This window comes from Cricetulus griseus, chromosome 4 (genome assembly GCF_003668045.3).
Source record: "Cricetulus griseus strain 17A/GY chromosome 4, alternate assembly CriGri-PICRH-1.0, whole genome shotgun sequence".
Lineage (NCBI taxonomy): Eukaryota > Metazoa > Chordata > Mammalia > Rodentia > Cricetidae > Cricetulus > Cricetulus griseus.
Window position 1 is genome coordinate 113,743,605 of NC_048597.1, and position 70,795 is coordinate 113,814,399.

General features: G+C 49.1%; 1 protein-coding gene and 2 non-coding genes across 5 annotated transcripts; all 3 read right to left on the reverse strand.

Moving 5' to 3' along the window:
* Positions 1–767: 767 nt before the first annotated feature.
* Limk1 (LIM domain kinase 1) lies at positions 768–33,509 on the reverse strand. Of its 3 annotated transcripts, none has more exons than XM_027416152.2 (16): positions 33,238–33,509; positions 31,597–31,693; positions 17,843–17,981; positions 17,512–17,621; positions 15,576–15,782; positions 14,381–14,486; positions 14,100–14,266; positions 11,153–11,327; positions 10,531–10,617; positions 9,529–9,660; positions 7,710–7,769; positions 7,383–7,448; positions 4,808–4,964; positions 2,642–2,697; positions 2,228–2,385; positions 768–2,119 (listed from the first exon to the last, which is right to left on the reverse strand). In XM_027416152.2, the coding sequence occupies exons 1-16, from the start codon at positions 33,290–33,292 to the stop codon at positions 1,957–1,959; spliced, it is 1,935 nt and encodes a 644-aa protein (XP_027271953.1). In that variant the 5' UTR covers positions 33,293–33,509; the 3' UTR covers positions 768–1,956. The 3 variants fall into 3 exon arrangements, with proteins under 3 accessions (XP_027271953.1, XP_027271952.1, XP_027271954.1); XM_027416151.2 differs by having other exon boundaries at positions 31,597–31,696; XM_027416153.2 differs by lacking the exons at positions 31,597–31,693; positions 33,238–33,509 and adding an exon at positions 22,787–22,922.
* An 11,206-nt stretch (positions 33,510–44,715) lies between these two features.
* Positions 44,716–47,110, reverse strand: LOC107980191. The gene is made up of 3 exons (XR_004769837.1): positions 46,945–47,110; positions 46,750–46,800; positions 44,716–45,917 (listed from the first exon to the last, which is right to left on the reverse strand). It is a non-coding gene; the product is annotated as an uncharacterized LOC107980191 (transcript).
* Positions 47,111–65,189: 18,079 nt separating this feature from the next.
* LOC113839293 lies at positions 65,190–67,736 on the reverse strand. Its single transcript, XR_004769999.1, has 3 exons — positions 67,665–67,736; positions 65,636–65,677; positions 65,190–65,235 (listed from the first exon to the last, which is right to left on the reverse strand). It is a non-coding gene; the product is annotated as an uncharacterized LOC113839293 (transcript).
* Between the last annotated feature and the right edge of the window lie 3,059 nt (positions 67,737–70,795).

Consider the following 70,795-nt stretch of genomic DNA (forward strand, 5'->3'; position numbering starts at 1 on the left):
TCTTGCCAGCAGGTTGTTTTTTTAATTAATTAATTTATTTTTTGAGACAAGGTTTCTCTGTGGTTTTGGAGGCTGTCCTGGAACTAACTCTTGTTAGTGCTGGGATCAAAGGCGTGCACTATCACTGCCCAGCTGCCAGCAAGCTTTTTTTTTTTTTTTTTCGAGACAGGGTTTCTCTGTGGGTTTGGAGGCTGTCCTGGGCCAGCAAGCTTTTTTAAAAAAGGATTTTTGCTGGGCAATGGTGGTGCATGCCTTTAATCCCAGAACTCCAGAGGCAGATGGATCTGAGTTCAAGGCCAGCCTGGTTCACAGAATGAGTCCTAGGGCAGTCAGGGTTACACAGAGAAACCCTGTCTAGAAAAGGAAAAAAATTAAATGTTTTGCCTGAATGTATTCATGTACATATAGAAGGCATTGAATAACCCAGAACTGAAGTTACAGATGGCTATAAGCCACCACATGGGTGCTGGGAATTAAAGAGCTCCTAATTGCCAAGCCATCCCCCGAGCCCCCAAAGATTTATTTTTGTTTTGTGCACATATGCTCACAAGTGCATTGCCTGCAAGGCCAGAAGGTGGCAGACCCCATGAAGCCTGTAAGCCAACTGAAGAGTGTCCTAGGAACTGAACTCCAGTCTTTTTGAGAGTAGTATGTTCTTTTAACTTCTGAGCCATCTCTCTACCTCACCCCACATTAGGCTTCTTAATCCCTATCTCTTCTTGATTGTTCTCTTGGGGCCCCAGACATACATGAGGATGCAAACACTGCACGGGGAGCACAGAATCGTTTTATTGTTCTGAATCTGGGTTCATTCCTATCATGGTCACTGGGCAGAGGCAAGTATGTCTTGCTTCCTTCTGTCTTGGTTCCACTGGGATCTGCTCAGATTCTCTTCCATGTTCAAAGTGCACTGAGAAAGCTTCACAGTTTCAATACATTTTTAGATGTTCAACTGAAGCAGAGTGAGGAAATGGCCCTCCCGCCCCACCCACCTAAAACAAAACAAAACACAGAACAATCCCCCTAAAATCCCAGCAGCGGCTGCTACAGCTGTTATGAAAAAATAATACCAACTCTTCTTAAAAAATAGATCACACAGAAAGAACTCAGGGCAGAGGCACCCAAGGAGGACACGGGGCTGCTCCAGCCAGTGGGGAGAGACCCGAGAGGATGCTGAGATGAACCTGGGGTGCTGGGGTGCTGGTGGATGGCTGCCTCATCCCCTCTGTCCGACCTCTGCTGTGTGGGCTGAGCCCTCCCTGTCAGCCAGATCCCAGGCATCACCTGCCCTTTTCCCTTGAGGGATCCCTGCTCATCCTGAGGACTGGTACCTGCTTCTCACTAAAGTGGCTTTGATCAAGAAATGAGATGGACCTCCAAGCAAAAGCGAGGGCCACTGCCTGGCCAGGGGGCATGTGGGATCAGACCTCTATCTGCTTTGGGGTTTATATCATTGTCAATACCTGCTGCTACCTAGATCCCCCCAGGGGAATCCTGGACTCCCTGTTGGGTTGGAATATAGCCTCTCCCTTGGCAAACACTCTCTGTGCCCAGCCATCACAGGGGCTCACTTCTAAAGCTGCCTCCCAGCCCTGCCTCGCTGGGGAAGAATGCCAGCAGGTGCAGTGCGGATGCTGCAGGTGATGCATGGAATGCGTCCAGCTTCCCTGACCAGTTCATGCAGAGACAAGTGAGGGACAGCCCCCACAGAAAGGGAGGTAAGGCAGGGCAATGCGACTGACCATGTGTGTGCAGCCTGGTCATTTGGGAGGCAGAGACAGGCCGGGGGGCACCCTGCATGGGGGGGGAGAAGGCAAATCAGGGCCTGGGTCAGGGTATGGGTCTGGGCACCACTGCCCTGGCTGAGGGCTCCATGCCTGGGCTTCCCCCAGCTGAGGAATCTGGTGAGGGTGTATTCTCCAGAGGCGGGGAGGAGGACGGCAGGGCCAGGTGGGCTCAATCAGGAACCTCAGGGTGAGCAGGCAGTGAGCTCTCGCCCCGCCGGTAGGTCTCCCAGAAGCCCCGCTCCAGTTGTTCCAGCTGTGGGCCCAGTGGCAGGTGACCAGCCAAGTGCATGCGAAGCGTTTCCAGCCATTGTTCCAGCTTTACAAAAGAGGGCCTGGAATGACAGGTGAGAACCAGTGGACGGTGAGTCTGGTTCTCCTGAAGACCCACCCCTCCTCAAGGCTGCTTCACACTGAGTATCCTACACCCTATCCCCACTTACCTTTTCTCTGGATCCAGGTCACAGCAGCGCACAGTGATGGGGAAGAAACTTGGGGGACAATTTGGTGGACAGTAGCGGTCCAAGAAACCCCGCACATTGAGGCCAAAGTCCATAGTTCGGGGCAGATAATCGGGGTCTGCATTCACTCGCCCAATAATCTGTCCAGCACAAAGCCCCTGGTTAGTGGGAGGCCCATGAGCCTGGGGTTCTGGGAGCCCACCAAATGCTCTAAGGATAGTTCAGTAGGAATGGTCAGGGACTAAGCACTGTACCCCACTGATGCCATGCTCTGGCTTTGGGGACCCATGTTCCCTGGGCAGAGGTTCCTGTGGACATCCAGGCTGGAGCATGGGAGGATTGGAGAGTGGAGAGGAACCACTGGGTCTAGACACCGTGGCTGCTCATGTGACCTACCTCACATAGGACAATTCCAAAGGAAAAGACGTCCACCTTCTCGTCATAGCTACGGCCTGAACAGAGACCAAGTGTCAGAAGTGTCAGCAGGGGATGGAGGGCCAGGAATGGTAATAGACAGGCAAGAAAACCACACTCTACTGAATTCTCAGAGCACCAAAGCACCAGGGACATGACTCAGTTGGCAGACTGCTTGAGGAGCACGCATGAAGCCCTGGGTTCCATCCCTAGCAAGGTATAAACAGGGCATGGTGGTGCACAGGTGTAAGCTTGAGGCCAACCTGAGCTATGAGACCCTGTCTCAAAACAAAAGCATCAAACCCAAACCAAAAGAAAATCAAGATGTGTGTAATCCACCTCCCCCCCCCCCCCCGCACCCCCACCCTCCACTGGGACCTCAGAGGGGTGAAGCAATTTTAATCTTGCCTGGCTACCACCTGCTGTGTGACTCTGGTCACATCATAAAGGTGTGTTAAGTCTCTGGTACACATGGACGTTATTTCATTGGGAAAAGGATCTTGGAGTAGAGCAAGGTGCAGTGGCAGAGTGTGGGAAAGAAGTGTTTGAGGATGTGTGGAAGTTAGTGTCTTGGGACAAGACATTTCCTGTTTCTGCCTGGGGCCTAAATGCTATCTCAAGTATCTGTTTTTTTATTTTAACTTTTAACTTTATTTTTGTGTGCATGAATGTTTTGTCTACATGTGTGTATGTGTACCACATGCATGCCTGGTGTTTGTGGAGGTCAGAGTCATGGGATTCCCCTGGAACTGGAGTCACAGATGGTTAGGATCCACCATGTGGGTGCTAGGAGAGAACCTGGGTGGGCCCTCAAATAGCAACCAGTGCTCCTAACCACTGAGACACCAGAGCCTGTGTGTTTTTATTTATTTTTTTAATTTTATTTCGTTTTTCAAGACAGGGTTTCTTTATGCAGCCTTCCTTAGTTGTCCTGGAACTTCATCTGTAGACCAGGTTGGCCTCAAACTTACAGAGATCCACCTGCCTCTGCCTCCCAAGTGCTGGGATTTAAGGCGTGTGCCACCACTGTCTGACACTTGTTTTGTTTTTAGACAGGGTCTCACTATGTAGCCCTGGCTGGCCTGGAACTCCCCATAATCAGGAAGGCTGGCCTTAAACTCATAGAGATCCACCTGCTTATGCCTCCCAAGTGCTAAGATAAAAGATGTTTGCCAACACATGCCAGTTTTCTTGGTATTTTTGACATAGGGTTTCACTCTAGCCCAGGCTAGCCTGAAACTCACCATGTAGCCCAAAATGGCCTTGAACTCACACACTCAAGTGTGATGCTTCCATCACTCAAGTGCTAGGATTACAGATATGCACCACCGCAAACTGGCTCATTGGTGCTAGGGATGGAACCCAGGACTTCATGCATGCTAGACAAGTGCTCCATCAACTGAGCCACACCCCCAGCCCCATAACATCTTAAAAAAAAAGAACCTGGGTGGTGGTGGTGGCAGCGGCGGCGGCGGCAGCGGCAGTGGCCCACGCCTTTAATCCTAGCACTTGGGAGGCAGAGGCAGAGGCAGGCAGATCTCTGTGACTAACCTGGTCTATAAGAGCTAGTTCCAGGACAGCCTCCAAAGTCACAGAGAAACCCTGTCTCAGAAAACAAAAAACAAAAAAACAAAACAAACAAACAAAAAAACTGGAGGGAAATGATGGTGTACACCTTTAATCCCAACACTCAGGAGGCAATGGTAGGCGAATCTCTGATTTTGAGGCCAGCCTGCTCTACATAGTGAGTTCTAGGTCAGCCAGGACTACATAATAGAGAGGGGCTGTCTCAAAAACAAATCCAAACCAAACCACCACCACCAAAACCCAAACAACAACAAACACAAAGAAACACCAGACAAACAGGCGGTGCTCACTTACAATCGCAGCCCTTTGGGCAGAGTGCTTCTCTAGCACATATGAAGCCCAGATACTACCCAACCCTGAAGGAAAAGGCGGGAGGATTAGGAGTGCTGGATGGAGGTGGCCACAATTCCAGGAAACCCCAAGGGACAAGTTGGTCCCAGTCCAGTAGGAGGGAAGCAACAGAAGGGAATCTAGGAGCCAGGAGAAAGCCAGGGGGTGGAGAGGCCAGGGTATGGGGGAGCTGCTGCCCCTCCTCCTGGGATCCCTAGAGCAAACACTCACCGTTGATCATCTCTGGTGCCATCCAGTAGGGGTTGCCCACCACTGTGTACCGCTTCTTGCGGTCGGGCTTCTTGAGGTTGCGCAAGTCTTCAGACTGACTCTTCTCATCTACCATGAGTCGAGCCAGCCCAAAGTCGGCCACCACCACGTTCTTGTTCTGGAAATTTCATAAGACCTGGTCCTCATCCTGTCTGCTTCTACCTGGGACCCTTCCTCCATCATCCCACAGATGACACAGAGAATATCCCCAGACACCCAGGGACCTGTGTGGAGAGGGGATCCCCTCTGTCCCAGTGCTCCTAGCTCTTTGCAAACAGAGTTGCCTAAAATTTCTAGAGTTTCCAGTGAGGAGTGGGAGGTGTGGTTCAGAGGCAGAGCACCTGCCTAGAGCCCCGAGTGGTTCAGAGGTAAAGAGCCTGCCTAGAATACTCCAGTAAAGGGTTAGAGTATAGCTCAGTAGTGAGTTCTTGCTTAGAATCCCCCAGTGAGTGGCTGGGGTGTGCCTCAGTGGTAGAGCAGCACGCCTCAGTGGTAGACTACTTGCCTAGCATGGTCAAAATCCTAGATTCCATCTGAAGAACTAAGAAAATCAAAACTCCTTTGTCAGGGCCCATAAAGATGGCTCCGCTTCATCTTGGCTCTAAGTCAGAGAGTTCAAAGCTGTCCTCAGTTAAGTCATAAGACCTAAAAGGCTACAGTAGGATGTTTGATCTTGGCCTTGGGTGTCTTATTCTAAATAACAACAGATTTGGTATGAGGTATGGTTATACTTGACCCCCAAGGTCAGATAACAAGAAACTGAATCTAAGGTATGGTTACTGGATCCTTGGAGAATTGAGGAAGAAAGTCTGTCTGTTCCATATACATGCTCCCCTTTTTGATTAAGGTATTTAAGGATGGCAAAGAATAAAAATAATGGTGAAGAGTAAACTTGGGGTGTTCAGTATTCACTGAATTGCCCTCCTGACTCTATCCAGATATGATGGAGCCCCAGCAGGCACTATTCAACAAAGGACACATCAAGGTGGGCGTGGTATATATGTTCAGTCCTGTCCCCACCTGCTGTCCTCGATGAAGCTTCTTCAGGTGACTGCCCTGTGTCACTAGATGGATAGCTGAGGGTCCTTCCCTGTGTGGTAGCCTGGTCCTCTGTGTCCTGCCTTCTCTCCCTTTCCAGGCTGTTTCCAAGTATTTACATGGAGAATAGCTGACCCTGAGGCTGTAAATGGGGTACAGGCCACCAGCGATCTAGACACCAAGACCAAGCAGGACCCATGGAGGACTTGTCCAGCTCCCTTTAATGGCACCAATGCCTAGGGTTTTGAGGCTAAGCCCCAGAGTGTCTCTAAACCTGGAGTCTTCTATTTTGTTGGGACAGCCCAAGCAGTTCTTACTGTCCCCTGTGCAGGGTCCTGGGCAGGCTGACAGGGCCTAGAGGGTCCTAGGCACCTAAAACAGAATCAAGGACTCTATAAAGTCCTGGTTTTGTTTGGATCCTAACTCTGTATTGACTGGTTGGAAGACCTTGGGTCACATTGTCTTTTTGTGTGTGTATGGTCTTTGTATATGCTAGGCAAGTGCTCCATTGCATTGCTGAGCTGTGCCAACTGCCCCTCACTGGGGGATTCTAGGCAGGGGCGCTCTACCACTGAGCCACACCCCAGCCCCTCACTGGGGGATTCTAGGCAGGGACTCTACCACTGAGCCACACCCCAGCCCCTCACTGGGGGATTCTAGGTGTATGGTTTACTTACCCATGCTTCCATGATTTTTTTTTTCACTTTTTTTGTTTGTTTGTTTGTTTGTTTTTCGAGACAGGGTTTCTCTGTGGCTTTGGAGGCTGTCCTGGAACTAGCTCTTGTAGACCAGGCTGGTCTCGAACTCAGAGATCCACCTGCCTCTGCCTCCCGAGTGCTGGGATTAAAGGCGTGCGCCACCAACGCCCGGATTCACTTTTAAATTTGAGACAGGGTCTTGCTAAGTTGTCCAGGATGTCCCTGAAGTGGCTCTGTAGCTCACACAGGACTTGATCCTCTTACCTTACTTAGCCTTCCTCAGTTCAGAGGTGAACTGTGGTACTTTATTATGGGAACAGGACCTTAGGCACCTGCTCCCCAATTTGGCTCAGTCCTCCACTTTATGTATAATACCTGGGGAACCCCTTAAATACAACCTATAATCTGGGGCTGACAGCCTCTTTCCTCTGCCTCTGCTGAAACGCCCCTGCCAAGTCTCCTCTTCTAGAAGCCTGCCTACACACTGACTTGCAGTTGATGGTGCCACCTGGGTAGCCTGTGCTACCTCTACTACAGGTGGCTTCTGTAAATGCTGCAGTAAAAGCTGGGGCTTTACATGTCCATCAGCTTTCCCTTCACTGATAAAACCTTGCACTGCTGAGGGCTGGTGCCATGTTATAAAGGCAGAGCCAGGACTGCAAGCCAGGTCTGCCTACCTCTTGCTTTTGTTCTGTTCACCTGACCTCTAGCTCCATGAAGCCCTGAGAGGAGCAGCTCACAGGTCCCTTCTTTCTCCAGCTCACCCAGCTACCCAGCACGGCTGGGCCCCCAGCGCTCACCTCACGAACCAGACAGTTGTGGGAGTTGAGGTCTCGGTGGATGATGTTCATCGAATGGAGGTAGGCCTGAGGGAATGGGAGAAGGCCGTCAGCAGATGTTTGTCAGCGCAGTGCAACCTCTCTTGAAGCTCCTGGCCTCCCACCACAGTCTTGTCTGCAGACGGGCTCTAGGCACTGGATCTGTTGCTGAGCTGTACCCTGTGCCTTCTCTAGGGGATTATGGGTAGTCACCTACATCACTGTAACCACTTCAAAGTTTCCCCATGGGTTCTGCTCCCACACTTCTCATGGCGGAGTGGGCCACTTGGTGGATGGCTGGTTACTTACCATCCCTGATGCAATGTCCTTGGCAAAGCTGACCCTCTGACTCCACGGGTACTGGCTGTCCTGGGGACAGGAAAGAATGGCTGGGATGGAGCCCAGAGGAGCAGCAGGAGTGGGACAGCTGAGTGAGTCACAGGCACAAGTGTGGTAGAGTCTGACGGTTCCCAAGGCTCTCCTGTACCCACAGCTGACAACTAATAATTTTCTAAGTGCTGTGTGTGCTCAGCTGTGAGGCACCATTTTCTTTGGTTGTCTGTCAGAAGACAACTTGGGCGAATCTTCTCTCCTTCCACCATTTGAGTCCCAGGGATCAAACTCACATTGTTAGGCTGGGGGTAAGCACCTTTACCTGCCGAGCTACCTCATAGGCCATTGTTCAATTTTTTTGAGGCAGGATGTCCTATGTTGGCCATCCTATTCATTTATTCATTTTTCTTTTCTTTCTTTTTTGTTTTTTTGTTTTTTTGAGACAGGGTTTCTCTGTGTAGCTTTGGAGCCTATCCTGGCACTCGCTCTGGAGACCAGGCTGGCCTTCAACTCACAGAGATCCACCTGCCTCTGCCTCCCAAGTGCTGGGACTAAAGGCGTGCACCACCAACACCCGGCCTTGTTTTCTTTGTGTGTGTGTGTGTGTGTGTGTGTGTGTGTGTGTGTGTGTGTGTGTGTGTGTGTGTGTATATATCTGTGTTTTATGTGTGTGTGTGTGTGTGTATGTGTGTGTGTATATATCTGTGTTTTATGTGTGTGTGTGTGTGTGTGGTCATTAGATGTTAGGTTTCTTCCTTAATTTCCTTCTACAATTAAACGTTTTTATTTACTATACTTATGTGTGTTCATATGTGTGGGGGTATGCATGAGCCATGGCACGTGTGTGACAGAGGGCAATGTGCAGGAGCTCTGTCCTTTCACCATGTGGGTTCTGGGGATTTAATTCAGCCCATCACGCTTGCTAGCAGGCACCTTCACTCTCTAAGTCATCTTGCTGGCCTTCTACCTTAGCTTTTTGTTTTGTCTTGTTTTTGTTTTTGGAGACAGGCTTTCTCTGTGTAGCCTTGGCTGTCTGGAACTCTCTTTGTAGACTTAGCTTTTTGGGAGAAATGTCCCCCTGAAGGCAGAGCTCATGGATCCTGGTAGGCTGGCTGGCCAGCCAGTGATCCCCGGAGGCTCTCCCTCTAGTGCTGGGACAATAGTGTATGCCATCATGCTGGACTTTTAAGAGGGCCTTTTGGTTGAACTCAGGTCCTCTTGTTTGGGAAGCAAACACCTTGCTCACTGAGCCATCTCATTTGCCCGAACTTCAAGTTTTAACACTAGGATGAACCAATATTCAGAGTCAAAGCTGAAGGTCCAACAAGCCACCTGTGCTCTCAGTGCCAGTATCTGGGGAGGATGGGGCTCTGGCTCTGCCATGGTTTGGCTCTGGAGTGTCCCCCAGAGGCCCATGTATTAAAGGCTCAGTCTTCAGCATGTAACTTTTCAGAGGTAGAGCTAAGTAGAGAGTTCTTAGGTTATTAGGGGTCATAGCCCTGTAAAGGGATAGTGGGATCCTGACCTCTTCCTCTTCAACCTCCCTTTTTGGTTTTGGTATGTGTGTATTTAGAAAGGGTCTCACTATGTAGTCTTGGCTGGCATGGAACTTGTTATGTAGACCAGGTTGGCCCGAACTCATTAAGACCGACTTGCCTGCTTCCTTAGTGCTGGGATTAAAGGGTTAAGCCATGACACCAGGTTTATACAGTGCTGGGGTTGAACCCAGGGCCTGGTGCATGCCAGGCCAGCACTCTACCCGCTGAGCCATACCCCAGCCCTCAGCCCTGCTCACCATGCTCTTGATGATGCCTCTAAGAGTGCCTCCCTTAATGTACTCGGTGATGAAGTTCAGCCGCTTGTCCTTGTACAGCACACCGATGAACTTGAGCACGTTCGGGTGCTCCAAGCACCGCATGACCTTCACCTGGAGGGGTGAACACAGGCTGGGCCTGGACCTCCTTTTCCTTGCTCTATCCACCTGAACAGCAGGTTACCCACTCTCCTCTCACTGGTAAGCCACTATGTCTTTTTTTTTTTTTTTTCCCCCCGAGAAAGGGTTTCTCTGTGTAGCCTTGGCTGTCCTGTATCTAGCTCTGTAGACCAGGCTGGCCTCAAACTCATGGAGATCCACCTGTCTCTGTCTTCTGAGTGCTGGGATTAAAGGTGTGCACCACCACAATCTGGCTATTTTATGGTTTTTTAAGAGTATCTCTTATAGCTCAAACTGGTCTTGAACTAGCTATGTAGTCACGGAGGTCCCTGAACTCCTGATCCTCACACCACCATCTCCTATGTGCTGAGACAACAGGCATGTACCACTAAGGCTAGTTTTTGCCTTAGAACACAGGGCTTCATGCATCTACCAACCTGCACTCCCAGCACACGGCTGTTCTGACTTTTGACAGTGTCTGTTTTGAGTCAATGTCTTACATAGCCCAGGCTGACTGGGAACTCTCTGTGTGGCTGAAGATGACCTTGAACTCTGTCCGATCTTCTTGCCTCCATCTCCCAAGTGTTGGGCTCACAGATGTGAACTACCATGCCTGGTAGATGTGGTGCTGGGGTTGAACCCAGGACCTTATGCTTTCTAGGCAAGCACTCTACCAACTGAGCTACACCCATAGCTCACGGAGCTGTCTTTGCTCAAACTGCCCTTTCCCTAGTGGGGCCTGAACCCTCTCACCTCTTTCAACAGGTAGTGTGTGTGACTCATCCTCCTGGAACCCTCTCCCACCCATTCTCATTGGGGAGGGGAGTGGACACATGAGGCATGTGACAGTCTCTCTCCACTGACCTCCTTGAGGAATGTCCTCTGGGTCTCCTCGTCAAACCGGATGAGTTCCTTCATCACCATCACCTCGCCTGTCTCTCGGTGTGTTACCTATATTGGGGAGATGGAGCACACAATTCAGCACCAAGTGGGACACTGTGACACATGGGGGCTGAGGCATGAGGATCTCGTGTCCAAGGCCAGCCTGGGTTCTCTAGTGAGTTCGAGGCCAGCCTGGGTTCTCTAGTGAGTTCGAGGCCAGCCTGGGCTGAGTTCGAGGCTAGCGGGGGAAACTTAGCGAGACCTTATCCTGATGTGAAAACAAAACCAGTCATGCTAGCACATGAGTGATCCCAGAACTTGGGAGGTGGAAGACAGATCAGGAGTTCAAGGCCATCCTCGGCTACTTAGTTAAGTTCATGGCCAGCTTGAGTTACATGAGACTTTGTTTCTAAAACCAAACCACAAAGTTCTAAGTCTGTCCTGTCCATGTAAAATCTCTTCCCTCTTATTGGCTCAGGAAAATCCAGGAATAGGAGGAGGTAATACTGGGCAGATGGGGACGGGGACGGGGACGGGGGGGGGGGGTAGTGTGAGAAGAGGTGGTCAGAGCTGTCACCCAGTCTGCCCCTCCCCATTTGCATACCTTGATGGCCTGGCCGAAACAGCCCTTGCCTAACACCTCCCCATGGATGAGGTCAGATGGCCGGAAGATTCGGTGTGGTCGGCAGACCACTCGGAGGGATTCAGAGCGACCCAGGTCCTTGCGCTGGTAGGCTGGTGAGGTGGCACCCGGGGACGTGTCAATACTGCAGCTCCTCCTGGAGAAGGCACATGGGGGCCCAGTGCCATGGGGAGGTGGTACCTGGCTGAGACTCTGCCCTGACTCCTTGCAAAAAAGCACCATATAAACCAGTGGGTGCTCACCCCCCATCACCCCCCATCCTGGGAGTGAGCAGCACAGCCCAGTGTAACCACTGGGTAACCACATAGCTATCTGCTCATTAGAAGGTGCCAATGGCCTCCTCTGCTTGGTGGCCTGGGCTCAGATACCCTGCCTGAGACCCCCATTACACTGCACGTACACAGGTATCCCCTCTTATGGCCTGAGCTCTGGACAGAGATTACAGAGTACATGCCTTCAACAGTACAATCTCTTAGAACGAGGGCTATCATTCCAGAAGGAAGTCCCAGCATAAGTCAGGCAAGTAACAGGCTGCCTCTGATTCCTTTTCTCTGTGTCCCTTCTCCTGCCTCTTCAGGTTCCAGTATAGAGGACTCATGGCACCTGCTGCCTGGATATTTCAGAAGACCATTAGTCAACTCTGACTCCTACATCAAATTCCATCCTTATCTTGGACCATAGTAATCTCTGTGAAACACACCACTGTGTGGCAACAATCCTTCAGAGACCTCTAGGCACAGAAAAAGGTCCAAAGCCCGTGTCATAGCTGATGCCATGTCACCCGCAACACTTCATTACCCCAAGCCAATCACTAGCTGCTCCGTGAAGTTAAGATGCTAGTTTGGGTCCAACTTTATCCAAAGCTTCAAATGAGCCTTCATTATTAAGGCACTAATAAAAAAATGAAGAAAACTAGAAATCAGCTGGCTATGGTCAAACATAATTGCAATTTCCAGTACTTACAAGTTCAAAGCCAGGCTCCTGGGCTATGTATGAAACAAAACACATAAACAAACTAAAAAAAAAATCATCGAAACAAGCAAGCAAAGGAGAGAGACAGATGGATAAGAGATAGAGACACACACACACACACACACACACACACACACACACACACACACACGCACAGAGAAGTGAGAGATAGCACAAAATCCAGAAACCATTTTAATACATTATAGTTTTTCATGGTATTTTTGTGTGTGTGCTGTATGTATGCATTCATGTGAGTGTGCATGCATATTTGTGTGTGAACATGTGGAAGCCATATGTTGATGTCATGTATTTTCCTTAATCACTCTCTATCTTACTACTTTTTAGATTTATTATTTTTAATTATCTGTATGTTTTTACTATAAACAAATGTATGTTTGTGCATGTGAGCACCACACTTGTGGAGACCAGAAAAGGACATGAGATCCCTTGGCACTGGTAGAGGTGAGCCACCCGAAGTGAGTGCTGGGCACTAAACTCTGCTCTTTTGCAAGAATGTACACCACATTCTTATCCCCTGAGACAGGGTCTCTCTATGTATCCAGGTTGGTCTGGAACTCACAGATCCACCAGTCTCTGCCTCCCAAGTGCTGGGATTAAAGGCGTGCGCCACTACACCCTGGCTCACTCTTAGCTCTTAACTGCTGCTCCATCTCGCCAGCCTTCCACCATCCTTTTGAGACAGGGTCTCTTGACTGAGCCTTGTGCCCCCAGCACTGCGGTTACAGGTTTTTGACATGGCTTTTGACATGTGGCTTTTGACATGGTTCTGCTAGGGATCTGAACTGAGGTCCTCACGCTTGCCTGCCTGACAAGTGCTTCTATCTATGGAGCCATCTACCCAGCTCCATGAATTGTATTCCCAGAAAGAACAGCAGAAACGTAGAAGTCGGTAAATAAGAACAATGGGCTAAGTATTTATACTGATGGCACAGTATATATATTGCTACCAAGCCAATGATATGAATGTAATTTGTGCTAATTCTATTTATATTAATGCAATTATTCTTTAAAAAAATTTAAGAGTTGGCATATTAAAGCAACAAAATTTTTTTTTTTGCTTATTTTTGGGTGCTTTTTTTTTTTTTTTTTTTTTTTCAAGACAGGGTTTCTCTGTGTAGCTTTGTAGACCTTGAACTCACAGAGATCTTCCTGCCTCTGCCTCCCGAGTGCTGGGGTTAAAGGCATTCACCACCACTGCTGACTTGCTCATTTATTTTTAATAAGTAGGGTCTCATGTAGTCTAGGCTGGCCTCCCACTCACTATGGAGCCAAGGGTGACTTTGAACTTCTGATCTTCCTGCTTTTACTTCCTGAGTGCTGGGATTACAGGGGTATGCTGCCATGCCTGGCTTATGTGGTGCTGTAGATGGAACTCACTGCTTTGTGCATGTTAGGCAAGCCCTCTGCCTACTGGCCTACAGCCCTACCTTAAAATGTTTTATCTACGTTTGCTCCTCACCAATTCCTCCCTGCTCTGTGCATCTGCCTACAAAGAAGGACGCCGAAAACTGTCTTGCCTTTTAAGCACTTTAAAATTAGAGAGAAGTCCTGCAAGATGGCTCAGTGGATAAAGGTACTTGCCACACACCAAGCTTGACAACCTGAGTTTGTTAGATTCCCTGGACACATGGCAGGAGCAGAGAACTGACTCCTGCAAGACTCCTCTGCCCTCTGCATGGGTGCTGTGGAATTCTCACCCCTCCCCACAAAGTAAATGAATAAATCAATGCAAACAAAATTAAAGTGCAAAAATAAAAGATGCGGTTCTTCCTGGGACAATCACTAACTTCCACCTGGGGTCCTCTTTCTCATCCTCACATCCTTTACAATCTCTATACCACAATGCTGGTAGAGCTGCAGGCATGAAACAGCACAAGAATAATGTTTGTACAAGATGAGGATCAGGTTGACTTACAAGACCGGTTTCTGCCGGGCAGAGCTGCCTGCCTGTCCGCTGGGAGCGTGCACTGGAGAGCCCAGGGGGCTGGGCTCAGACCCTGGCCCATGGCCCAATGAGTCATGGGGGTCATGCTCAAGGGTCAGCTGGAGCAGACGGCTGGTCTCCTGGATCAGCAAGTCGATCTGGGGACAGGTGAGTGTACAGGTGAGTCTTCTGAGGAGGCGGCAGAGCTGAGGTGTGAAGGCTCTACTTCCATCACTCCATCCTGCCCCGGCCTTGGATCCCTGTAGTCCTACCTCATCCAGTGGCACATTCCGGATGGGCGTGCCATTGATTTCCAAGATCCGGTCTCCAACATGGATGGAATTTTTCACATCTGGGCTCATGCAGCCGGGGTCCACTCTGGGGATAAACCAGTGGTTATACTGGTGCCCCTCCCACTGGTACCCTTTAGCCCCAATGGGAAACCAAAAGCAAAGATGACCAGTTATGGGGTGGGGAGGGAAATGATTTTATCTTAGGTGAATATCACAGTACACTAACTTTTTGGTTGTTATCTGTAACAAAATTTAAAAGATTTTACGTGTGTTTTGCCTGCATATATGTCTATGCACCACTTGGTAGCCAAAGGGTATCAGATCCACTGGAACTGGAGTTACAGGCAGCTGTGAGCCACCATGTGGGTGCTAGAAACCAAACCCTGGTTCTCTGCAGGAGGGGCCAATGCTCTTAACCACTGAGTCATCTCTCCAGCCCCAGTTTTACCTTTTTAGCATATACTGGGTTTAATGGCGGGCTTCACTGTGACACCTTCAAATAGAATGTATTTTGATCACACACCTCCATCACTGTTTCCCGCCCACTTCTACTGAGCCCCTGATTCTTTGCAATTAGTCCCCCTTCTTTCATGTCTTTTCTTTTTTGGGGGATGGGGAAGTGACCTAATGAGTTGCATTAGAGTTGCTCATAGATGCCAGAAGATAATTCCCTAACTTCAGGATTATAAGAACAGCCACTTGTTTCACTTAAAACTATTTTTTATATTCATTTCTTTAGAGAGAGAGAGAGAGAGAGAGAGAGAGAGAGAGAGAGAGAGAGAGTGTATGTATGTGTGTGTGTGTAAATCAGAGGACAGCTTACAGGAGTTGGTTCTTTTCTTCCACCATGTGGGAGCTGGGAATGGAACTCAAGTTGTTAGGTTTGATGGCAAGTGACTTTACCTGACGTGCCATCTTGGCAGCCTCTGGTTTTCGTAAAGTGGGTTCTGAGGGACTGATCTTAGTTTCTCATGTTTCAGGTACCTGGGCATTCTAGGCCAAAATAAACTCACTTAATGACTGTAGATTGAAACCTCTGGAACTGTGAGCTAAGATCAATCTTTCCCCACTTAGGTTGTTTATGTTGGATATTTTGTTAGAGCAACAAAAAAGCTAACTAAAACAACCAGGTTGTTACAACAGAGGCTGCCATTTAGTGTGGCAGCCTACTCACCCTTGGACTCGAACGGTGTGTGAATGCTCCGTGCCACAGCCTGGTGGGCCATGAGGGGGGTCGATGGAGACAGACAGGCCTCGTTTGCCGTGAGCAGAGGCTGGGATGGACACTAGGGTAACTGTATGGGGGAGGTGGGAGCCAGGTGAGTCAGGCAGGATGTGTTCAATCACTGGAGTTACCACAGTCTGGTAGTAGCAGTGCCCACTAGGAAGGCCATCGGCAGTGCAGATCCAAAACAGAGGGGAAGAAAAGCACATCAGGGAGAAGTCAGTCATGCCTCTCTACAGCAGCCTGTTCCCACCGGCTCCCAGCAGAGAGGTGGAGCTCAGGACAGCACTGGGCATGTCCAGTTGTCTTCAGCCCTCCCTACTCTTCGTCTCAAGTTATTATGGTTAATTTTTTTTTTTTTTTGGTTTTTCGAGACAGGGTTTCTCTGTGTAGCTCTGGAGACCAGGCTGGCCTCGAACGCACAGAGATCCGCCTGCCTCTGCCTCCTGAGTGCTGGGATTAAAGGCATGCGCCACCAACGCCTGGCAAAAATTTTATTTTTCAAAATTTCATTTATTTATATATGTGTTAGGTCACGTATATGTGTGCCAATTTGTGTGTGTGTGTGCACTCACACATAGGGTTTAAAGGACAATGTGCAGGAATCAGCTCTCTCCTTTTATCATGTGAGTTCTGGGGATGGAACTTAGGTCATTAGGCCTGGCAGCAAGCACCTTTACCCATTGAGCCATCTCGCTGGCCCCATTCTGGCTGTCTACTCTGTGATATTGTTAGATGGCCAAGATAAGGCCACAGGCCCTTGGGGATATATCTCATTTGGGAGGAAGTCATTAAAAACCCATTTGGGATCAGGTTCTGTTGTTCTCAAATCCAGCCTTGTTGGTGTTTCATAAGAAAGAATTTGTCTGGTTTTTGTCCCTGGCTCTGGGGACAAAGACACCAAGTCCTTGGAACAGGGGGATCTTTGTTATTATGAGCCCCTTGGAGGATGCTTGAGTCTATGCAAATGAGATGGGTCAGATCAGGGCTGGTCCCACAAAGACCAACCATGACTGAAGGCTTGGGGCTTCCAGCCAGCCTGGTTCCCCAGGAGCAGGCTAGAGACAGAGTTTAATCATGTGGCCAGATGACTTATAAGGAACCCTCAATGAAATGCTGGACTTCAGTACGGCACCCCAGTTAGTAAACATAAGATGGGCTGGAGGAGAGATGGGAGGCACCCTTACTTGGTGGTTTCTGGGCACTGAGTCCCATTTGTAATGCAACTGTGAGCCAGAACAGTACACTTTGAGTTCTGTGAGTCATTTAGTAAATTATCAAACTTGGGGTCAATGGATTGGAAGCCAGCTGCTTTAAGTGTGTGAGGGCCCTGAGGGCGCCTGAGTGTGCACTGGTGTCTGGAGCAGGAACAGACATGCTGGTGATGGTATCTGTAGCTGGTAAAGTCTGTGCCAGCTCTGTGGCTAGAGCCAGAACCACACAGCAGAGGCAGAAAGAAGGGAGCTAGTATTGGGGGCACTTTGGTTTCTGTCATTTTCTTTCTTTCTTTCTTTCTTTCTTTCTTTCTTTCTTTCTTTTTTTTTTTTTTTTTTGTATTGAGAATTGAACCTAGAGCCTTACATATGACATGGAAGCTCTCACTGGAATAATTCTAGGCAGGATCTCTACCACTGAGCTACACCTCCTGCTCTCTTTACTTCTTGAGACTGGGTCTTACTAAGTTGCCCAGACTGGCTAATCCTCTTGCATTAGCCTCCTGAAGAGCTGCTGGGGTGACAGGCATTGGAATTTTTGCCATTTCTACATGGTAGCAGGGAGCTACAGCACTTGCCCTCTTATTTTACCATGTGGAAATAAAAGCCTGAGAAGCCTTGGTGACAGGGGCAGGCCCTTAGGCTGGAAGAAGCCCACAGTACTCACTCACCAGTACAGCTTCGAGTGCTCCACCAGTGTGTAGGTGTCCCCATCACCGATGAAGGTTCCACAGGTGAGGCAGATGAAGCACTCGGGGTGGTACTTCAGCTCCCCAGCCACCTGTAAGTGGGAGGACACAACACAGTTTAGTGGTACCTGAAGTCCCCACACCTACTCTTCTCCTTTCAAAGGAGAAGCAGGGCAGCCTGGACAATCTGCTGGACAGAGGACCAAAGGAATTGAACAGATGTACAAATGGGCTCAGAACACACAGGGTACAATGGCAGGGAGAGAATACAAGCTCACCTCAAGAGGTGGACAGGTAGGGGAAGGTGGCTCACCATGACCAGCCCTTTGGTGATGTGTTCGGAGCACCCATGGCAAGACTCGCCATAGCGGGCCCAGTAGTCCTTCTTGCAGAAGAGCTGTCCATCCTTCTCATAGTACTGGTGTGAAAGGGAGGCGCTACACTCACAACACCTGGGTGGAGAGGGGAGGGGCTGAGGATGGCCACACTCACTCACGGTACAGCTTTACCCTTGGGTGTATGCCTGCTTGTCTGTATGTTCATCCTGTGTGTACTGTGCCTGCGGAGGCCAAAGGAGGACACCAGACACCTGCTAGGGTATATACCTGGGAACTCTGCAAAAGCAGCAAGTATTCTTGACACTGGAGCCATCTCTCTAGTCCCCATATATAGGTATTTATCTTTGGATGTTGCTTTTAAAAAACTGAAATAAAATAGAGGCTGGAGTTGTATTTCTGTTGGTGGAGAGCTTGCCTAGCATGCATAAGGCCCTGTCTCAAAAAAAAAAAAAAAAAAAAAAGCCAGACAGTGGTGGTGCATACCTATAATCCCAGCACTGGAGAGACATAGGCAGAGGCAGGCAGATCTCTGAGTTCGAGGCCAGCCTGGTGTACAGAGGTTCAGTACACAGGGAAACCCTGTCTTGAAAACCCAAAGAAAAAAGAAAAAAAGAAAACCTACATGAAAGGTAGCTGGGTGTGGAGTCATAGATAGACCTGTCATTTCTGCAGCTGGGAGGCTGGGGAGGTAAGATCTTGAGTTGCACTTAGCATGGGCTATACAGTGAGACCCTGTCTCAAACAAACACACAAGCACAAAGAAATATATTGGGTTAGTGGAACTTACCTGTCATCCCAGCACTCAAGACACAGTAGCAGGAAGATTAGGAGTTCAAGGTCATAGTTAGGTTACATACTCTATATTGAGTTCCAGGCCAGAATGGGACATGAAATACTATCTTGAAAGTAAAAGGAGGGACTGGAGAGATGGTTCAGAGTACTGGCTGCTCTTCCAGAGGACCTAAGTTTGATTGCTAGCACTAAGGTGGTGGCTCACAAGCATCTGTAACACCAGTTTCAGGGGATCTGACATCCTCTTCTGGCCTTTGTAGATACTAGGCATACACATATGTGTGAGTAAAACACTCATACACACAAAATAGACACTAAGACAATTAAAGGAAAGGAATGTGAGTTTGAGGCCAGCCTGGGCTACATGACAAGTTCCAGACCAGGCTGGAATTCATAGTAAGACCCTTTCTCTAATTTAATTAATAAATTAAAAAAAAAAACTTAAAAAGTAGAAGAAAAATAAGAACAACCAAAATTTTAAAAAGGTGTATTTGTGAATGTAAGTAACCTATTTTGAGGTCCAGAGCTTAGACTGTGAGACCAGGAATAGAACTGGATCCCTAATCTGTTTTTTAAAAAACTATTACTAGTGGCTGGGTACAGTTGTGCAAACCTTTGATCTCACTATTTGGAGGCAGAGGCAGATGGATCTCTGAGTTTGAGGTCAGCCTGGTCTATACAGCCTGTCCCCGGACAGTCAGGGTTACATGGTAAGACTCCACTTACCCAAAATGTAAGTGTGTGCAGGGTACGAGCCTCAGTATATGCAGAAGCCATAGGATGACTCTGAAGAATCAGTTCTCCCCTTGGACTCTTACATAAGTTCTGGGGCTTGAACTCAGTTAATCAGGCTTGTGGGATAAGCTTCTTTACCAGCTGAGCCATCTAGCTGCTTCACCTCTACAGCTTTTTACTCTTTTGGTTTCTGGAGTCAGGGCTTCTCCGTATAGCCCTGGCTGTCCTAAAACTTTCCATGTAGATCATGTGTGACTTGAACTCACAGAGATCTGCCTGCTTCTTCCTCCTTAGCACTGGGATTAAAGGTGTTGCCGAGCCCAGCTAGCTCCCTCCACAGCTTTCCAGTGCACAGCCTGTACAACTATCCACTGCTGTTCTGCCTAGATGGCCTGGAGGGTCTGGCTCACCTGCCTTAGAGGTGAGAACAGCTTCTAATCCAGGCCCCCCTGCTTTTATGCAAAGAAAATGGTTCAGCAGCCAGATGGATGGAGGAACAGAGGCTGGGAACATGGACAGCATGAAGCAGGCCACAGGCCTCACTAATGGGCCAGTTGGCTTCCTCTAGCAGTGCAGGGGTCTATAACTATTTAGAGTTGGGAGACCTGAACATCAGCACCTTCCTACTTCAGCATGTGGGAGGTAGAGGCTGGTGGGTCTATGTGCACTCAAGACCAGCTTGCAGGTCAGTCGAGGCACTGGGGAAATACCAGCTCAAAACAAAGGGGAAACAACAACAACAACAACAGCAAAAACCAAATTCCTCCAGGGCAACTTGCTCAAGTTCCCACCAATGAGCACAGGCTATTCTGTCTCATTAAGGTATGAAGTAGGTACTGGGCTCAGGATGTAGAGCCAGGTTGCTGCCAGTGAAGATGTAGGATGCTGTAGTTTCCCAAAGCTCAGCAGCCCTCAGGTCTTCGTGAGAACACCCAGGGATTAGCTCAGTTCTTGCCACCACCTACCATTAAATCCATGTCCCTGTCCTCCCGCAAGAAACCAGCCCAGGGTCATCAAAGCCAGTGGTCCATCTTAGCCTAAGAGACAACCAGGGGGCTGAAGGGCAGAGGGAGAGAGAGGGTGTCTGTCGGTAAACTAGGTGCCTGGCCTCTCCTGGCCCAAGCATCTTGGTGGGATTGGGACTCTTCTGTGAGCCTGTGGGGATCTGGAGAGCTGACCCTAGGGTTCTGTGTGCCTAGATATGCCTTGGCCAGAATGCACACCCAAGTAGAGAACAGGCTGCACATGCAGCTGGCTCTGCTTATGGGTCACATGGGGCCCAGAGGAGCTGGGCTGTTCTGGGGACCAGTGCAGGAGAGAATAGGTGGGTGAGACTGTTCACTCCCCTCCCCCAACACCAGTGGCCTGCTAGAACAGGAACTGAGAACAGGACAGGGAGGAGAACCATGTAATAGCTTGTGGGACACTGTTCCTTTAAGAAGATCCAGTTTGTTTCCCATTGTCTGGGTCTGCAGGGAGGGGCTCAGGCCAGGGAGCACGAAATGTCAGAATTCAGTTGTAAGTAGGCGGGGTGTACTCAGAAAAGGGGCCTGATGAGGTGTCCCTGGGGGAGTCAGACAGCAGAGGAAGAGAGGCTGGGTGCAGGGAAGGAGTCATGATGTTATGCCTACTGTCCCAACTCCTCTGGCAACAGTCCAGGCAGACTCCAATAGGGGAGGGACTTTGTACTGCTGGGAGACTGGGGCAGGGAGAGGAGGCTCTGAATATAGGCCCCAGTACACCCCTCCTAGGGTCTCTAAACCTAACAGAAGATGGCACAGGAAGGATCCCAAAGTGCACAGAGGCAGCAGGGATCCTGTCCTTTCAGAAAGGCCCCCAGTCCTACACTATCAGTGACTTGCTTCCTGTCCCACGCCTGGGTCACAGGAGTGTCACCGAGGTCTGCCCATCACTCCCCAGTGTCACGCTGCAGGAAGCAGGGGCTCTGCGTGCCTGCTCTCCCTATGGGTGTGGGCTCAGGAGCAGCTACATCCCACCCTGGGAGAGAAAGCTCTTAAGTTTCATCTAGAAGGAAACTCCCCGGCTGGCTCCTCCTCCACCCACTCATTCATCACAGACAGCGGCAGCCGCAGAGCAAGCTGACCATGACTTGCTCACAAGCTCTGCTCAGTACATCCCCTACCAGGTCACTGCTTCCTTCAAGTCTCTTGCACACAGCCACACAGCAGCAGCACTACAGACTCTGCAGATGTACCCTCAGGAGGGGTCTGATCCCACACAGCACTGCTTAGGCACCTCCCACCCCATCACCCCTGCCCCTGGCCTTCACTCTCTATGGAAAGAGGGTCTCACATAGCACAGGCTGGCCTTGAACTCACTATGTACAAGAGGATGACCTTGAACTACTGATCCCACTTCTACCACATGAGTGCTGGGGATGAAACTCCACGCTAGGCAGGCAAGCACTCTACTGACTGAGCTATATCTCCAACCTGACTCTGAGTTCTCCACCTTCCACCTCTACCTTTTCAGTGCCGGGATGGCAGTCTCTGTTTAGACTGGTTAAAGCTTCACTTAGGCTCAGGATGTGGGCTCACACAATGGCGTGGTGGCTGGCCCTGGGCTTCAGAAGACATTTGCTGACAGAAGGCACAAAGGAGCTTCTGACCTGTCTGGCCTCTTAATCCTCAGTCCACATCCCAGCAGGAACAGGAGAAGGAGCCACCAGTTTGCTTCCCCACAAAGCATGTTGAGATGGGCTGGGCATGTGGCTCAGTCAGTAGGGTCTTGCTTCACAATCAGAAAGCCCCAGGGTTCCATCTCCAGCATCAAGTAACAGTGGAGGTGGTGGTCAATGCCTGTAATTCCAGGACTTGGGTGTGGAGGCAGGAGGAACAGGAGTTTGAGGTCATTCTGGCCTACCTGGCCAATTTGAGATCAGCTTGGGATACATGAGAGCCTATCTCCAAAAAAATGCCCTCCATGTCAAGACAGGTAGGTACATTAGGTAGCAGAGCTGGCCTAGGCCCAACCACGTAGAACTCCTAAGGAAACTGTCCCCTGGTTTTCTTTAGCAGAGCCAGGCAGGAGAGGAGAGGACCCTGGGGAGAGAATAGGTGTGGGGCTCTGTGGCAAGGGAGGCTGGGCTAAGTGTCACAGTGACAGGTATGAGGTTTCTCCCTCCTCATTCCAGGACACCAGGCGGAAAGAGTGAGCAGTTGGGAGGCCAGGATCACTGGGAGAAGGTACCAGATGATTCAAAAGCTCAGCAATGGTCTGTTTCCCCCCAGCTGGTAGACCTGATTAGAGTTTCAGTTCTGCCCCACAACAGCCATACCCGGATGGGCCTGTTCTTTAGTCCCCTCCACCTCCAGCTCCAGCCTCTCTAAGCCAGGGACCGGGGACAGGTGGGGAAGGGGCTTTCCACTTACTTAGCCCCATGGAGGCAGCGGATTCTTCTCAGGGCCACGGCAGGCAGCATCCTCTGCAGCTATGGCAGGAGGCTCTGGAGGCCTGGAGGAGCCCATGGGTGGCCTGGCCAGAGCTTCCCCATCCTGCTGCAGGGACTCAGGATTGGAGGCTGTGGGCTGTGTGGCCACACCATGGGGAGGAGGCAGCAGTGTGGGTGAGGAAGGCCTCTTTCTCAGTCTGTGACAGGAAGTAGCCAAAGTGCTTTCTGCTTGGGCTTTGGCGGAGGGAGAGAGAGAGAGGTCTAGCTCTAATCAGGCAGGAGTCAGCAAGGAGTGGTCTCCACTCTGACTATAGGTAGGGAAGGATCTAGGTTCTGACTATAGGTAGGGAGTTGGAAAAGGAGGGTCTAGGTTAGGACTACAGGCAGGGAGGTGAGGAGGAGGGGTCTAGGCTATGACCCCAAGTAAAGGGAGAAGGGACCTAGGTTCTGACTAAGAAAGAAGGTGGAAAGGGAGGGCATAAGGCTCTGACCCCCACAGCCCTGGCAGAGAAGGTGGGAAGGGCTCTGACTACAGGCAGGGAGAAGGGACATAGGCACTGACACCGACTAGGGAGGCAGAGAGGGATCTAAACTCCTAGTTCTCTCTATCTGGGGAAAGGTATCCTGTGTGCTCCTTGGCCTCTTCCTAGACAAAGGCTTCTCTAGGGACACAGTAAGCACCAGAGCAGCTGCCTCTTCCGGTGCTGTCCCCAAGGGAACAGAGGCCAACTTCCCATGGTTAGTGCAGTCTCCTTGAATGAGAGCTTTTTCCCAGCTGAGCTACACCACCAACTCATTCACTCACTATCCCTTGCTCAGGGCTACCCCACCCAGCCTCCAGGGACATTGATTACCCAGGAATTGTGCACTGAAGGCTTCTGGGGAAAGGACCCTGCAGGCATGGCTTACAGAAGCAGCAGCTGGCCCCGGAAGCCTGGATCACTGACTTGGTTCTAATCTTCTGAGAGGATCCTGGGCAACGACAAACCCCAGTGCTAATGAATGTTCTTATGCCCTGTGCTGTCTACAGAGAGCATCTTCAGATAACATGTGTCCTGGCTCAGCAGGGTATCTGTCACAGCATCTAAGGCCTTCCCTGGTACAGCACCCTGGGATTTCCTCCAGGTCAGGGGCAGAGACAGTGCTCAGACCACAGAACTCAGGTTAAGATGCACGGTCAGGAAACCTTCTGCAGGTTCCTCCAGTTCCCCTTGGACCAGTGGTTCTCAATCTTCCTAATGCTGTGACCCTTTAATACAATTCCTCATGTTGTGGTGACCCCCAACTATAAAATTATTTTCATTGCTACTTTATAACTGTCATTTTTCTACTGTTATGAATCAGAATTTAAATATCTGATATGCAGGATATGTGATATGTGACCCCCAAAGGGGGCTGTGACCCATGGGTTGAGAACCACTGCATTGATGCAGCTGGAAGGCTAGGATACAGTACAGTGATAGAGTTTTTGCCTGGTATTCATGAGGCCCTGGGTTCAGTCACTCCTTCCCAAATTAAAAACAAAACAAAACAAAACAAAAAAAACAGAAAAACTATTTATTGTAAACAAATAAAAAAATTTCCTCTCAGTGCTGGGGAATAATCATGCTAGGTAAGTGATGTATCCATCACTGGGGGACTGCCCCAGATGCTCCCTGCCCCCTTATATAAACATTAGTGGTTAGAGATTTAGCAGAGGGCTTGCCTAGCAAGCCGGAGGCTCTGGGTCTGATCCCTAGCACCAGGGGGAAAGCTAAACAAAACAAAAGGCTGGATGATCCTACAGCAGCCCCACTGTGTGTTAGCCCTGCCATGTGCTTGCTGGTTCCCAGTCATGTTCACCACATCCCACCTCAGCGCCTGTGGACATGCTGAGTTCCTCCCTTGCTTCCTTCTACTCTGGGCTTAACTGTCACCTTGGAATGCTATCTCTGGTCTCTGACACTACACTGTTCTCCCCTCTGGTTTTCCTGCTAGAAGGCAGGAGGAGCCTGTGTCTGGGAGGGGCAGGACAGAGTCATGAGGACATGGGTTACATAGTGCAGGCTTCATGGTCAGCCCACATGGGAGCCTTGGACACATAGGTGAACTCTGTACCTGTTTCCTCATCAGTCAAACTGCTTCAGTACACAGCACTTGACTTTCAGGTTGTCCTTAGGGGGGCTGTATAGGACAGGTGCTTGGAAGCAGCTGACTCAGGGACCCCCTGGGGATTCTACCTGGAAGGGAAGGGCATGCAGAAAGGCAAGGAAAGCAGGGAGTGTGGTAATTCATGTGGTACCTCATGGCTGAGAAGTGGGCTGTCCAGTCTTGTCACACAGCCCCTCCTGCTACAGCAGCTTTTTCTTTTTTTTAAGATTTATTTATTATGTATACAGTATTCTGCCTGTCTGCAGCCTGAAGGCCAGAAGAAGGTGCCAGATCTCATTACAGATGGTTGTGAGCCACCATGTGGTCGCTGGGAATTGAACTCAGGACCTCTGGAAGCACAGTCAGTACTTCTAACTCCTGAGCATCTATCCAGGCCCTGCTATAGCAGCTTTAATGAAGGCAAAGGGAAGAAAGGTTTCAATGTCACTAAGAGGTTCATGTCACTGGCAATGGAACCTCAGGTGTCCTTAGGCTCGTTGCGTATCAGCCATGTGCCTAGGGCTGCTGTGATCTTTCTCTGGGCTGTTTTCCTAACTGTCATGGGGAGGGCACTGTCACTTTTATCCAGTTATGATGGGTAAGCACACATGGCCTGGGACAGGGATGGAGGCTCTGATGACAAATGGGAGGGTGAGGAGGGATCCAGGTTGGGACTATAGGCAGGGAGGTGTGGAGTAAGGATCTAGACTTTGTAGGCAAGGAAGCAAGGGCAGGAGGATCTAGGCTGCTTATAGGCAGGTAGGGATCTAGGCTCTGACTGGGTGAGGAGGTAGGGAAGGCAGGGTTAGGGCTCTGAATATGATTTGGAAGCCCTGGGTCACACTGCCTGTGGGCCCTTCCTCATTATGGGGTCTTTGTGTCCCTCCACATCAGAGACAGCTGAACATGCTTTCTGCCAGCTGGGTCTCACCCCTCTCTTGGTGTTATGGAGTAGGCCATCCAAGGCCAGGGACCTGGCAGTCTGGCATTGCCTCACTCCAGTGCTGCAACATAGGGGGGCTAACCTTGGGGTTTTCTCATACCTTCCTTCCCTGCCAGTCACAGGGCCCCATTGTTGATTCCTTTTGGCCCCATTGCAAATCTAATGCTACCAACACAACAGGCATAACTAGACTGCCCCTGAACTCTGCTGACAAGAGACACCCTCTCCCCAGTGCAGAGCTGCTGCTCATCGGCACCCTTAAAGAGCCCATTAAACTCTGCAGAGATACATAACATGTAAGAGATAGGCAGATGTCACCTCAAGCAGTGACAGCCTCCACTGAAGTGCTTGCTATGGCTGAATTCCTATTTCTTATATGAAAAAAGGCAAATATTACACCTTGAATAGTTATGGTACAGGCTGGATTAATACTAAAGAATGCTTGAGGACTGGAGAGATGGCTCAGTGGGCAAATGCCTGCCTTGCAAGCATGAGGACCCTGAGTTCAGATCCCCAGCACCCATGTAAAGTTGGGAACAATGGTGTACAACTGTAGCCCCAGTGTGGACGGGTGGACGCAGGCGGACCTTAGGGACTCACTGGCTAGCCAATCTATCTAAAATGTCAAGCTCTAGGTTCAGAGAGAGACCCTATCTCAAAAACTAAGGTGGAAGACTGGCAAGATGGCTCAGCAGGTAAAAGCAGCTGCTACCAAGCCTGACAACCTGAGTGATTCTTAAAGACATGGCAGGAAGGGAACAGATTCCCACAGCTAACCTCTGACAAGTTACACACACACACACACACACACACACACACACACACACACACAGAGAGAGAGAGAGAGAGAGAGAGAGAGAGAGAGAGAGAGAGAGAGAGAGAGAGAGAGAGAGAACAAGAAAGTGTATGGTGTGCTAGGAGTGGCGGTACAAACCTGTAATCCTAGCACTGGGTACAAGGACCCAAATTTGAGGCCAGGTGTAGGCTACATATCAAGATTGTCTCAAAAATACAAGGGCTGGGGGTCGAGCTTGGTGGAGAAGGAAGGAAGGAAGGAAGGAAGGAAGGAAGGAAGAAAGGAAGAAAGGAAAGAAGGAAGGAAGGAAGAAAGGAAAAAGAATGCATACTTGATGGTGGGTGATATACTACTACTAAAACAGCTTCAGATGTTTGAGATCTCAAGTGTTTGGGATTTTGGATTGTAGAATATTTGCATATGTACAATTTGGGTCCAAGTCTAAAAAACAGTCAATTAATTTATGTTTCAGACAGTACTTACCTACATATCCTGAAGGAAATTTTACATAATGTTCTTTGTTAGAGATTTATTTTTAATTGTGTATGTGTGTATATGCACATGAGTATAGTACATATAAAAGCCAAAAGAGGGCACTGGATTCCCTGGAGCTGGTGGTTGTGAGCTGCTTAACTCAGGATAGGTGCTGGGGATCAAACTGGTCCTCTGCAAGAGCAGCAAGCACTCTTTAACTGCTAAGCCACCTCTCCAGCCCATTCTACAATATTTTCTTCTTTCTTTTTCTTTTTTGAAACAGAATTTTTCTGTGTAGCCATGGCTGTCCTTGCTGGACCAGGCTGGCCTCAAACTCACAGAGATCCACCTGTCTCTGCCTCTTGAGTGCTGGGATTAAAGGTATGCGTTACCACAACCCACCTCATTATACAGTATTTTTAATCTGCAGCTATTTTAAAGTGTGCCTGTGTTTTGATTATAGCCTGTCTTAATAGATCTGGAACTTTCCCCTGGTGGCATAATGTTGACATTTATATCTTGGGGAGTTTTTTTAAAATTCTGAGACAGTGTCTTGCGTAGTCTAGATTGGTATTGAACTCACTATGTTCTGAAGATGACCTTGAACTCCTGAGTCTCCTGTCTCCACCTCAAGTGTTCTGAACTATAAGCATGCAATCATGCCTGTTTTATGCTGTGTTGAGATTGACCCCAGAACCTTGTGCATGCTAAGCAAGCACTTTCAAATTGACCTTCAGTCCCAGCCCTGATTTGGGAGCATCTGGGATTAAGGATGTACAATTTGTGTTTCCTTTTTTTGCTTTGAGTCTGTATGCAGGAATGTACTCATGCTTGTATATATGTATGTAAGTGGAGGTCCTAGGTCAAGCCCAGGTGTTGTTCCTTGGGAGCTATCTACTTTGTTTCCCGAGACAGGGTCTATCACTGGGACATGGATCTGGCTGATCAGGTTGTCTGGCTGACAAGTGAGCCCCAAGGATTTGCTTGTCTCCACCTATTGTGCAAGAGTTTCCTCAGAGATTGAAACATTCTGTCCTGCCGGGCGTTGGTGGCGCATGCCTTTAATCCCAGCACTTGGGAGGCAAAGGCAGGTGGATCTCTGTGAGTTCGAGGCCAGCCTGGTCTCCAGAGCAAGTGGCAGGATAGGCTCCAGAAAAGCTACACAGAGAAACCCTGTCTTGAAAAACAAAACAAAAAAACAAAACAAAAAAAACCTCAAAACATTCTGTCCTTCAGGAAACACCTTAAGCATGAAGGTAAACAATTCAAAATAGCTCCAGGAAGTCCCTGAAACTGAACAGATTCACTATCCCCTGCCTCTTCCCCAGTAAGCAATAAAAGCTGAGTCCTTCTCAGAAGAGTAGAGCCAAGCAGAAAAGAGGACTCTCAGACATGCAAACCAGCTGCCTGGAAAGAGGTTAAGACCAACTAAGGACACCTGGAAAGGGCTCTCCCACCTGATGACCCTAGGCCGTGCAGTGTGCTCTAGGTTCCCAGCTTTGAGAGCTGTCACTCATGCTGGGCTTGGGTGATGCAGCTGCTCCTGTAACCCTTCACCCATATTTTCCTGTAAATAACTCTAATAAACTCATTGGTTCACCAAGGTGGACTTTGGGGGTATCAGTGTTTGTTCTGTCGTGGGTTTCCTATCTGTGGTGAGTAGAAATGAGTGCTGCCTCTCCCCAGGAAAAATTTTGTCACACAACACTCGTCTCCCAGTGCTGGTATTACAGATGTACACTCTTTTATCTGTAGGTTTTGGGGATCAAACTCAGGTCCCCAGGCAAGTGCTTTAGCAGTTGAGTTGACTCCCCAGCCGCATACCAGCCCTTCCTTATTAGAGATCCTCCCTCCTCAATCAGTATCCTAAGTCAGGCTTCTGATCAGACCCCTGAACTACTGTGACAGTCTTGTCCTGCCAAGTTGTGCCATCTGCCCACTGAAATGACAATCTTCAAAAAACAGCATGCTCCAGCTGTCTGCTGCTTCTCTATTGTCTTCAGAAGGGCCCAATTCTGGCATTCGATGCCCACACCAACTCAGTCTCCACTTGGTCTCCTAACTGTGTCCCTTGCCTCACCCTTTTCACTGCCAATATTCCCCACAGCCTTGTCTCCCTTTTGTGTGTCAAGATCCCCTTGTGATCTTCCCTGAGAGACCTTCTTCTGAGCATATACTTTGAATTCCTGGATGTGTTGCCTGCCTTTTTTCTGGCTTCAGAGCGGGCACTGTGTATTCCTATTGCTTCCTGATCCTGCAACTTGACACAGAAACACAAACCTCTCTGTGCCCCAATTTTTCTTTGGGAGATACAACTAGTATCTAACTATTATAGTGGGAATTTGTTCTGCCAATAGTTTTGGGGTATTGGTTTTAGGGCGTGGCTTCTGTGTGCGCATGTGATCCCTTTTAAGGAAGAGGAGGGGTCTCTTCTCTCTCTCGAGTGGTGGTCTGAGACCTGATCACAACATCCTGCACTTCACTTCCAGGACAGAAGACCTTGATGGCTTTTTTTTGTTTGTATTTTTGAGATAGGGTTTCTCTGTGTAGCTCTGGAGACCAGGCTGGCCGTGAACTCAGAGATCCACCTGCCTCTGCCTCCTGAGTGCTGGGATTAAAGGTGTGCGCCACTAACGCCCAGCCCTTGGTGGCTCTTTACCTTCAATGTGTGAGTGTTGCCCAAATAAATATTTGATATTCTTTTATTTGGTGTTCCTTAATCCTTGGACTTCCTTAATCTGCCCGAAAACTATGCAAAAAGTGTTCAGAATCCTGTTACAAAAGGACACCTTCGTTTTTTTTCTGTCTGAGACAGGGTCTTCATGTAGCTCAGGCTGGCCTTGAACTTAGGATGTAGCACAAGGTTGCCTTGAATAGCTTTCCTCTTTGCTTCTTGGGATGGTCCTAGTGGGACACTGGGCCAACTCTGGGTGCTCACTTCTTTACGGAGTCTTTGACCACAGCCATGTTCTGTGTGCAGCAGGAGGCCAGGGCTGTTTACACTGGCTGACACATCTTCACAGCCACTTATAGCCTAGGGACAGTGGCTAGTATTCCACTGAGAGCTGGCGTATCTTTCCCCTCCCCTGAGTAGGAAAGTTCAGGGAGGCTAGGGCATGTTGCCCTAGTCCTCCTCTCCTGGCTGTTCCCTCTCTACTATGAGTTCCTCGTGGTGAATTCCACCAGTCTCAGACTGAAAAAAATCACATCTGATGGCTGGGGAGATGGCTCAGGTGGTAAAGTGATGTGTCCATAAAAAAAGCTGGACACATCAGTGCGCATCTGTAACTCTAGCCCTGAGGTTAGAGGGGGCAATGTGGACATGAGAGGATTCCTGGATCAGTGAACTCCAGATTCAGTCAGAGACCCTGACTCAAAAAATACAGTGGAGGGCAACAGAGGAACCCACCTGCTACCTACCTCTGGCTCCCACATACATGTATGTGCACCTGCACACACACACACACACACATACACACAACTACACCTGAACATGATGTAGTTGGACTTTTTTCCTTTAGTATTCCATAAACAATGTAGTGTAACTACTGACATAGTATATACATTACCTTAAATACAAGTCATCTAAGGAGCATTTTGTTTGTTTAAGACAGAGTCTCATGTAGCCCAGGCTGGCCTTGAACTCACTACACAGCTGAGGAGGAGCTTGAATCTCTAATCTTCCTGCTTCCATCTCAAGTTCTGGGCTTACAGACATGTAATACCATGTCGGGTTTATGCTGGGGATCAAACCTAGGGCTTCATGCATGCTAGGCAAGCACTCTATCAACTGATATATCATCAGCTCTGAAGCAGGATTTAAAGTCTACTAGACAAGCTGAGGGACAGTGGCATGTAACTGTAGATATTGGGGAAGCCGAGGCAGGTGAACTGCTTGAGCCCAGGAGTTCTAACCAGCCTGGACAAAAGAAAAGACCCCATTTAAAACACACACACACACACACACACACACACACACACACACACACACACACACACAGAGTGAGTGTTTAGGGAGATAGTTGAGTGGCAAGGGTATTTGCTGGGGAACCCTGACAACTGGAGCTTGATTCCTGGAACCCATATAAAAAGCTAGATACAGTGGCAAGCATCAATAATCTCAGCACTCCTATTTCCAGACGGGAGGAGGAAACAGGAGAATCATCTGGAAGCTCTCAGACCTGCTAGCCTGAATTAGCTGCACAGTGCCAGACCCAGCCACAACAAGGTGGAAGGTGAGAACTGACTCTCAAAATCTGTCCTCCAACCTCCATCCACTCACATGCCCCCCCAATATAACAACAACAAAACATACATACCACAGAACACATAAGCTCCTTGTTTTAAGAAAGAGAAACTGAGGCAGAGGACCCACTAGAGTACCAGGAGAAACATCCAGGTCACAGGCAGGCCTTGCTGAGGGCACCCATCCTTTGGTCAGCCTTACCTGAAGCAGTCTGCATGCCAGTCAGCGTTCAGGGCCTGGAGGTACTGGCCGTCATAGATCTTCTGGCCACAGCTTGCACATACAGGCAACTCGCTTCCTGCTTGGGGTAGAAACCAAGTCAGAAGTCATACTTAAGGCTGGAGGTCCAGCCTGCCCTGGTCACCCCAGGCAGACTTAGCACTCACACACTGAACCTTTCTATTCAGGATGAGTGCTCACTCTGCCAAGCGAGAGGATAAAGGAGGAATCTGAGAGTCCTGCTTGGACACTAAGTTGCCAAGCCTCTCTGGACCCATCTAGAACATGTAGAGGAGGACTGAGGTGCTCCCTTTAGAGACAGCAAGTATAAATGGGGAGAAAGAAAACAAGCTGGAGGGTGGCACTCTCGTGACAGCCTCTTCTGCCTGCCTGCCTCGGAAAAAGTGTTGAAAGGGGCAAAGACTGGCAGAGCTGGACTGGTCCACCTTAGGCTAGAAGTGGCAGGGTAGGAAACCTAAAGGTGATAATCTGAGTTGAACCACGATAAGGGGCCAGGACTTCTATGCCAGGCACTCTGACAAGTCCTTAAGGCAGACACTATACATGCTTAGTCATCCCCAGGACCTTGCACCCCTGGAGCTGGTGGGCTCTGCAAAATGGCCTCGGCCTGTTTTTCTTCATTCTACAGACTCTGAAACCTCAGCTCAAGAGAGGGGACCTCTCCTCATGGCACACAGCCAGGTTCCAAAGCCTTCACCTCTGTAAGTACCCAAACACCCAAAGTAGTGTGTTGTAAGTGCCTATGGGCCTATGCCCCCAACAGGGCTTCATGGGTGTGAGTGGGAGGCAGAACAGGGCTGGAGAGGTCAGAACCTGTCTTTGACCAGATGAGCCTAGTTGGGGGCTTTAGAAAGAAACCTAGGGGAGATCCCAGACTCTGACCCAAGTCAAGGGAATCTCAGAGGCCTCTGAACCCCAACTGTAGTGCGGCTCTAAGCCTGGGGCCTTCTCAGTGAGGCAGGACTCTAGTTTCTAGCCAGGATTCTAGCCAAGACTGATTAAATAAATACTAGAATACTAGGATTGGTGCAAGGAAAACGGAGGTCATGGTACAACGGTAGTGGCGGTGGTATACTCTGCAGTATTCTGTCACAGTGTGTATAGCTCTCCGGTGCCTCCCTCCCACCAGTCCCCCAGTTCACCCAGTCCTGAACTGCATAGATGGGGAAACTGAGGCCCCAGGGTTTTAGTGAGTGGTTCAAGGTCAGAGAGCCCCGCAAACGAGAGTCTGCGTCTCTGATCCAGGGTTGCTGTCGTTTAGCTTCCCCGGTCAGGCTGGATCAAAGGGTGCCCCCCCCCAGGAGAGCGAGGACCAGGGTGGAACAGAGAACTAGGGACTAAGGTAGGTGCTGGATGAACAGTAACCTGGGAGATGTGTGAGGAGGGGAACGGGTATGAGACGAGAGGCTTCCTCCATCCGCAAGAGAACAGCTCATCCCGGGGCCAAGCAACGGAGAAAGGATGGAAGGGAGGGTGACAGAGAATGGCCTGCGGCTTTCGGAAGGACAGGCACTTCCCTAGGAGACAGGGGCGCGGCCTTGCCACTCCCGGGTCCCCTCAGATACTCCCGGTTCCCCTCCCCCGACCCCCAGCCCAGCGCACCTTCCTCTCCCATACGTTCTTCCCTCCAGGTGCAACAAAGTAGCGTCAACCTCATGCACTCGGCGGGGGGCGGGGACCGCCGGCAACCGGCGGGGCACAGGAGAGCTGGGGCCGGGCCCGCGAGCTCGCCCGCCGCCGGCCCGGGAAGGCGGGAGGCGGGGAGCGCGGGGCCGGAGCCGAGCGCTTCGCTCCGGGTTCGGCGATGCCGCCGTGCTGCACTCCCACGCCGGGCTTGGGGACACCGGCTCCACGAAGCCGCCGCCTGAGGAGCGCGGAGGGGCGGGCCGGGGCGGGCCTGCGAGCTGCGGTAGGGGCGGGGCGCGTGCGACGCGGCCGGCTGGAACTGCCCCTGCGCGGCTCCGCCCCCGGAATAGCCACGCCCCTCAGGGACAAACCCACTCTCCGCAGGCTGACAAGGGGGCTGCGGGTTGGAACTGTCACTGCGCAGCTCCACCCCGGGCCTTGATAACCACGCCCCTCAAACGATAATCCCGCCCCGGGGCGGTAACCACGTCTTCTCAGCCGCAGCCACGCCCTCTGCAGGCCAGCAAGGAGTCTGTCAGCAGCGGCTTTGGCGTAATTGTCCCTTCTCGGCGTGTCCTCTTTTAGGAGGAAGCCACGCCCCCTCAATGGAAGCCACGCCCTCTAAGGATCAGCGGGGCCTGCAAGCCCCGGAAAGGGTGGAGCTGAAGTGTGAAGCTGCCTTTGCGAGGCTCCTCCCCTTCGGCGGAAGCCACGCCCCTCTACGGCGGCAGTTTCGTCCTCTGCAGCACCGCTGGGGCTGCAGAGCCTGCCCTCCCACGGCCATCACAGGACCCGCCTTAACTCCGCCCCTTTCTCCCCCTCCTTTTCTGTCTTTCATTCATTATCTGCTCTTCTTGGGCGCTCCATGGCCGGGCTGTGAACACGGATGGACGGCCCAGCGGGTTACCTTGGAGAAGGCGCCTTCCTATACAATCCTCCGGGAGCCTCTCTGGTCCATCCCACTGGAGTTAATCACCTAGGACTGGATGGTGGCCTTGTGCACCCTGAGGATGCTGGGGCGGGAGACGTCAGTTGGGTCGGAGGCAGGGTGGACAAGATAGAAATGTATTATATAGCTTAACCGATAGAGTGCTTGCCTAGTACTCTCCAAGCCCGGGTTTCATCTTCTGCACCACATAAATCCAGCATAGGGTGCACATCTATAATCAACCCCAGGACTCTGGACGTGGAGATGGAAGGATCAGAAACTCAAGACCAAAACAAAACAGGGAAACTATGGACTTGAGGACAAAAGAGCCCCTTATCTCAGATTCTTATTGAAACCTTTCTTCAGCTGAGACTCAAGAATTCCAACACAATTAAGACCATTTGCTTAAGGGCTGTCTATCCTGATTGTAAATGCACCATTTTATAGGAGTCTCTCCAGAATACTCCTTTCCAATAAAATGACATGTTCTAAACACCTTGTACAGACCTATTAGCATCCAAGGCACCTCCAGAACCAGCCATATGATTTCACTTATTAAAAAGAAAAGTCTGGCAGGGTTTGGTAGCACAGGCTTTTTTGATTCCTCAAGAGGCACAAGCGAGAAGATTTCCGTGAACTGAAGGGCAGCCTAGTCTGTATAGGGAGTTCCAGGACAGCCCAGAGCTACATGGAAACACCCTGTCTCAAAACCAAAGAAACAAAACAACAAACAATAGTCTGGCTGATGAGGCATTCCTATAATTCTGGTATTTGAGAGTTAGAGAATCAAGGGTTCGAGGACAACCTCAGCTTTGTAACAAGTTCGAGGGCAACCTGGGCTATATGAAACTGTGTTTCAAGGAACCAAAAATAAAAGAGAGAAAACCACGTTTTCTTAGCAACTCTTTGATATGTAATGAGAGACACCCAAGTGCTGCATATTTCTACTCTAAGACAATTGCCACTGAAGACCCCCTTCAGAAACCCCTTGAGAAAGTTTGCACTTGGTATATCTTAATCTTTACTGGAGCGGCTCTCTTTCAACCCTAGTCTTAGTTAGGGTTACTGTTGCTGTAATGAAACACCATGACCAAAAGCAAATTAGGAGGAAAGGGTTTATTTGGCTTACTTTTCCATATCACTGCTCATTATTAGAGGAAGTCAGGGCAGGAACTCAAGCAGGGCAGTAACTGGAGGCAGTAGCTGATGAAAAGGCTATGGAGAGGTACTGTTTAATGGCTCGCTCCTCATAGCTTGCTCAGCCTGCTTTCTTTCTTTTTTAAGATTTTATTTATTTATTATGTATATAACATTCTGCTTCCATTTATATCTGCACACTAGAGGAGGGCACCAGATCTCATAATGGATGGTTGTGAGCCACCATGTGGTTGCTGGGAATTGAACTCAGGACCTCTGGAAGAACAGTCAGTGCTCTTAACCTCTGAGCCATCTCTCCAGCCCCTCAACCTGCTTTCTTATAGAACCCAAGACCACCAGCCCAGGGATGTCACCAGCCACCTACAGCCCAATCTTATGGAGGCATTTTCTCAATTGAGTTCCCTCTTCTCAGATGACTCTAGTCTGTGTCAAGTTGACATAAATATAGCCAATACAACCCCATGCTTAAAGTGGGTGAAAACTGTCTTTTAATTAACTGTGACTCTTTTCAAAGCCCACAACCATGTTCCTACAAGTGTTTTATATTTTCCCTGTGCACCTATTCTAAGTTTTTTTATTTTAAATTTTAAATATTAAATTGTTACATTGTGTGTGCGTGCGTGCGTGCGTGCGTGCGTGCGTGCGTGCGTGCGTGTGTGTGTGTGTGTGTGTGTGTGTGTGTGTGTGTATGACATTGATGGAGATCAGAGGGCAACTTTCAGGAGTTGGTTCTATCTTTCCTCTACATGGGTCCTGGAGATTGAACTCAGGTTGTTGGGTTTGGCATCAACCAAATGCCTCCTGAGCCATTTCTCACCAGGCCCTAATTTAAAATATTTCCCTTCTTTCTTTCTGGTGTGTGTGTGTGTGTGTGTGTGTGTGTGTGTGTGTGTACAACCACATACGTGTAGGTGTGCACATGCCATGGTGTGCACATGGAGGTCAGAGAGCAAATCCTACTATGAGGGCTCCTGGGGGTCAAACTCAGGCTGTTAGTCTTGGAGGCAAGCTCCTTTACCCATGTAGTCAACTCATTCGTCCTCTATTTTGATTTTGTTGAACTCCAATGGTGCTTCATACTGGCTTGAACTGAAATCCACTATGCACTGAAGTCACCAATCTTAGTTTTGTCTGACTTGAGGTCTCTGAAAAGAATGTGTCAGCCTGCTGCTGTTGACAGTGTAGAGCTGCCTGCCAGTGCTTGACACGCCCTCTTCTGACATCTACAGTGAGCACAGGTTTGGGAGAAAGGCCTGACACCCATCTAACACTGACCCTCTTAAACTATACAGGGCATTCATATGCAGGATTTGGGGGAGGGGCACCATCTCCCAAGCTGTCACAGTGTGCTCAGAGCCAACACTGGGCAGGTCAAGGCCGGGGGTGGGGGTGAGGGGCAGCTGAAGACGGTTTTGACTGAATCAAGTGATCAAAGGTATTAGCCTGTTTGACCCAGCGCTTGGAAGTCAGAGCACTCTGCATGGATGTGGACAATTTTAGATTGCTAGACAGAGGTAGGGGCAGCCCTGTCACCTAGTGAAGTGTCCCAAGGAGGCACAGGGTCTAAGAGGCTGTACAACTACCCTTGACAGGAGCTGATGCACAGATGGCTCAGTCAGCAAAGCTAAGCATACCTGGGGCCTACTGGCCAGCCAGTTTAGCTAAATTGGTGAACTCCAGGTTCAATGAGAGGCCCTGACTCAGAAATAATAAATAAATCAAATTGAAAAAGTGGAGAGTTATTGAGAAAGACATTTGACATCAACCTCTGATCTCTCTGTGTGTGGGAATGCACACAAGCACACACACAGACACATTTGTACACACATGCACACACAGACACACAGATGAAAGCACACACACAACACACACACAGATACATGCACACACATTTGCACACACATGCACAGACATTTAGGAATACATGCATGTATACACATGCACACGCGCACACACACACACACACACTCACACACGCACACACATGCACGCACACACATGCACACACACACATGCACATACCCATTGGCCTTTGGTTTACGTGTCACTTTCCTGTAGGGTATGATATCAGATCTTAGGGTCGGGAGAGATACCTTAGTGGCTAAGACCACTTGCTGCTCTTGCAGAGGACTGGAGTTTGGTTCCCCAGCATCCAATTTGGGTGCCTCCCAAAAGCCTATAACTCCAGCCTTAGGGGATCTGACTTCCTCTTCTTATCTCCATACCCATACATACAGACATGCAGAAATACACATAACAACAACAACAACAAATACATATCTTAGCAGTAAACAAAAGGTGCACTTTTTGTTTAGTATCAACTTATGTAATTTAAACATTTTTATTTTATAATGAAATATTATTTATTATTGTGTATGTGTATGCATGGTGTGTTTCAGTGGAGAGCTGCGCTACTGCATGCCCGGGGAGGCCAGAGGACAACCTTAAGGTCAGGTTTTTGCCTTCCACCATTATGTGGGTTCCAGGGATTGAACTCAGGTTGCTGGGCTGGAAATCAAGCACATTCACTTACCAAAGCCTCCCACTGGCCCTGTTCTATTTCATTGAGACAGGGTCTCATGGAGCCCAGGCTGGCCTCAAACTCTTTACATAACTGAGGATGATCTTGCGCTTCTGGTCCTCCTGCCTCCCCCCCCCCCGAATGTCAGGATTGCAGGTGTGGGCCACCTGTGTCCAGTCACTGTAAATCTTCCCTGTGTCCTTGTCTGGTTTGGGTATTAGGGCAATGCCAGCATCTGCAAATGGGTTTGGAGGTATTCCATCTTCGTTATCTATTTATTTATTTTTTGGAAGAGCCTCAGAAGTATGTGTGTGAAGTCTTCACATTTGGCAGAATTCTCCACCGAAGCCATCTGCGCCTGGGCTTTTCCTTGTTGGAATTTTTGAGGCTGATTCACTCCTTACTCACCATTGTCTATAGCTTTTAGTAAGTTGTGTGTTTGCAGAAATGCACTTATTTTTATCTAGATTTTCCCATTTGTTGGCCTACAGTTTTTCTACTTCCTTACAAAAAGACTCTTCTATGCTTTTCTTCTTCTTCTACTGGCTACGTTAGAGAAGAAACTTGAGAGTTTGGGGGACGCTAGGAGTATTATATTAGTTTTTCATCACTCTGACAGACTGCCTGTCAGAAGCAATCTAAGCAGAGAAGGATTTCTTTTGGATCATGGTTTGTGGGGATACGGTCTGTCATGATGGGGAAACCATGGCAGATGTAGTGACTTAATTCATGGTGGCTGGAATATAGGGAAGCTGGTCACATGATGACAACGGACAGAAAGCAAATATGAGATTGGAAGCAAGCCCCAGGGTATAGACCCTAAGGCCATTCTCTAGTGTCACATGCCTACTAGCTAGGCCCTAGCTCTCAGAGATTCCACAATCACCCAAAACAATGCTTCCACCTGGGATTACAGGTGCCTTCTTGCCTTCCATGTCTCATTACTCTGCTGGCCATGGTGGTTGCCGAGACCTCCCCACAAAGGCCCACACTGACAAGGATGGTGTTGCACTGAAGCTGTATCCCTGGGACTCCCTGCACAACTTTGGTGGACCAGCAAACAGAAAGTGGCTAGGAAGTGGGGCCAGGCTATAAAATCTGCCCCCAGTGACCAAATTCCTCCAGCAACATTCCCCTTTTAAAAAGTTCTACAGCCAGGCTGGACAGTGGTGGCACACACCTTTAACCCCAGCATTCTGGAGACAGAGGCAGGTGGATCTCTGTGAGTTTGAGGCCAGCCTGGTCTACAGAGTGAGTTCCGGGACAGCCAAGACTGTTACATAGAGAAACCCTATCTTGAAAAAAAAATTTACAGCCTTCTGAACACCACCACCAGCTAAAGACAGTGTTCAAACATATGGGCCTATGCTAGACATTTTACTTTGGAAGCATAACAGTCTGAGAGCATTATTTTCCTTCCTTCTTTTTATTATATTTATTTAGCTATGTGGTACATGTGTGCACACATGATGTGACGTATCATGTGTATGAAGGTTAGAGGACAACTTGTGGGGGTCAATTCTCTCCTTCCACAGTGTGGGTCCCAGGGATTAAACTTTTCTCTGCTTCTACAGTGTGGGTCCCAGGGATTAATCTCATCATCAGCCCTGGTGACAGTGCCTTTACCCTTTGAGCCATCATGTCAGAGCAAGTTGGCTAGTAAGACTGACCATATTGGCGATCTTTGGACTTAACTAAGAGACCCTGCTTCAGTGATTAAGGTCAAAGAGTGATCAAAGATAATTCTGGACCTCTCTCTCTCTCTCTCTCTCTCTCTCTCTCTCTCTGTGTGTGTGTGTGTCTTTCTTTCTGTCTCTGACTCTCTTTCTGTCTCTGTCTCTGTCTCTGTCTCTGTCTCTGTCTCTCTCTCTCTCTCTCTCTCTCTCACACACACACACACACACACACACACACACACACACACACAGTTAAATGATGCTTTTAAAATCTTTCCCAATTCAGATACAGTATATTTTAGTTTCATCTCTGTTGCTGTGATAAAAGATTACAAAAAGAAATTGAGGGTTCAAAAGGAGCTCACAGTTATAAGCTGTCACTGTGGTGAAGTCAAGGCAGCAGGAACTTGAAGCAACCAGTCATACCACATCCACAGCTAAGAGCAGAAAGAAATGAGTGTGTATTTGCTTGCTAGTGCTCAGCTCGATCTGTTTATAGTTTACCTGCCTAGGGAATGCTGCTGCTCACAGTGGGCTGGGTCTTTCCACATCAATTCAATCAAGACAATCACCCACAGACATACCTATAGACCAACCTGATCTAGATAACTTCTCACTAGAACTCCTGTTCCTGGTGATTCTACACTGTGTCAAGACAACAAAGCTGCCACACAGAGTACTTCTTAATTATCATAGTTCCTGTACTAGCCATTAGGAACACTTCCATTGGCATGCTGAATAAAGGAGTTTCTCTTCTTGTGTGTTAAAGGTCAGGCCCCGTCAGTATCTTCTATCACTTGTTACTTGCTCTCTCTTAATCCTCACTGAGTCCTCCCATGGGTTCTAAGTTTTAGATCCGGATAAGAGCTCCTCAGCACAGACTAAATTGATTCTCTTTCCTTTGGATCCTGTAAGCTGTAAGAAATGGCAAGACAACACCTCCATCTCACTCTCCCCTTCTCCTCACATTTCTTGCCAAATCTGAGGCTAATGTAGAGGGTGACACCCACCTGCCTCCCTCCTGTGGTAATTCTTCCCTTATATGGGTGAATTCTATCTGGGAAAACAGCCGAGACTCAGTGTCGTGTCTCATCTCCCACAGCAATGGCCACACTGTGGATGCCTACCACCCCATCCCATATGTGCCACTGCTAGAGACTGCCATGTGCTCTGTGGTTCATCAGCTGCTCTGAGGGCATGCCTATGTTAATCCATGTTATGGTCTAGAGAGGGACCTCAGATGGCCATGTGTTCAGTTTTGAATGAGTTTATTAAGCATATAGAATGCCAAAGCAAAAGAATAAACACCAAGTAACAGAGATAGATAAATAGAGGGATAGATAGATAAATAGATAGATAATAGATAGATAGATAGAGGGATAGAGGGATAGATGGATAAATAGATAGCAAAACAATCAAACTGAGTACTCAAAATACCCATGAAGAATCAACCAGGGAAGCTATGGGGAGGCAGTCAGCTGGAGTTCCCAATAAAGAGAGTCCTGGGTAGAGCAGAGCATCCCCTTGGGTGACACTTCCAAGGAAAAGAACAAATAACAACAGCTAAAGATAAAAAGATGATAAAATCACAAGTCATGGCATCCAGCAGGAACCATTGGGTGAAGTTGAGGCAGTGATTGGGAACGAGTCCCCGTTGGCCCTTCATCCCACAGCTGAGTTTCCCATGACTGAATATCCAGCTTGTCTCTCTCCCACTGCAGAGACCTTTATAGTTTCTATCATAGGGTGAGCACTAGAGACCTCTGTTGGAAAAAGGTCACCTTTCAGATGTTCTCTAGCACCAGATATTTTTAGTCTTGGCTGGTTTTCATGTTCCCTTCCTGTCACAGAGTTGGGGGGGCATGGGGTCTTGGAGGACACTTGACATAAATATGTTTGGGTGTCAAGTTGGGGAGCAACCCCACTTTCAGAACCAGTTTATCATTGAACTCAAATAACACATGGCAATTTACAGATACAATAGACATTACAACATGACAGACCTAGTCACCAAGGAGACATCTGTTGGGACCCAGCCCCCACGGGGTCTCTAAGAGTTGTTTTCCACCATAACCATGGGTACCTCCTGTTTTCCTGACCTCACCCCACTAGCATCAGTATCCTATTGTGAAACCTTTGACCTGGGGTTTTTGTAAATTTGTATATAAGGCTGCTCCACAATAAAGGTGAGAGACATTGTCTCAGAAAGTGGACCAGGCGTCTTGTTGTTCATCCAAATCTCCAGGCTTTCGCCCGATACTTGGACTTAGTAGTTGCCAAGAGCAGCCACAGACATGTCACTCATATCATATAAAGGAAGATGTACCTCCCAGAGCCCTTCTAAAAATATTCTACTTTTCAACAATTCAGTCTTGGTTTCAGTTTTATTACTCATTTCAGGTACAGGCAACTGCAGCAAGGGGGAGCAACTGCACCCCCAATACAGAGAGAGCTACTGTGATTGCCCCCACAGATACTCTACTATCTGTTAGCTCTTCCTACCTCAGTTGCCTGTCTTATCACCCACCCATAGCAGGGACCACATAGCTAACACATCTTTATTCCCATGGGCCTGTCCCTGTTGGAGCTAATTGTGTTTCGTGCTTTCTTCTCGATAGACCTGTATAAATATCCTTTTACTCCTGAGACAGGGTAGTGATGACAGACCAAAGAAATGATTTCACCCAAGTCTGGCTTGAACTAGAGAATTCACGGGGTCACTTATAGGAACGTGGATGACTCAGGCAGCTGTTCCACTGATTAGGCAACCCTGCTGTGGGTGACAACTCATGAAAGCTATGTGACTGGAATTCCTAGATGATTTGCAGGTGCTCCACCACAGTTCCCTTTACTCCTAGTAAAACAGCCACTATCTTCAGGAGATCAGCTCTGTCTGCTTACGGGCGTCCTTTTGACCCTCATACGACAGTCCAGTGGCTCTTCCCAGAATCTGTATACAATTCTGTTCTAATTACCCAAGACTTTGGAGTATCTAGAAGTGGTAGGGTGAACAAGCTGAGGAAAGTTAATTGAGAGAGGCTCCATTTAATTAATGATGTGGAGGCCATCATTTGTTTTTGGGTGTAGACTTCCCAGTATGGCTGCTTTGGGATCAGCCATACTCCTGTCAATAACCCCTGTTGATACTCTGTAAGTAAGCCCCATACATTCATTGGTTCCCCAGGGTAAATTTTGGTGAAATTGCACTTTGGTTTGTCATTGGGATTTTTTTTGGGGAGGGAGTAGACATTTAAATCTCCTGGGGAGGGAAGGAATTCTCCCAGCACTCCCTTCTCCTCCTAGGACGGAATGTTTCAAATTTGAGGAAATAATTGTAGGCTAGGTCATGTCTATGAGACTTTTGATGGAGATGTTAGAACTGGCCTTGAAATCAGGAATAGTCACACATGATTTTAATCCTTGGAGTTGAGACAATAGGATTGTGAGCTTGAGGCAATCTTGGGTTATGGAAGGAGACCTTGTCACGAATAAACAAAGAACTGAACTTGGGTATGCAAGTCATACTGGGCTCATACTAACCATAACAATTTGATAGTTAATCATTAAGATACATGGTATTCTCTCTCTCTCTCTCTCTCTCTCTCTCTCTCTCTCTCTCTCTCTCTGTGTCTCTCTGTCTCTCTCCTTCATTTTTCTTTTCTTCTTCTTCATTATTATATTATTATTATTATTATTATTATTATTATTATTTTGGTTTTTCAAGGCAGGATTTCTCTGTGTAGCTCTGGCTGTCCTGGAACTTGCTTTGTAGAGCAGGCTGTCCTCAAACTCATAGAGATCCACCTGCCTCTGCCTCCTGATTGCTGGGATTACAGGTGTGTGCCACCATCACTTGGCTGGTATTAATTTTCTTATCACAGCATGTGAGAGTCAGTTCCCTCCTTCTACCATGTGGGTTCAGGGATTTGAACTTGTATTGTCAGGCTGCACAGCAATTTCATTAAGCTGATGAGCCAGCTTGCTGGCCCCTATGTGGCACTTAATGCCATGAGTTGGTCTGGGGATGTAGCTCAGTGGTGGAGCATTGCCTCGTATGTATGATGTCCAAGGTTTAATTCCCAGTACCATGAAAAAAAAACTATCAAGCCAGCTACGAGAAACCAAGGCATGGAATCCTAGGTCTTGAGGTTGGGCCTTGCCAATGGGGGCAAAGGATATCAAACTAGCAAATAATTGTTTTTCTTCTGATTGAGGTAATGGAAGAATGCATGGATAGATGGATCTTCTTTGCCACTTTCTTGGAAAAGTTGGGTCACCTTCACTCCCCCCCCCCCGTAGGTATCACGAACCTCAGTGGCCTTCTGAGGGTTCTTAAGTTAGTTATTCTTCCATGCCCCAACCTTTCCCCATGTTGGGGATGAATCTCCTCCACCTCTGAGTCAAAGTTCCCCCAATGGAGAACTTCAGGCAGACATTCTAACACTGAAACAAGTCTAGAGCCCCTCACTGGAGGATTCTAGGCAGGGGCTCTCCTGCTGAGTCACTCCCCCAGCCCCTCACTGGGGATTCTAGGCAGGTGGTCTACCACTGAGACACACCCCAGCCCCTCACTGGGGGATTCTAGGCAGGGGCTCTACCACTGAGCCACACCCCAGCCCCTCACTGGGGGATTCTAGGCAAAATCTTAGTTGCTTAGCTATATTCTCAGGTGAAAACAGCTGAATTGGGTCAATATCCTCTCAATATATCCCGGGCAGTGGATGCTCCTCACATTAGAACCAATTTACCACTGGGCCAGAAGTTGAAATCAGGTGATAAAACACAAAAGTGGCTGAGGAAATGACCAACTGGATAGAATGCTTGCTGTGCAAGCATGAGGATCTGAGTTCAATCCCATGAAGAAGAGCAAAAAAGCAGGACTTGATAGTAAGTGTTTATAATCTGAGCTCTTGGGAGTGGGGATGGGGTGTTGGGGGAAACACAGGCAGAGCCCTGAGGTCTCCGCCCACGCAGTCTAGCCTAGCGAGTTCTAGGCTATGGAGAGACTATGTCTCAAATGAAAAATGGACAGCCCCTGGAGTGTAGCACTCAGGGTTGTCTTCAGGCTTCTACACACACCTGTTTGGATTTGCACACGCACCAACACATACACAAAAGCAAAGAAACCCAAAGCGATTTCCTTTAAAAGTTTTTCATTTATTAGTCTTTTCTAAAGCAGTTAATTCTCTTTTCTTATTTGTTTTTGTTGTTTTAAAAAAATGTGTGTTTCATCCAGAGTTATATCAAAGCGATTAAAATGAATTTTCTCCTGAGGATACAGCTCCTCAGATAAGAAAAGATTTTTCCCCAATTAACCATAAAAATAAAACCCAAAGAGCACACCAACAATCAAACATCATCCCCAAATATCCAGGACAAAAAATAAAATATTTATTGATCTATCACAGCGAAACACAAAGAGGTGGGTGGGGTGGTGGGACATTCTCTCTGGTAGAGCGGCTCCAGGAAGGGACGGACGGGGATACAGTACTGCATGTGGGGAGGATAGTCTTGCCCCAGCCCGCACAACCCCTTGCACCCCAGGCCAGCATTTGGGGTGTGTGGTGGGGGTGGGAACAGGGTACAGGCTGCCATGACAGGAGAACCAGGTTGATAGTGGGTGTGCCCAGCCAGCTAGTGGCACTAGGCAGTCAGGTTGGACGGAAGGATGGACTCATGAAAGGGTGGAAGGGTGGATGGCGGGCAGGTGGATTCCACAAGAACAAGGGAATTATTCCCAGTGTGGGAGTCTTCTGACTCCAAGGTGTCCCAGATGTAGGAAACAGCTATTGGTAGAGGGATATGGGCCAAAAGATCCAAAGAGAGAGGGATTGTGTCACCAAATCCAGCGTCAAGGCTTTTGGCTTTTGGGTACCAATTGGATGCAGCCAGGCATGGCTCCTGGTGGGCAGGGTGAGGTGGGACTGCCCAACAAAGGTGTGCACCATCTTAATAGAGGGGTTTCAGGGAAGGGAGGGTCCCCCATGGGATACCCTTCTCTTCTCCCTCCCCCCTCGAAAAAGAAGCACCAACATGTAGCACCAATTTCTCTTGGAGATGGAGACTGTGTGTGTGTGGGGAGCTCCCGGGTGGGAAGAGATGGGGCACCCACCCTGGCCTCTAATGGAGGGGGAAATTTCTGGTTAGGGGTACGTGGCCGCTGCTGTCTGATTTCCTTGTCCTGTGGGTTTCCAAGGCCACTGGCCTGTTGTCCCCTCCCAGGTGGGGGTCAAGGGGATGGAGTAGGGGGTGGTCATAGAAGGTTTACATTCTCCACCAAGCAGTAGCACCAACGTTGATGAGGTCGCGAGTCAGGGGTCTCCAGAAGATCACTTCCTCTTCCGGCCACAAGATTTCCCAAAGCAGCCCCCACCTGGGTTGGAAGGAGGTACAAACAGCTATGGTCAGTTTGGTCCCTTTGGGCTGCTGTTTGAGTCCTTGTATACTCTTGTCTGCTTCCATCTCAGGCTTCGAGAATCTAAAAGAAGCTTTCCTTCCTTTCTGCTTCCTTCCTTCCTTTCTCCCTCCCTCCTCCCCTGCTTCCCTCCTTCTCTCTCTCTCTGCCGCTCATTCTTTGACACGGGGTCTCATGTAGTTCAAGCTGGCTATGAATTCAGTACATAGCCGAGGATGACCTTGAACTCCTGATCCTCATGTTTCTTCCCCGTTTCAGGCATCCATCACCATGCTTGGTTTTATGCTGTGTTGGGATGAAACCTAGCTCACACTAGGCAAGTGTTCTATCAACCTCTATTTGCTCCCCCTCCCCCTTCTCTCTCCAGGGGTGGGATTGTTGAGATTGTCTCCTTATGGCCTCTAACTCACAATCTTTCTGCCTCAGCCTCCTGAGTGCTGGGAAGCCCTGTCCAGCAAACCCGGCAATAGATAATCTGGGGTAGGGAGGCACCACAGGCACAGCCCTCATGAAGTTTCTGCTAGATGTGGCCTGTTAGCGCCCCCTGGTGTCAACAAGCAGATAGCCCATCCTGGAAGTCCTCCGTAGCTTTAAGTCTTAGGCTCCTCTGTGACTGTGAGGGTGGGCAACAGCTAAGGGACATGGGCAAGAATGTCCAGGCCACACCGAAGGCTTGCTCCCAGCTCTGGATATCTGCATTGGAGGTGCCTCTCCTCTAGGCAGGCTGGTGGACTGAGACCTTGACCTCTGACTTTACCTCTTCCTTACCTAACGACGAATCTCTACTTACCTTGGTATCCCAGGGCTCCAAGGGCTCCTCCATAGGGCTTTGGGGGTTTTCCTGTAGGGGGGTTGGTGGCAGAGGATGAGATGGGGTAGATTATGGGATCCCCTACCTCTCCCAGCACCCTCACCTCTATGTTATTTTTGTAGGCTCCCAAGACCTCCCTGTCAATCAGTGCACCTAACTCTTGTCCAGCCATACCCTTCTCCCCAAAGCCAAGTTCTGTAGTACTGAGGATGGACCTGGCCTAGTGAATTCTAGGTAAGTACTCTACAGCTGAGCCTACTCCAGCCCCTCACGGGGGGACTACAGGAAGGTGCTTTAACACTGAGTCTCACACCCCAGCCCCTCTCACTGGGAGACTCTAGGCAGGGGCTCTACTGTGGAGCCACACCCCTATCTCCTCATTGGGAGATTCTAGGTCAGTGCTTCATCACTGAGTCATGCTCCCAGTGCCTTATTAGGGGATTCTAAGCAACCACTCTGCTATTGAGTTACATCATCAGCCTTTTAAAAATGTTTAAAAATGTTTGAGACAGTTTTGTTAGGTCGATGAAGCTGTCTGGAACTCTCTCTGTGGCACAGGCTTGTCTTGAATTTTGACCCATCTGCTTTGCCGCCCACCCCCTAGAACCCTCCCCCAGCTAAGATCCCTTCCATAAACATGGCTAGTTTATATATCTTTACTGCAGACTTACCACCAACTCCCAGGCCCCCAGCACCACCACCTATGAAGTAAGAACTGTCAGTGTGGGTACAATTGTTGGAGCCCACCATGCCCTCCCCGCTTGGAGCAGGACATGTGATATAAGCAGGGTAAAGTCCTGGACTTGGGTATCAGAACCTTCAGCTCTACCTCTGCTCATTGTGTGACCTTGGGACAGTGCTCGGTGGTCTTTGACCTCAGAAGAAGTCTGGTAGGGAAGCTATTCGACTCACAGGGGCTCCCTGTCCCTAGGAGGGTCCTTATGTTAGTTTGGGGTCTAGCTCTCTTTTGGGGTCTATCATAGACATTAGCTCAACTCTAGTGATAAAATGGAGTTAAGGAGGGCGTGGCAGAGTCCAGGACACTGGGGCATACCTGGGTAAATAGGAGAAAGTCCAAAGCCAGGTCTTGCTGCCACTCCTACAGGAGAGATTTTGGGTTGGTGATGAATAGTGACAGGCCATGTCCTGACCTTGTCACCTAGTCTTGATGTCGGGGACCAGATCCTTCCCATTGCCTTACCCTATTGAAGCCACATTCTTCGTGTTGAGCGTGTGTGTGTGTGTGTGTGTGTGTGTGTGTGTGTGTGTGTGTGTTTGCTCTCCACCTTCATTTTGAGGCATGGTCTCTCACTAAACCTTTTGTTCACCAATTTGGCAAAACTGGCTGGACCAGCAAGACCCAGAGATTCTCCATTCACTGTCTCCCCAGCTTGCCAATTTTTCCATCTGTGCTGGGGGAGTGAACTCAGGCCTTCATGCTTTCCTGGTGAGTGCTTTACTAACTGAGTCATCTGTCCAGCTTGGAAGCCATTTTCTTAGTTAAGCTTGCCTCAGTCTTACACGCCTGTGTGGTGCTGTGTGCCTTTGCTCTGAGCTTGGTTGCCACTATCCTCAACTTGGGAGAGCAGTCCCTCTGCCCTAGTTGTCTCCTGTCCTAGAGTGATTTGTCCATCTCCAACCTTGGACCCTCATGTGAATTTAGTGTCCAGGACTCTGTTGTTTGTTCCTAGAGCCAGGCAGAGCTAAGAAGAACACCAGAGCTGGTCATACCTCCACCTGGGAATGGCCGGCCTCCTAGGACACCTCCAAGGCCAGCAGCACCTGAGGAGAGGACAGAGGGTGTCAGGATGAGATACAAGGACTGTGGTGATGACATCTTGGACCAGACCTTCAGGGGTACCATGAGCTGGGCAGGTGTGGATGATGGTGATGGGTGTAAAAGTCTGTGTTGGAGAGGGGGAGGAAATGGAGGAAACTCACCATATTTGGCTGCTTTAGCAGCTGCAGCTGGGGACACACCTAGAGGAAACAGACACAGGAGGAGTCAAGAAAGCCACCTCTCCCTCCTACCCAGGCCCTCCTACCTGATGTATTCATCTGCATTTGCCCGTGACTTGTCCTCCTGCATCCCTCCATCCCATCCCTCTTCCTTCACACATCATCATTCTAATCGCTGGTGTGTGTGTGTGTGTGTGTGTGTGTGTGTGTGTGTGTGTGTGCGTGTGTGTGTGTGTGTGTGTGCGTGTGTGTGTGCGTGTGTGTGTGTCTGCGTGTGTGTGTGCCGTGTGTGCGTGTGTGTGTGTGTGCGTGCGTGCGTGCGTGCGTGCGTGCGTGCGTGCGTGCGTGCGTGCGTGCGTGTGTGTGTGTGTGTGTGTGTGTGTGTGTGTGTTGCTAGACATGGAATCCAGGGTCTCCTGCATGCTACTATTGAGCACTATTTCTGGCCACTTACTAATAGAGGATTCTAGGCAAGCACTCTACTATGGAGCCATACCTGCAGCCCCTCACTGGGGGATTCGCAGGTGCTGAACCACAGCTCTGCCCCTCACTGGGGAATTCGCATGTGCTCTAACCCTGAACCACATCCCAGCCCCTCACTGGGGGATTCGCAGGTGTTCTACCCCTGAACCACAACCCGGCCCTTCAGTGGCAGCTTTTGAACAAGTGCTCTACCATTGAGTTATTTCCCCAGACCTCCAGTAGTTTATATTGAGCTGCTATTGTACGTCCAGTCTTGGGGATCATAGCATACAGGCTGGTTTAGGTAGGGGATACATAGCAGGGAGAGAAACACACATCCACTATGGTGGTAGAGACTTTAGGAAGTAATTCCTCTCCAGTTTTGATTTTTCTTGTCTGGGAAATGGGTCTGACCATCATTATGCTAATAAGCCCTGACCTGTAGCAATTGGTGGTTTGAAAGAAAGAGAAGATGGGTTTTGTGCCTCTGTCTCAATGGGCAGTCTTGGTTCCTGCCTGCTTATGCTTTCTACCTCTTCACTTCAAATAGGGTCTAATAACCCCTAGGCTGATCTTAGCCTCCAACTCATGATGCTTCCACCTTAGCCTCTCTAGTGCTGGGATGTCAGGTATTGGTCATCACACTTGGGTTCAGTATATCTTTCTTTCTCTCATATACCTCATTCATTCATTCCTTACCTCCAACGCCTGCAGCACCAGGGATTGCTCCACCAGCCCCCAGTCCACCTGCTCCCAGTCCACCTGCTCCCAGTCCTCCTGCTCCCAGTCCTCCTGCTCCCAGTCCTCCTGCTCCCAGTCCTCCTGCTCCACCAAGGCCTGTGGAGAGACCCATGCATTACACAACCTGGTCAGAAGATTATAATTAGGTCCTGTTGGCAAGGAAATCCCTGAGCTCCCAGGTCACTTCTGGGGTCCCTGATGGCCAGGAAACTGTCCTAGGGGCTCATGGACAGTTCAGGAAGACTAAATTCTCTCTCTCTCTCTCTCTCTCTCTCTCTCTCTCTCTCTCTCTCTCTGGTTTTTCGAGACAGGGTTTCTCTGCGTAGCTTTGGAGGTTGTCCTGGAACTCACTCTGTAGACCAGGCTGGCCTCGAACTCACAGAGATCCGCCTGCCTCTGCCCCCCCCACCAGTGCTGGGATCAAAGGCGTGCGCCACCAAAGCCCAGCGAGACTAAATTCTTGCTTACCATACTGGGCAGCCTTGGCAGCAGCCTTGGCAGCAGCAGCAGCAGCAGCAGGTGCAGCTCCTGGGAACACAGAGGGACTCAAGGAAGGACTGCTGAGGGGTCTCAGTTTCAATCCCCAGCCAGCCCATTGCTGGGATAGCAAAAACGTACCTGCTACACCACCTGGAACACCAGCCCCACCGAGACCCCCGGGTCCTCCGAGGCCACCAGCACCTCCGAGACCTCCAGCACCTCCTAGGCCACCAGCTCCTGCTGCTCCTGTGGAGACAGCACTGAGGGTCAGTGCCCATATTTTTGTTTGTTGATTTGAGACCAGGTTACTTATAGCTCAGGTTGGCTTTGGACTTTTTGTGTTGCTGAGGACGGCTTTGAACTCCTGATTTTCCTGTTTCCATCCGCCACACTCTGAGATTTATAGGCATATACTATAATGCCTGGAACTTTTTTCTTTTTGGCTTTTTTCCCCCTTGGTTTTTCAGACAGCTTATTTTTATTTTTATTTTTTTTTATTTAAATAGTACTGGCTGTCCTAGAACTCACTCTATAGACCAGGCTGGGCTTGAACTCACAGAGATCCATCTGCCTCTGCCTCCCAAGTGCTGGGATTAAAGGTGTGCGCCACCACTTCCCAGATACTTTTTTCTTTTCTTTTCTCCTAGTGAGACAGAGCCTCACTAAGTTGCAGAGACTGGCCTTGAACACATGACCTACCTGCCCCATCTCAGCCTTCTGACTGCTGGGATGACAGGCTTGTGCCAACATACCTGCCTTTAGTGTCCTATGTCTGAAAGATGTGTTCGCCTGAGGGCTATAAGGCAGGCATGCAACAGAGGCCTGTGGAATTCTAGGCAAACCCTCTACCACAGGTGCTCACTGGAGGAGTCTAGGCAAGCACTCTTTTATTGAGCATGCCTTTAGCCCTTTGCTGGTGGATTCCAGGCAGGTGCTCTACCTCTGAGCCATACATTCATTTCTCTATTGGTTTTCTGAGACAAGCTCTCACCATTTAGCCCACGCTGCCTTTGAACTTGAGATTCTCCTGCCTTAACCTTCAAAATGCTGGTGTAACAGGTGTGATCCACCATGTCCAGCAGTCACCCCAACTTTGCAGATGAGAAGGTCAAGACAAAAGAGAGGTTTTGAGCATACACACAAATAATGTTCATGTTCATGTTCATGTTCATGGTCCTAAGGGCAGGAGATGACCCAGTGGCTGCTCTTCCAGGAGTCCTTGGTGTGTTTTCCTGGCAAAGTCTGTTGACTAGGGTCAAGAGCAGCCAGCAAGGAACGTGAGAAAGCTGTGGGTGACCAGGGGCTGTGTGTGTGTGTGTGTGTGTGTGTGTGTGTAGCTGAGGAATGGGAGTTTCCGAGGTGGAAACTGGCCTCAAGTATCCAGTTGGCGCATCCCTGGCAGAGGCCCCCTGCCTGGCTCTTTAGGAGGCCAGGAATGTGGGGGTCACAGACAGTGTGGGTCTGACCAGAGTGCCAAGTGGCAAGGCAGGCAGGTCTGCCACGTCTTCCAGGCTGGCGGGTGTTGGGCGAAGTCACACTGGCAGGAAAGGAGGGAGGAGGCCTGGGGATGCCTGTGCAAGGAATATCCACAACTCCACAGGCCAAAGGGTGGAGCTGAGGCTGAAGCTGATGAGCCTTGTGGGACCAACAGCAGTAAGTCTCCCTCTGCACCAAGAAAACCGTAGCGTCAGAGTGAGGCTTGGAGATACGACAGTTGCTGTAAATGAGACAGGCCCTGAAGACCTCCTGCCTCCACTTTCCAAGAGCTGGGATTATAGGTGTCTACCACCATAGTGGGCACTGGCAGGTGGTTTTGACTGACAGGCAGGTGCTAGGTCTGTGACTGTTATTCAGATGTCCTTTAGATAGCCTTCCTCTGTGCTGAGCAGCTTAGCTCCACAATGTAAAGGCTGGTGGGGTGGTGACAAGGGGACCAGGTAGTGTGCTGCACTCACCATATTTAGCAGCTTTTGAAGCAGCCAGGGATCCAGGGACTGTGAAAAAAGGGAAAGAGAGGTCAGCTGCTGAGCTCTGTACATGGGGGTTCAGTTGCCTCTTCCAGGAAGCCCACCCTGACTTCCTCTACTTTGGAGATAGAGGTTTGCCAAACCTGTAAGTTGGGACCTACAGGTTGAGAACCACTGTCCTGGAGCATTTTGGAAGGTTATCTGGGCTGGCTGGAGGAAGAGACCTCTACCTTCTCATCTGTGGTTGTTAGGGGGCTTTTGGTCAGTCTATAGTCTCCTTACACCTCCCTCTAAAATCTCACACCCTGGAGTTGTTTGGCTAGTCCCTCCCTCACCTATTGCCCCATTCATTCCAGTTCCAATTGTTACTAGAAATGACCTCACCTACGCTAGGCAGGTGTTCTGCCCCGGAGCCACTTGGCCAGCCTCTCACTGAGGAATATTAGGCACTGAGCTCCAAGTACTAGCCCCTGGTATTTATTTATTTATTTATTTATTTATTTATTTATTTATTTTAAGATAGCTCCTTACAAAGTTACACAGGCTCTCTATAGAGCAGGCTGCCCTTGGGTTTGTAAGCTCGTATCTCAGCCTCCTGAGTATCCGATATAATAGGCATGCACTATCTACCTGGCACCCGTTTGCTTTTGCCTACTTGGGAAAATCTAACTGATGCCATGTAGGGACACAGGGATGAGTCCTGGGAGGAGGCAGGCCCTCTTTCTCTGAGGTCGAGCATTTTCTATCAGTTCCTAGCATTTTCCTTACCTGCTCCAGCCCCAAATCCAGGGACACCAGCACCAGCCCCAAATCCGGGGACACCAGCACCTGCCCCAAATCCGGGGACACCAGCACCTGCCCCAAATCCAGGGACACCTGCCCCAAGCCCGGCAGCAGCCCCTGCAGAGAAGAGGTAGTAAGTAGCTGTAGCTAGCAGGGCTTGTGCCCCTGTAGAGGTATCCTACCTCAGGAGCTGAGTCAGGTCCCAAGGGAAGGGCCCCCCAAGGGAGCAGCAGCCTCCTACCCAGCTTTGTCCTCATCTGCTGACTCACCCCAGAGTCCATATTATTATTATTATTATTATTATTATTATTATTATTATTATTATTATTACTATTATTATTTGAGACATGTTCTCACTGGTCTGGAACTATTGACCAGGCTGGCATCGAACCCATAGAGATCTGCCAGCCTCTGCCTCCTGAGTGCTGGGATCAGAGGCATGTACTACTGTTTCCAGCTTTTGATGGAATCTATTTCATACTCCCCTCACCTAAGGGTCTCCTGTAGCCCAGGTTAGACTTGAACTGAAATTGCTCTTGAATTTCTGGTCCTCTTGCCTTTATCTCGCAAGTGCTGGTATGGGATTACAGCATGAACTACCGTGCCTGGTGCATGCAGGGCTGGGGATGGGAGCCAGGGCTTCACACCTGCCAGGCAAGTACTCTACCAGCTAAACCACACCCTCACCCTGAACCTCTGAAATTCTCCTAGTGACATTCTGTGTGCAGTCAAGCCATTGACTTTCACACTTGACACCTAAACTAAAGGAACCCGGAAGTCACTCAGTTGTCTTAGGAACCACGACTCAAAGCCAGGTCTCCCTCTTGCTGTGTCTGCACTTCTGAACTCTCTGCTAGGTGCCATAGGGACTTAAAGGTGGTAAGGATGTATCTGAGAGGTTGTTTCCTGTGGCTGTGCTGGGGCTGTGCATCCTGGCTAGGTGGGTGGGGACAGGAGGGGGAAGTCAACGTATACTCACTGTACTGGGCTTTGGCGGCTGCCTTAGCGGCAGATTTGGCAGCAGCTGGCGTCCCTGCCCCTGAAGAGAGAGGAAGGACATTCGAGATAGCACCCATGGAGGCTCCAGGGAATGCTCAGACCCACTCATCCACCATAGCTTACCTCCAATGCCACCAGGTACAAGGCCAATGCCGGGACCAGTTCCAACACCGGTAACACCACCAGGGCCAACTCCACCAGGAACCCCACCAACTCCAACTCCACCAGGAACCCCACCAACTCCAACTCCACCAGGAACCCCACCAACGCCAGGGCCCAGACCTGCAAGAGAAGGAGTAGCTTCTATAATCATGTAGCTTAGTTACAATCAAGGCCCTAACAAAAAGGGCAGGAGCTGATGAAAACAGCCTACAGCTACAAGTTAAGAGTTGTAGGCTCTCTTCCCAGTTCTGGCAAAGATGCTGTGTGGTCTTGGGGCAGATACTACCCCTTGCTGGGCCTCTCTTGCTCCTATGTAGTAAGAGTCATATGTAAATTTAATAATTTGTAACTTTTTGAGGGACAGGGACACCTTGGAGCCTTGCTTGAGGATGATGGAGGACAAGCGGGTTTTTTTTTGTTGTTTTTGTTTTTGTTTTTTAAGGTTTTATTTATGATGTATACAGTCTTCTGCCTGAACGCCAGCAGAGGGCACCAGATCTCATTCAAGGTGGTTGTGAGCTACCATGTGGCTGCTGGGAATTGAACTCAGGACCTCTGGAAGAATGGTCAGTGCTCTTAACCGCTGAGCCATCTGTCTGACCCCAAGCAGGTTTTTTTTTTTTTTTTTGGTTGTTTGTTTTACTTTCTCTTTTTCAGTACTAAAGAATGAATCGGAGGCTTTGAACATGCTAGTCAAGTATTCTACCACTGAGCCACACCCCAGCCCCTCACTGGGGAATTCTAGGCAGGGGCTCTACTGTTGATGGTGAAAAGGTCCCATATTTTTCATCATTATTATAATATTTACTTTGAGACAGGGTCTCACTAGATTTCTCAGGCTGACTTTGAACTTTCAATGTCCTTGCCTCATTCTCTGAGTAGCTGGGATTACAAGACAGTGCCATCAGGCCTGGTTCTCAAAATCATTAAGGCCAAGTTTCACCAACCCCATTCCCAATCCTTCACCCTCACCTCACGCCCCCGTACATGACTGGATCCCATTATACATTCTTGGGGCTATTGGAGTGAACTTGACCTCTATTAAGAGACAGCAAGAGGAATGTAGCCCCTTAAGGGGATAAGGATAGACTCAAGCTTGAGATTTAGAAGAGGACCAGCTTTAGTTGAATTTGGGGAACAGGGATCTCTCAGAAGTAGGTTGGGGCAAGGTCCTGGGGGGGGGTTGGCAGACTACACTGCTAAAGGGGAACGGGCAAGCTAAAAGCTATGAGAAAGGCCCATACTCAGGGCTTGGGGTGTGGTCAGTTGGTAGAGTGCTCACCTACTATGCAGGGAGCCCTGGGCTCCAGCCCCCAGCAGTGCATAACAAAACATGGGGGTGCATGCACGGAATCCTACCATATGAGAGGTAGAGGAACAGGAGTGCAACGTCACCATTAGCTCCTCAGCAGATGTGAGAAGGCTATGGTCTGGGGTCAAAGGTCAGGTGTAGTTAGGGACAACTTACCATACTGGCCGGCTTTGGCGGCTGCCTTGGCGGCAGCAGCAGCAGCTGCAGCAGCAGGAGTACCTGCTCCTATTTGGATAAAGGGAGCATAGGTCATCCCCAGTATCCCTCCCCATTGTTACCCATCTCCCGTCCAGAGTCCACTTGTGGGTGTCCTTCTCTGGATACCATGGCCTTCCACTGAAAACACGGAAAGGTGCTAAGGTGGGTGGCCTGGGCTTCAGGGCACCTGGGCATGCCCCTGTTTTGTTTGGGTTTCAGTGAAGAGCTGAGAGCCTATGAAATTCCATCCCTGTTTGGGATGCTCTCAAGTTAAAAATTCCTAGCAGCACCTGTATTCCAACCCCTTCCTCATCTATCTGTCTGTCTATCTATCTATCTATCTATCTATCTATCTATCTATCTATGTATGTATCTATCTATCTATCAATCAATCATCTATCATCTATGTATCTATCATCTATCATCTATGTATCTATGTATCTATATATCTATCTATGTATCTATGTATCTATCTATCTATCTATCTATCTATCTATCATCTATCTATGTATCTATGTATCTATGTATCTATCTATGTATCTATGTATCTATGTATCTATGTATCTATCATCTATCTATGTATTTATCTATGTATCTATGTATCTATCTATCCATGTATCTGTCTATGTATGTATGTATGTATGCATGTATCTATCTATCTATCTATCTATCTATGTATCTATCTGTCTGTCTATCTATGTATCTATCTGTGTATGTATGTATGTATGTATGTATCTATTTATCTATCTATCTATGGTTTTTCAAGACAGGGTTTCTCTGTGTAACAGTCCAGACTGTCCTGGAACTCACTCTGTGGACCAGGCTGGCCTTGAACTACCTGCCTCTGTCTCCCCAGAATGGGGATTAAAGGCGTGCGTCATTCTGTCTGGCTATCCTTGTTTACTTTCTGATCCCACATTGTACTTTGAGGCAGGGTCTCTTGCTGAACCCAGAGCTCACTGCTTCAGCTATTCTCGATAGTCAACTTTCTCTGGGGGAATCCCTGTCTCTCTCTCCGATATCATAAGATTACAGGCAGGCTGCCATGTCCACTGGCTTGTATGTGTTTCCTGGTCCTTATGCTTATTGCAATGCTATGTCCCTGTACCATGTCCCAAGCATCTTTTCTCTTTCCCTTTAAAATTCATGTTTACTTATTTGTTTGTGTATGTGCATGCTTTCATGTGCCCCAGCACACATCTGGAGGTTAGAAGACAACTTGTGGGAGTCATTTTTCTCATTCCAACATGAGGGTTTCAAGTTTCCAACTCAGGCTGTCAGCTTGGCTGCAAGTGCCTCTACCCAGTGAGTGCCCCTTCTTTCTTTGCAATCCTGGGAATGAACCCAGGCTCTTTCACATGCTCAGTAAGCACTCTACCACTCAGCCACACTCCCAGCCCTATCTCCTTTCTGAAAAAAAAAAAAAACATAGAAGGCCAGTTTTCTCCCGGGTGTAGGGTAAAGGATACAGAAGAGAAATCCTCCAGTGGGAAAACAACTAAAAAGGGTGTCCTTGAATGCCAAGGTCTTTTAATCACCTCCCTTTGAGCTCTGACTGGTGGATGGGAAAGGACCTAAGGTCACCTGAGTGGGGGTCCCCTGTAGTTGAGGAACTAGAAACAAATGCCTCCGAGTAAAAGGCTCATCACTCCACTCTGGGTGATGCAGGGATCTCCCACAGAGGGGCCTGAGTCTTCCCAGGCAGAGAGAGGCTTGCCAGGGATCAGTAAACAGGTCCCTACAGAGTGCTCCTCCCCACCCAACTACTTCAGGGAAATTGTCCCCTCTTTCCCACTCATCTCTGGGATCAGTTTTCCTATTTGTAAAATGTCAAGCCCCGAACCTCTTCCATAAGATAGTACAAACCTATCTCAGGATGGGGAACACAGCTTACCTGGCACTCCACCAGTGCCTGGTACACCTGGTATTGCTGCTGGCATTGCAATTGGTCCTCCACCTGGCACCAAGCCTCCCAGGGTTCCAGCTCCTCCAGCACCTGAAGGAGACAAGAATAAATACTAGTGTTCACCTCATCCATCCATCCATTTATTCACCACCACATGTAAATATGTGTGTGTGTATGGATAAGTGGAGAGGGAGGTGGGAGGCAGGACTGCCTAACATCTTCAATGCACTCTTGGAGTGACCTAGTAAACAAGGTACCAATAATCTTAATAGCAAATGGAAATGGTGGAAGAGTTGAGCATGGCTTAGAAGACAGATGGGGGGCTGTGGATTTGCATCTTTGCCCTGGAGGCCCAAGTGTGAGGCTGTTCTGCCCTCTCTCAGGACCTGGGTTCCACAGAGAGAAGAGCATCAGACAGGGCAAAGTTACTCACCATACTTGGCAGCTTTGGCAGCAGCAGCAGCTGCTTGGCTTGCACCTGCAAAGAAAATAGAAGAGCAGGTGGGTACATGGATAGAAGGGTGGGGCAATGGGAAGACAGGTGGACAGGCAAGCAGGGAAATAGGTACATAGTTAGAAAGATGGATAGATGTGTGAATGGGTTGATGGACAGATAGGCAAATGGATGGATGAACAGATGCATAGTTTGATGGATGGATATACAGTTGGATAGATGGGTAGATAAATGGATGGAGACACAGATGGCTGGGTAGATGTATGTGTGTATGTATGGATAGATATATGGACCAACAGGAGATGGGCGATGCGCAGATGTGCAGATAAATGAGATCACTAGGTGGATAGATAAATGGGTGAATAGGTAATAGGATAATGGGTAGGTGAATAGATAAATAGATGAGTGGATAGATAATGGGTTGATAGATAGATGGTTGGATAGACAGATAGATGGACAGAAAGAAGAATGTATGGATTGATAGATAGCCTAGAGTGCTGCTGATCAAGTATCTCACCTTTCCCTGCCCCTAAAGGCTAAGAAGATTACCTCTCTCTTCCTTAGTGCACCAAAACCCACATCCACTTCTCCTCCCCCAGCTTCTCAGAGATGGAACTAAAGATCACAGGGAAGGATACCTCCAAGTCCGGCTCCAGCTCCAACACCATAGCCAGGAAAGCCCCCAGCGCCAACTCCATATGTTGGAATACCAACTCCACCTCTGGCTCCTGTGGATGAGAAAGATTACAATGAAAAGAGACCCCTGTGAGGCTGGGCAAACTCTGGAAGGATGCTCATTGGCTGGGAGCTTCCTTTAAGCTCGTCTTTAAGGACAGGAAACTGGTATTCCTGGGGGTCCCTGACCAGTCTCCTCCATGAAGTGTGAATCTTCGCAGGTTCTCTTTCCTGGGTATATAGGGAAGCATTGCTTTGTAATGGGGAAGTCAGTGGGTTTACTTTTGTCCTTTGAGAGAACTTTGGCCAGAGCATGGAAAGGTAGGGACACAATTTAGACTGAGAATGTCATTCTGCGATGGTCCCATCACTTAGCAACATGGCTTCATTGTAGAAGACAATTGGAGAGACACAATCTATCCTGGGGTCCACTGGCTCCAAGTAGCTCTATCTGGGGCTTTCCTTGGGCACATTGCTCTCCTTTGAGCAAGAGCATGAGGAGTTTTCACTCTGGCAAGTGGAAGCCAGAACAGAGATGTCCAGGGCACTCACCATATTTAGCAGCTTTGGCAGCAGCTTTAGCAGCAGCAGCTGGTGACACAGCCCCTGGAGAGACAAAGGGGACTGAATGTCAGGAGAGAATGGAGGAGAGATGGTCATTGTATATTCCTCTCTCTGTCTGTTACTCCATCTTTTTTTATTATTTGTAGAGCTGAAATGCTTGTTCATTCATCCATTCATCTACTACCCATTTCTGTCTATCCATTTACTGTCTGTCCTTAGATCTCTGTCCATCCACCCACCCACTAGCACTCTGTCCATTTGTAGATTGACAGATACGATAGATAAGTGATGGATGGAAGGATGGAGGAATGAATGGATGGAAACCCATGTATCCATCACCGAGTCGTCCCCTGTTGCAACCATTCACCCATCAGCTTACTCACCCACTGCCTGTCTGTTCATGAGCTTACCATCCCACTGTCCATCTATCTATCAATAGCTTACATTCCCACCTGCCCATCATCAGCTTGTCCATCAGCCTGCCTGTCTATCCATCACCTTAGCCACCCACTTGCCTATGCATCCTTGCAACCATTCATGCATGACCCATGCCCATCTGTTTTTTCACCTACTAATTCATCTTCCCAACCACTCTCGGCCCCCATATTCACTCATTCTTGTATCTATTCAGCCTCTTCTCACTCTCTCATTGATCAGTTTAACTGCTCATCTCTATGACCACTTCTATGGCCACCCACTTGACCATTTGCTGATCTATCCACTTACTCATCTATCTACCATTTACTGAGTATCTACTGAGCTAAGGGTGGGGGCATATTAATGAAAGGCATGGTTCCTGCCCCAGCAGCATGCTGTCAATTAGGAGGGAATTTGTAGATGCTGCTGTTGTTGGAAGTTGTTATAGTCCAAACAGGAGGGGATTAGACTTGGTCAAGAGTATGTATAGATGAAGGAATAAGAAGACTTAGGGAGCATCCAAAATCTTGGCAATACTCTATATTTCTCTCTCTCTCTCCCTCTCTCTCTCTCTCTCTCTCTCTCTCTCTCTCTCTCTCTCTCTCTCTCTCACACACACACACACACACACACACACAAGCACAGAGCCCAACTTACCTGGTCCACCCACAATGCCTGGGCCTCCAATACCAGGGCCCCCAACACCTGGGATGCCACCAACACCTGGAATACCACCAGCACCTGGAATACCACCAATACCTGGGATCCCAACACCTGGGATTCCAACACCTGGGACCCTAATTCCTGGTCCACCAGGTACTAAGCCTCCAGCAGCTCCTGTAGATGGAAAGAGAACTGTCTCAGACTGAGCCTTGTGGGGACCTCTGCAGGCCTCCTAGGGCAGATGATAGGTCATCTTTGGAGACCACAGTCTGTCCTGAGTGCAGGATCATGTGCAGATGGGTTGGTGATTCCTCTACAAGGATCCAACTCATCAGAGAGCAGGGAATGGACCAAGATGGAGCCCAGAGAGACCTCTAGTTTGGATATGTAGCTGGGAAGAACATTATCAATTCCAAAGCAAAATTAAAACATCTACTGTAGGCACCTAGGCTGTGTTTTTTGTTTGTTTGTTTTTATTCTTTTGTTATCATGTTTTATTTTGCAGTACTGGGAATTGAAACCAGGACTTTGCACATGCTAGTACTCTATCATTGAGCCACACCCCAGCCCTCACTGGGGAATTCTAGGCAGGTGCTCTACCACTGAGCCACACCCCAGCCCCTCACTGGGGAATTCTAGGCAGGGGCTCTAACACTGAGTCACACCCCAGCCCCTCACTGGGGGATTCTAGGCAGGTGCTCTACCACTGAGCCACATTCCAGCCCCTCACCGGGGAGTTCATGTAGAGCAAGAGCTGCCTTCCAGGTAGAGTGACCAGGATGGGAGAAAGCCTTCCTTTGGGGAAAGTAAGAGTGTCCCTAGGTGATCAGAGGCAAATTCTACTCCTCTCATGGATCTCCAGTGTTCATGCAGAGCCCCAACCTGCCACTTCTGGGGGACACTCACCATACTTAGCAGCCTTAGCAGCAGCCTTTGCCGCAGCAGCCGCTGCAGGAGTCCCAGCACCTGGAGAGACAGGCACAGAGAGTGAGGTTCTGCCCTGATGGCCCCTCAAGGATACCTCCACCCCCTAGCTGGGAAAAGCATTACCTGCAATACCTCCAATCCCAGGAATTGCACCAGCACCGCCAGGAATGCCACCCCCTCCAACACCAGGGAGAACTCCAGCTCCTCCAGCACCTGCTGGGACAGGGATGGCACCATGTGGCTCCCAGAGCTTCTTCTGAGGCCAGACAGGAAGGCTCCAGGGGTGCCAGCATACTGTGTGTGTGTGTGTGTGTGTGTGTGTGTGTGTGTGTGTGTGTGCATGAGTGTACTTGTGCACATACATGAATGCCAAGGCCAGAGGTTAATCTTGAGTACATTGCCTCAGGAACTTTTTTCTTTTTCCCCTTTTCACATACATGTACAGGTATGTATACATGCATGTTTCTCCATGCATGTGGGAGTGCTTGCTTGTGAGTATTCATGCATCTGTCTGTGCATGTATGTGGAGGCCCAAGGTTGATGTTGGGGAATCATTCTTGATGTCCTGTCATTTTATTCATTGAGGCAGGCTCTCCCATTCAGTGTGACTAGTCTTACTAGCTAGCTTGACTCTGAGGAATGCCCCATTTCTGCCTTCCAAGGTTGGAATTACAGGTGAGCCATTGATCTGGCATCTACGTGGATTTCTGGGGGATCCAAACTCTGGTCCTTATGCTTGCAAAGCATGCACTTTAACTAGGGTGCCATCTCCCCAGCCCCCACCTTGATTTCTGAGACAGGATCTCTCACTTTTCCTTGGACTGTGCCAGCTAGCCTGGCAGGCCAGTGAGTCCCAGGTATCCACCTGTCTCTACCACTCCAGTGCTGCGATTACAAATATGTGCCACCTCACCTGCCTTTTTAATGTGGATTATGTGCCATGGGACTCAGGACCACATGCTTGTGTAGCAAGCACTGTACCAACTGGGTTATCTCCCCATGGCCCTTACTGCCTACTGTTTTGTGAGACAGTCTCAACTAGGCAGCCCAGCTGCCACAGCCTCCTGGAGGGATGCTGGGTTTTTATCCACCATCCTCTCACCCAGGACCAAGCCTCAGCATCTCCAGATGAGCTTGCTTGGGAAGGTTCCTACCCCAGAGTTCTTGGGTTTGCCCCCAAAGTGTCCGTTTCAACACACTTATTAAGCGAGTCCGATGTTCACAGACAAATCCCTTTCTAATCACTGCTACATACTGACAAACCACAAGCTCCGTTCCTTAGGCCAGAGGGGCCCCCAAAGGAATGCTGAAGGCTTCCTTTCCCTGTGTTCCGAAGACTCAGCCAAGTTCAGAATCCAAGTGTCTGGCTGCCTGGCTCTGGCAGTCCCTTTCTCCAGGCTCTCCAGCTCCCAGCTCCCAGCTATTCCCACCAAGCCTGATCTGCCAAGGGGCCTCTGTGCCTGGAGAATTGCCTGGGGGGCCTCTATGGGGCAGGATCAGTTCTTCTTCTAACGTCTGCCCACCAGACGTTAGGGTCTTCTGTCCTCTACTGACCTAGAAACAAGAAGGCCTCCTGGGATGGGGACGGGGGAGAGGACTTTGTTCCTAGTGAGCTGGCCTCTATCTGAAGAGGGGAGAAGATGCCCACTCTGTCTACAGCAAGGACATGGAACCACCACAGCACACCCCCAGCACACCATATCCACAGCTCGGCTGTTCACAGGACTGCGGGCTTGGGGAGGGGTTACACTTTTGTAGTGTATGTGAAATGGATGTATAACATTAAAAAAAATTCTTACACAGGTACTGCCCGTGTTTCTCTCTATCACCATAGCACTCATCCTTTATGCTTGGGTGCCTCCTTCCTCTTTTTTTTTTTTGTTTGTTTTGAGAAGGGCCTCATGTAGTTCAGGATAGCCTCAAACTTGCTATGTAGCAAAGGAATGCCTCAAACTTCCAATCTTCTTGTCACCCCCTCTTAAATGCCGAGTCCTCACACCTGGTTCTTTCTGTCTGACCCACAGGGAAAATTCCACCTATACGCTAAGGTTCTTGAATGACAGGTCACATTCTCCAAGAGGCTTCTCTCATTTTCCACATGGAGAAATAACGGCTCGAGGGACTGTGTCCACATCCCCTGAGATAGGTGGGTGGAGGGAGAAAGGGGTGATGGACGAAGGAAAGGAAGGATGTAGGGATGGAGAGAGGAAGGATCAGGGAGGGACAGAAGGAAGCATAGATGGAAGTGTGGATGGAAGGGTAAAGGATGGAGAGTGGGGTGTGGGAGATGACTGCATGGAGGGATGGGCGTGTGTGCGTGTGTGCGTGTGTGTGTGTGCGCGTGCGCTTGTGTGCGTACGAGTGTGTGTGTGTGTGCGCGTGTGCGCGCGCACGCGAGTGTGTGTGTGTGCGTGTGCGCTTGTGTGCGTGTGCGCGCGAGTGTGTGTGTGTGTGTGTGTGTGTGTGCGCGCGAGTGTGTGTGTGTGTGTGCGCGCGCGCGAGTGTGTGTGTGTGCGTGTGCGCTTGTGTGCGTGTGCGCGCGAGTGTGTGTGTGTGTGTGTGTGTGTGTGCGCGCGAGTGTGTGTGTGCGTGCGCGCGCGCGCGCGTGTGTGTATGTGTGTGTGCGCGCGCGCGCGTGCTTGTGTGTGTGTGTGCGTGCTTGTGTGTGTGTGTGTGCGCGTGCGCTTGTGTGCGTGCGCGCGCGCGCGTGTGTGTATGTGTGTGTGCGCGCGCGCGTGCTTGTGTGCGCGCGCGTGTGTGTGTGTGTGTGTGTGTGTGTGTGTGTGTGTAGTTAGGGAGGGGATAGGTGTGGGAGGAAGTTGGGTAGTATAGACAGATGAATAGGAGATGGATGGAGGGAAAAGAAAGAGAAGAAAAGATGGATGGATGGATGGCCTGAAGGAGGGACGATAATGGATAGAGTGAGGGAAGGGGAGGTGAAGGGATGGATGGATGGAGGGTGGGGTAAGGGAGAGAGACAGCTTTGGAATGATGGATAGAGAGAAAGAGGGATGAATTGGTGGAGAAGAGTGATTGAGGAATAGAGGGGTTGATGGATGATAGGGTATAGATGGATGAAGGAAGGGAGGGAGATATGGAGGGATAGGTAGATAGATGAACGGAAGGAAGGGGGAGGTAGAGCCAAGGGGGAGGTAGAGTCATTTGAAAAAGGGGATAAGAGCCAAGTGGTGGTGGCGCACGCCTTTAATCCCAGCACATGGGAAGCAGAGGCAGGTGGATCTCCGAGTTCGAGGCCAGCCTGGTCTACAGAGGGAGTTCCAGGACAGCCAGGGTTGTTATACAGAGAAACCCTGTCTTGACAAAACAAAAACGGGGGACACAGAAATTATCTGGATTATTATTCTTCTAACCACCACAGGAAAGGGGAGTTGGGGGCCCGGAGGCCAGCAAGGGTCTCCAGAGTACTCACCATACTTCGCTGCTTTAGCTGCCGCTGCTGCTGCCTGAGATCCAACCCCTGGAAGAGGGGAGATGAGGTGACACTAAACATGGTGATGGTGTCCAGGCATCTCCAGAGTCCCATGTTCCCAGCCCCACAGATACCCAGACGTATCTGGGGGCTTCATAAGCCAGTAAAGGCCAGGGAGCTGCCCCAACCCAGATCAGAGTGTAGGCTTTGACCAAGGTCTTCATGCAGGATGGGTAAGCTTGTGTTTTGGATAGTCCCTGGATCTGGGGGCATTAGTGTCTCTTTGGCTGGAAGCAGGTGAGATTTCCCCCGGCCCCTTACCTGTTCCTGTTGGGTAGCCAGCTTTGCCCCCTGCACCAGCCACTCCTGTGAAGAAGATGCTTGGTTGTCTGTCACACAAACCCTGACACTCTGCCCTCTGCTGTCCCACTCATCTGGGGGCTCCCTGGTCACTTCCAACAAAAGTGTACACAGATACAAGTACACATAGGGGATGCCATCCCATTTTACAGACAAAGACAGTGAGGCTTAGAGAAGGAAAAATGCCGCTCAAAGGTATTGTGATAAGAGAGAGGGCCAGGACTGAATGCTAGGCCAAGTCCCCAGTGTCAGACTTTGTTCTTTGAGAATTTTTATTCTAGCACTTTGCCTCTACACCATTCTAGCTGGGTGCTGTCTTGGCCCATGGCTGGGGCCTCAGTACACTTGTCAGGCTCATAGAGCTGGAAAGGGTCAGAGCTCTACAAATCCATGAGGACTTACTTACCATAGGGCAACTTCCCGTTGGTATAGGGCAGTCCATAGCCACCTATGGACAGAGCAAGGGATGGATGGAGAGAAGGATTAGTGCTTGGATGGATAGTTAGGGGAGGCAAAGGGGTGGGAGGAAGGGGTAGGTAGGGTATATGGGTGGATGGAGAGAGGAATGTCTAATGCAGGAGAGGAGGAATAGGTAGAAGAAAGGCAAGATAATGGAGAAAGAAATGAGTAGAAGGAAGAAGTGAATGGAGAGGAATGGATGGAGAGAAGGAGTGATGGATGGATGAGTGGAGGGAGAGGTAAATGGATAAAGGGAAAGAGTGATGGATGGATGGATGGAGAGCAGGAGGACCAGATGCTGAGGAGGGAGTGGGGAGGGGTGATGGATGGAGAGCAGGAGGACTAGATGCTGGGGAGTGAGTGGGGAGGGGTGATGGATGGATGGATGGATGGATGGGTAGAGACACCTTGCTTGCCTCCCATCTTTCTGAATGGATAAACAACTCTCCACAGGTGTCATAATACCCTCTTGAGGGTCATCAGTTGTTAATAAAGTCTATCAGATAGAGCAGGGAGAGGACAGCCACTCGTCTCCAAACCTAAGTCCCAAGATGGTCCCTGTGATCTGAGTGCCTACCTGTGGGCCTGCTCCCCTTGTCAGGACTGATGCTATGGTATGGGTGACAGAGCGACACCAGAGTGGAGAGTCAGACACAGTGACTACAATGCTACTTAAGGTGAGTTTTCCTTTCTTTTTCCCATTCTTTCTCTCTTGGTTTTTTTTTTTTTTTTGCTTTGTTTTGAGGTAAGGTCCCATTCTGTAGCCCAGGCCACTTCCAACTTATTGTGCAACTCACTAGTAGCCCTGACCTCAGGTACTTGTGCAGCCAACTTTTTACTAAGTGAACTGTCTTCCTACCCTATAAATAGTGATGCTCATCCCAGTGTGTAAGGCTGATTTCATAGCAGGAGGCTCAGAAAACCATAATAATGTTATTATTATTATTATTATTATTATTATTATTATTATTATTATTATTTTGGTTTTTCAAGACAGGGTTTCTCTGTGGCTTTGGAGACTGTCCTGGAACTAGCTCTTGTAGACCAGGCTGGTCTCGAACTCACAGAGATCTACCTGCCTCTGCCTCCCGAGCGCTGGGATTAAAGGTGTGCACCACCACTGCCTGTCAATAATGTTATTATTATTATTGTAGTGTATGTTTGCATATGTTTATACGTGTGTGTGTTTGTGTGTGTGTGTGTGCATGGATACCACTTGGTGTGTTTATGTACATACATGTGCACATGTTTGTTTGTGTGTATGAATGGATATCATTGTGTGTTTTCATGTTCATGTGTTCATGTGTTTATATGTGTGTACATATTTGTGTGTATATATATCCCCATATATATACATATATGTGTGTGTATACATGTTTGTATATGTGTGTAAGCATGGATACCACTCTGTGTGTGTATGTATGTATATATATGTGTGTGTGTACATATTTGTGTGTGTATATGCATAAACACTACTGTGTGTGTATGTATATACATTGTACATATTTGTGTGTGTGTATGTATGGATACCACTGTGTGTATGTAGGCATATATACTACTATGTGTGTACATGTTTGTGTGTATGTATATGTACAGACACTACTGTGTGTGTATGTATATACATGTGTACATGTTTGTGTGTGTATGTAGTCATGGATACCACTGTGTGCAAATGGAGTTCAGATGACAACCTCAGGTATCAGCCCTCACCTTCCATTTAATTGAGGAAGGGTCCCTTGTTGTTTGCTGCTGTGTACACCAGGCTAGCTGGCCCATGAGCTTTCAGAGATTCTCCTGTCTCTGTGCCCCATCTCATCATGGAAGCACTAGGATTACAGGTACATGCTACTGCAGCCAGCTGCATGTGGGCTCTGAGGATTCGAACTCAGGTTTTCACACTTGTGAAGCGAGTGCTTACCCACTGGACCACCTCCCTCCATCCTGATCAAGCATCTTGAAACCCAACTCTGGCTTACCTGGCAGCTTTGGCGCTTTGATGGGGTAACCCAGTGGGACACCAGGCTGCTGTCCCCCAAAGGGCCCAACTCCTGCAAGAATAGAGAGGGTACATCAGTCCCAGGCCTCATGGTGGCAGTTTCTTTTCATGATCCTGGCTGTCAGCCTACTCTTTCCAGATGGAGTGAATTCATTCCCTATGGTACTCTGAAACTGTCCTGCCTAGCAGGCCTCATTGTCCCTTCATCATGGGTCAGGGAAGTGCTCCCCAGAAATAAGCTAATGACTGGCAGGAGTGGAGAGACACACTCCTACACTCATCTGTGCTGACCTTAGGGCACTTCGGGTATTTCGTGCATTTTGGATTCACACTGATGGACTTTGGGTTAGAGCAATGGTTCTCAACCTTCCTAATGTTGGGACCACTTTAGTTCCATTCCTCATGCTGTGGTAACCCCAACCATAAAATTATTTTCATTGCTACTCCATAACTGTCATTTTGCTGCGGTTATAAATCATAATGTAAATATCTGATATGCTGGATATCTGATAAGTGATCATTGTGAAAGGGTCATTCAATCCCGAAAGGGGTCGTGACCTACAGGTTGAGAACCACTGGGTTAGGCGATCATGGCCTGGAACTGATGACACTTTGGTAGAAGCCTGGCTTTTGTTTTGTTTTGTTTTGTTTTTTAATTTTTAGAACGTGGAATATGGGGATTGATCTTAGGTCCTCATACTTGTGTGATAAACACTCCACCAAGGCAGCTAAGAGATATGAGAGAGATGGGCAGGATGGCTAGGTTTCTGGGAGTCTAGCTCACCTAGGGAGAGCAGCTTCAACTCACCTGGGATTCCAGCAAAAGCACCACCTCCACCTGCAAAGACAAAGAACTGCCACTGGTCCACACTCCCAGCCCCTCCCTAGGGGAGTCTAGGCAAGAGCTCCACCCCTAAGGCTCATCCTGCTCCCATTCATTCAGTAGTTTTTTGTTTGTTTGTTTTGTTTTTGTTTTTTGAGACAGGGTTTCTCTGAGTAGCTCAGGCTGTCCTGAAACTTGGAGACCCACCTGCCTCTGCCTCCTAAGTGCTAAGATTAAAGGCATATACTACCACTGCCTGGCTTACTAGGGATTTCTAAGCAAGTGCTCTACTACTGAGCCATACCCCTCAGCGCTCTATTTACTTTTAATTTGAAACAGTGGTAAACTAAACTGCCCAGGCTGGCCTTGAACTTTCAAGCCTCCTGCCTCAGCCTCCTGAGTTGCTTGGGATTATAGACCTATGCCATTAGGCCAGGGTTACTCTTCAGGGTTTCTGAACAGCATTCTGCCCTTCCTAGCCAGCAGAAGCAGGGCTGGGACATAAGAAGTAACTCCCTGTTCCCACAGAAGTCCCCAGATAAGCCTAGAATCTCAAGGTATCCCTTACACCCAAGGCCAGCTCAGCCTGCAAGCTGACAGAGGATCCTACCCTGGCCCCAGCACAGCTGGCGATACATACCTGGAACCTTAGCCTTGACTCCTGTGCCAGTGGGAACTCCAGGGAGCACCCCCACACCTGGGAACCGAGCTCCTGAGCAGCAAAGACATGGGTGACAGTGAGGGAAGGAAACTCTGCTTGGCAATCCATGCCCACCTTCTGACTATTAACCAGTCTATCTCAGTACTGATGGCCGATCACAGACATGACTCACACACAGGGCAAGGAAAGTAAGTACCACTTTGTGTGGACTTTCTTCCCCTAGGTGGCTCTAGCTCAGAGGATTTTATTTATGTATTTATTTATTATTTTTTAGTGGTGTTGTGAATTGAATTTAGGGTCACAAACATGCATCAACCCCTCACTGGGGTATTCTAGGCAGGTGCTCTACCAATGAGCCACACCCCCAATGCTCTTCTTACCTTTTGAGACAGAGGCTGGCTGTTACCTGGGCTAGACTTGAATTTCTGATTCACCTATCTCAGCCTTCCAAATGGTTGAGGTAGCATGCATGTGCCACTAGTCCTGGCTGGAAGATCTGACTTTTAATCCCAGATCAACTGAGTTCAATCTCAGCCTCTGTGGACCTCAACTGTAAATTATAGATCCAGGAGAAAAGGCACAGAAATCTATAGCCACATATTTTGAATGTGTCTGATCGAAGAAGCTAACTAAGCAGGATGGGGGTGAGTTAATACTTGGATGGGAGAAAGCATAGAGGCCCAGCCAGTGTGATGTGCCTCATAGTGGCTACCTCTCAATGGATTGGAATCTGCAGAACTCTCCCGCCTCTCCTGCCTCCCCTGGGGCTTGGCTGCCTCAACCAGGAAGGAAGGGGTGCTCTGTCAGCAAATCCCTGAATCTGGGCTTTTGGGGGATTTCAGGAGGCCTTGCTGGTGGGGAGGTAGGTCCTGGCAGGGAAAGAAGTGAGGGACAGTTCTTAGGGGTCTCCTGTAGGGCAGACTTCCTGGGCGTGCCAATGACTCAGGGCTTTTGGGAAAAAGCTGGCTACACTAGGGACTCCATCTGTCCTCTGGGGATGGTTTTAAGGCTGTGATGAAGATGTTGGCCTGGGGTGAGGGATTGGGTGGGGCTGGGGAAGCTGACCTTTGTTGCCAAGGACCTAATGTTCATTAAGTTGAACTTGGACACTTAGGGAAGCAGCTACTGGCCTCAGCTGGTCTTAGCTTCAAGAGGAGGGGGAACCAGAGGCTACATTCCCAACTAATTTTCTTTCTTCCTTTTTTTTCTTTCTTCCTTCCTTTCTTTTTTTCTTTCTTTCCCTCTCTCTATTTTTCCTTTTTTTTCCCCTTTCTTTCTGATAGAGTCTTATGTAGTTCAGGCTGGTCTAAAACTTGTTATGTGGCCAGGGATGACCTTGAACTTAGGATCCTTCTGTCCCTACCTCCCACATGCTGGCATTATAGGAGCACATCACCATAAATGGTTTATGAAGTGCTGGGGATGGAACCCAGGGCTTCGAGTATGCTACGCAAGCACTGTATCCACCGAATCATCCTCAACCTACTCTTTTAAAAAATTATCTTTATTTTGTGTGTATGGTATTTTGCCTGGGTGTATGTCTGCATACCGCATGCATGCCTGTGCCCTTGGAGAACAGAAGAGTCTCAGACAGTTGTCAGAGGCCATCTGGTGCTGGGAATTGAAC

Excerpts from the sequence above, each read along its gene's own strand:
- Limk1 (XM_027416151.2), bottom strand. The coding sequence starts at position 33,292 with ATGAGGTTGACGCTACTTTGTTGCACCTGGAGGGAAGAACGTATGGGA. Across the intron at positions 17,622-17,842 it reads TCACCAAAGGGCTGGTCATG|GTGGCTGGGGAGCTGAAGTA; the intron begins GTGAGCCACCTT and ends TCCCACTTACAG. Across the intron at positions 14,487-15,575 it reads CACACCGTTCGAGTCCAAGG|AGTGGACCCCGGCTGCATGA; the intron begins GTGAGTAGGCTG and ends GTTTATCCCCAG.